The following is a 71,871-nucleotide window of genomic DNA, read 5'->3' on the forward strand; positions in this document are numbered from 1 at the left end:
GGTCCTCCGACTAGATACGGCAGCAGCACGTCGTCCAGGATTGAACAGTATGAGTCCGCATTGAAGCGGCCCTGGATTTGAACAAGAGGTCCAAGTCCTTCAGCAGTCATTACGCCCCAGACGCTCACAGCAGAGCGGCCGCTAGCTGCGACCCGCTGGATAAACTCCGGCATGTATCTATAAAAAAAAATTGTATTTCCTTTTTTAAACAAGCAGATGCAGAGTCTAGACTGAGAGTAATGAATACCGAAATGTTCTGACCTCTTAAGATTTTGGCTTGGCACTAACAGGCTGAAACGCAATTGAACTCGTCCCCAGAGTCAAATATACAGCCACCGTGCCTTTCCTGTCATTCCAGTGGTTATCACGGAATATAATACGAAAGGAATGAACAAAGACCCCGGTGGCCGCACATTTTGTCATTTTTGATCTCATTACAATATGGCGCAGGCTACCGATCCCAACTCGCGGGAACGAAACCTGGCCGCGGCGGCCGTGTTAGGAGCGGTCGAAATGTAAAACGCATTTGATGTATGCGATATCATAACATTTTAAAGACCGCTTAGACGGTCAAGGTTCTTTTAGCGCGCTGTTCTATGGCGTCTCACATAGCCTATGTGACATAAGACGTTAAATCTAAAATACAAGCACCAACATAGATCACGATTTATGCCCAGCTTCAGGCAAACATTTCTTCGCTCGTGGGTCCAGCACAACGCTAGTAAATCGGAGATTGTCTTTGGTTTCAAAATTTTCTAAACTCTTTGGCAGGAAGTAAATACGGGATACAAAAACGTATATATAATCTGGGATGAAACCCAAAAATCGTTGCGCTGAAAATATGGCTTGCGAGATGACATTTATTAGCTCAATATTTCCTTTAAAACACGGAAGAAAAAGCGCAACATGAATTATAATTTGAACACATGCTATCATTGAAATTTTTTGAATAGAGTAACAAGCTATCAACATCTTCGTTTCCATATCTGTGCAAAGTTCCTGCGCACTTGCAAGACATGAGAGCTCACGCTAATTATGCTTACCGGCAGTTCTCGGGGCGCCAAACTCGCTGCCTCTGGTCCCATCTTGTTGTAAAGGTGGACTCATCTGTGAAGACGACTTTTCTCCATTCGTTTTCGGTCCACTGCTCATGCTGAAGGGCGAAATTTACGCGCTTTACTTTGTTGGCCGCGCTCACTATTGGCTTTTGCGCCGCCGTTCTGCTTTTCAGACCTGCCGCGTAGAGGCGACGCTTGATAGTCGTGTCTGAGACGCCATCCAGCCCGAGGTTATTCCCAACAAACACAAAACCTCCTCAGAAACTCCAAAAAAGGATGGAATGTCCCAGTCCCAGTACAACGTTTCTCAAACGTTTCCAGACCATAGAGGCGCACGACATAGAAACACAAGCAAAAAGGCAGTGCTCCCACTAAAGGTCTAGAAACGTTTTTTCTGGAGTGTTAAGCAGCAACAAAAGCGAGTTAATGCATTTTCGTCCCAGAAATGTAACTGGGCATAACGTTTTGGAACCAATGATTTTCAACAAGAAATAAAAATCGACTGCTCGCGCTCTCTTTTCTCTCTCCTTCGCGCCACAAGCTGCGGGGAGAGAAGGTTTTGCTCTTGCACTCGTCGTTTTGAGAGATGAAACGGCAGTTTCATTCGAACAGCCGAAGGAAGCGGTTAACCCCGCATCTCTCTCGGTGCATGCGTTTCTCGCACGTGGGCCGTCGGCTCCATTGCAGGCAGGCGGCGGCGGTCTGCATTTTCATCGCGCCGCCGGCAGCGGCGGTCAACATCTTTCCCGTCTTCTAGCGTTTTCCCAGCTTGCGCCCAACTTCAAAATTGTGTGGTGGTCCCTCCAGGCGTCTCCGACTATCGGCACTCCTCGCTGCGCCGCTGTCTAGCAGAAGTGCGGTAATGGCCTCCAGTCGCTCGCCCGGCTTCCTCGCTGGACGGACGCCATTTTGCGCACGCTTATTCGCGCTGCCCCAGACGTTCGAGCACAAGCCCCAGCGCGCGGCAGTTCTTGCTCTCGTCACTGCGCCAACTGGGCTGTCGTGGACTTCGTAGCTACGGATTCACGGAAGTTTTCCCGCGCACCTCGGCGTGCCCACACCATTCCTTTTGGAACTGATGCCGCGGCTGCGCATCGCAAGTCCTTTGCGCAGCTCCACGGCCCTACTGATGCCGCTGTTCGAGGCGGCGTTCGTGGCAGCGGAGTTCGTGGCAATAGGTGACTCCTCGCACGCACCCTGCATTCCTCAGCGCCTCCGACGACTGCAGCACGTTGGTGGTGGCAGCGTGGCCGTCTACTACGGTCTGAGGCGGGAAGGACCTTCCGAGACCCACCACTCTCTTTCTGCGAGTGCCCATGGATTAGCCTGCTCTACCAACTTCGCCACCGCGCAGCCATCCTGCCGCAGCGGTATAGTTTGTGCAGTGTTCGCGTGGTTATATTGACTCTCTCCCACTGGATTAATCGTGCCTTGATCTCGACTTCCACGCTGGACTGTGCCGCATGCGCGGTCTGCCGCACCATGGATGCAGCGCGCCACCGCACGTACTACCTGAGCACGTTCACCTTCCCGCCTGGCTCCAGGCAGTCTTATCCCCACACTTAGTCACAAGAAAATAAAACTCCCAGGATCGTTACGAGGGTGTAACGCGTAGTTTGAGCGCTCGCTGTGCTGTGAGAAGGCGCAGGACAGAAGCCTGCGTTTAATTTATGGTTTCAGCTGTTGCAGCCTTGTATTTCATCCCTGGGTTTCCGTAGGCAACGCCGTCAAGGTATGTTGGTTTATTTTAATTATTTATTTAGTTTATTTATTTAAGCATACTGCAGGCCCTTTTCGCATTTTTTTTTTATTTTCGCCTAGTAGAACTAATATTTTTTTTCTGTTTTGATAACACGTCGCTGAAGCTTGCTCCGAGTGTCTAAGCGTGAGGGGGGTTTCAACTTGAAGAAAATCCGTGACCTGAAACTGCGTGTCTGCAGTGTACGCCCATCTCGTCTTTTCTTTTGTCACCGAAGTTGCTCTTTACATACGTTTGCTTTTGCATGTGCATATCTTCTTTTGAAGCCCTTAGAATGCTCGTTTAAGGTGCATCAACTTTCAGCCTGTATTCTGTTTTACTTGCTTCATATTGCAGATTTCTCAGGGCTGGAGAAAAAAGTGGCCATCATATGCATGGCGCCGTAGTGTTATGTACACTGTGTATTAAATGGTGCATACGTTTGCGTCTGCTGTTTGTATTCATTCAGATTTGCGCCGTTGAACGTAAGTTTTTCGGCACGGACTTTCAATTCGGTCTGTATTGTTTTTCTTTGACTGAAACATGAATGCATTTTGATTGTGGTGGTGTATAGTGCGGTCGCCGGCATGGACGACAGGATGCAATTCGTGCAATAGCACACCTAGTAAACTGAAATTACTTCTGTATGGCGCTGCTATTTGCTCTTATATGAGCCAAATCGGGTGACTTTTTGAGTTCATATTTCCTTTGTGTGCAAAATGCTAGGACATTTCACGTAAACGGATAAGTGCAGAACGGCCGAGCCAGCACGCATTCAGACGAGTGGAAAGGTTTAGTTTAGTTTATGGGGTTTAACGTCCCAAAGCGACTAAGGCCATGAGAGACGCCGTAGTGGAGGGCTCCGGAAATTTCGACCACCTGGGGTTCTTTAACGTGCACTGACATCGCACAGTACACGGGCCTCTAGAATTTCTCCTCCAAAGAAATTCTAGCCGCCGCGGCCGGGATCGAACCCGCGTCTTTTGGGTCAGCAGCCGAGCACCATAGCCGCTGAGCCACCGCGGCGGCGAGTGGAAAGGTGGATTACACCACCTGTAACGTAAGTATGCACCTGAAATTTTGCACATATGTGCGCTTTGGATGCCTGCAGGCTGCACGAAAAATGAGGAATAATTTTATTGAAGCAGAGCCGAGAAATCGAGCATTAACCTTTTGGGGCTTTCCATGGGACGCACAACTTTTTGGACATTGCTAGTTGTGGGGACGTTTTTTAGATGTGTTCGGGAAAAATGAGCACCTCCTGGGGAGATTCCAGATGTCCCGATGGGTCATTTTTGGGAGATTTTGAGGAGGTTTTGTGTTTGTTGGGTTCTTAATTTCGCGAACAGTTGAAGTGGGGTTGTCAGCCACCGCCGCAACAATGGCCATGTCGTCCTCTTCCGTGGTCACTTTGGGCCGGGCTTTACGGGGAGCATCAGCAATTCTTCCTTCCTTTTTGTACGCCTGGATGATTCGATTCACAGTTTTAAATGGCCGATTAGTCATCTCTGATATAACTCTTTGGGAATAGTTTTGAAGGCAGAGATCTACAATGCGCCGTCTTTCATTTTCTGGCACCCGCGACATGGCTACCTTTTCGAAAGTGCACCGGGAAATGAAATGGGCCTGCGCTGTCAAAGAGTTTTTGTCGCCGAAGGGGCATGGGAAGCAGCAAAAGATAAAAGCAATCCATATTCCAAAGCTGATCGCACGATGATCATGCAAGCCGACAGAACTGCGGTCAGAGTAAAAACGTCCGCTGGCCTTCGCTTTTACGAACAATCCGAGAATCATTCGCTTGAGAGTGGCCAGCCCCTTCGTTGAGCAGTCATGAGCAGCCACGTATCAGCATCGTAAGCTGATAAGAGCGGGTAGCATGACTCGGCTACCACAGACCGCCATCCTATACATCTCGTACATGATTCAAGCTGAACTCGCGCTGGTGCTGTGCGGCTTCGTATCATTGAGAAACCCGCTGCCGTGACTCAGTGACTTTCGCTCTTGCCCCTGATCCAAACGTTGCGGGTTCAACCGCAGCCGCGGAGGCAGTACTTCGATGGAGACAATATAGAATAAAACGTGTTCCACGGCTGCTTGGTTCATTCTGAAGAAAGGTCAACTTTTGCAACTCAAAAAGAAGGTCGAACACACAGATAGTCAATGGACAGGACAGGCGCTGTCCTGTGGCCAGGAGCGGGCAGCGGCTGTCCTGTCCATGGACTATCTGTGTTCGTCCTTCTTTTGCCCTATAACATTTCACCTTTATAGCGACATTATATGGCTTATCGGCAACGAAACCCGGATGTTGCTGTTTGCAAAAGTGGTCCAAAAACTCAGATGACGTAATCAAGGAAAGCCAGACATCATAATTGAAATATAGCCTAGACATCAGAGATGTGTGTACGGGATAATAGTTAGCAGTATTAATAGTTAGTAGTGATAATAGTGAAAGGTCTTTAGGACAAAGTCCTTAAGGTGAAAGGCCTTTGCAATAGAGACCTTTAGGTAAAGGACATTATTATTAATGGTGAAAGGCACTAATGATAAACAATAAAGGCCTTCAGAAAAAAGTTTTATGGCAAAGACCTTTAGGTCAAAGGCATTTAGGACAAATACCTTTAGCTAAAAGGCCTTTAGGTAAAGGGCATAATAAATGCTGATAGTCATTATGAGATTGTTAAATGCCTTCGGGTCGAACGCTTTTTGTGGTAAATGATTATAGGCCAAAGACCTTCTGGATAAAGGCCTTTATGGTAAAGGTGGGGGAAACCTTTAATAGAACACGCAGCAGAATTCATGATGACCCATAAATGATTTCGCATTCACAGCACGCAAGCAGTGTTAAGTGACCTCGGTAATTTTAATGACATAATGCAATAACGCCCGTGGCTCTGCTATGGAAACGCACGTTAATAAACCCCGAGCGGTTTATATTAACCAGAGGCCTCAGCGGTGACCAAATAGTTTGATCAGCCTTCGTGCGTGCCGGATGTGTGGGATTCCATCTGCAGAGCGACGGGTGTTGGCCGTTTTATTAGCCCCATTAATCAAATTCGATATAGCATCAAGCGATGCACGAAACTGCGCGCTATGCTCATCACGTCATCGCCCTAAACCAAGAAAAGCGCGCCTGATAGGATCTCCAGACACACGGCACTAACAGTTGCGGCAACAACAAAAAATAGCACCAGCACAGCGCGCAAAAGAATAGCGCTTTAGTCATTTTATCCTCATCAATCGGGGGGGGGGGGGGGGGGGCAATGCTTAAGTCGTTTATCTGCGGAGATGCTTGTTTCAGTTTCTGCATTGAATTGACTTTCTGACGGTGAAGAAACAGGCTGTTCACATGCTCTAGGCGAAACCAATACGCTGCCGCGATTAAAGTGCTCTTTCCCGCGATGCCGTCTCGGTCCCTCAGTCGCTGGAGCTCAGTGAAGTGCGCTTCACAGCAAAGCAAGAGCGGCGCGCTCCAGCGCTGTAGCAGACGACGCGAAGCACCTCCCCTAGTTCCCCCCGCGCATGCGCAGCTTTGCTTCGATGCGCGGCCGCGCCGGACGCACTGGCGCTCCGCGGAGCGCAGCCACGGGGAGCGGTGATCACCCCAAGAGTGGACGACCCTGTACTTGCATCGCGATGTTCCGTACTGCACTCTCAGCACGCAGATGTCTTACTAATAGCCTTCTCAATTCTGCGCTTATAATGACACACTCGGTAGATGCATGCTGCACTTCAGTTCGATGTCACGCTTGTCTCCCAACAGCGTAAGTATTGCACCACTCGTAAGTGACCAGATGCGACGACGCCAAGGGTGCACGGTGTCAGCCCACTTCCTTCGACGGAGCTTACATTTCAACAAAGTGCACAACTGCGCAGCACGTTTCGCTTGGCGTAGGCAGACGATGCGATCAAATGCTCACTTCAGAAACTGAACCGTCGTGCACGCGACTTGCAGCGTGAAACACCACACCTGACTTATGACACTCCACTGCCAAGCCACGGCCTTCTCAAAAACACTACGACGACGCAGCGGACGCAACTACGCACAACACATCCCAGAAGTTTCTCTTCCGAGCGACGCGGCACTAACCCAGCCGTGGCGACCCCTGCCCCGATAAGCTCGGCGGAGAAGGAAGATTGTGAGGAGAGAGAAAAACGGAGGAGGAGAGACGAGCCGGTTGCCAGGCGGCTTCACACAACGTGACGTCAGGGCCTCTCCTTAGTTCTTTCCTTCCTCCATGATTTCCGCCGCATGCCCTTTCCCACACACCCTGTCCCTTAATCCGAATAAATGTTTCCACCACCACCGAGTGCGCCCGGGCGGGAAACATTACGTTCGTGGGCAACACTGGGCGTGGCCGGCTTAGCTGCAGCGGCTAGCAAAGAAAAACAAGGTGTTGTAAAACATGCACGAAAGCTTCAGAGGTAGCATTTGTGCACGCGTTATAAAAGATCTGTACACACGATCCCTTTGAGTTAGGCTTTTACTTACAGTCTAATATATTTACGCAAATAAAAATGTTCTTTCACAAAACTGTCAACAAGGTAGGGCCACATTGCGTGTTTGAGAATGTGGCATCTTCGCAAAGCTATCCGTTTCGGGCGATACACGTAACACTTTTCAAGCCAAAGTTGCATCAATATGCTTTTCTGTCATGGTGCATAGTTTGATTAGCCCATTGAGCACATTAGGTGCTCAAAGAAAAAAAAAAGTCTGAGGGAGTATGTTGCGAAGCGCTCGACGGCGCGCTTAATTGATGGCTAAGCAGTGAGGAATTTGTTTGGCTTATTGTTGACGCTTAAATCTTTCGGCATGAGAGCTGTTCGGTTTCCCCAAAAATGCGTTGAATTCAAAGCTTTTACCGACGTGCAAGGCGTCGCGCTCTGTTCTGCTTCGTAGCGTGTTTGCGCACGAAGCAAGGTGGATGTAGAATGGTGGCGAAGCATGTGGCGAAGGCTGGGCCCAAAAACGGTCTAGCGCGACTGCAGCACAGCCACTTTGGGCGGCCGAAACACTTATATAATGAAATTCAAAAGCACAAATAAAAATGCTATAAAACAACAAAAACAAATGAATATTTTAATGCCACGTTTTATAAAATAAACTATTTCAGCAAAACATATTAAGCCGAATTTTGTAATTTTTGCAACGCTCTTGTTGCGCCCTCTGTGCATTTCCAGCGCGATTTTGCAGGCCTTGTTTCGGTACCCGGCCCCCCTTGACCACAGTGGCTGCGGGAGCTTACGAAGCGATTTCTTATCTCCAGCTGCCTGCTATGGCGCGCCTTGGAAAGCGTGCAAATTAAGCTCGCCGGTCTCGAAATGGCACCTTTAAGAAGTTTTTGTCGTCCTTGCCCGTCGCTTCTCTGTCACCGTTTGGCAAGATCTGCACCCCGCTGCACCGCTGCAGCGTTTCCTTCGGTGTACGGCCAGTGCGAAACCTTTTCCCGAGGCTTCGCGCTCATCGTTTCAAGCGCTTAGCTCTGCATTTCAAGATGAGGTTGCGGCATGTGAAGAAACCTTGCTCCGTGGCACATTGTGACAGCGTGGGTTGTACCGTGGGTGTCTTACCAAGCCTGCACCGCTTCCCTCTGGACTTTAGCAGGTGAGCTATTGCCGTTTTCGTCTGCTCTAGATATGCTTTTGTCGGGCTTTCCGCGCCCATTCGTAGCTGTAACCGTTTGATACGCACTTGGCTTCATGTTATCGGGATGTTTTAGTAAATTGACTTGCCGCATGTTCAATTTAAAACCAACTGCGTTGCCTAACAGCTCTGAGCATGACATTAATGGGTTTTGCAGCACCGTGAAGCCAATTTGAGGATCCCCTGGCAACTGACAGTATCGAAACTCAACCATGTGTATGTGCGCCGCATTGACTGTGCCTTAACTGAATTCGCCCAGCAGTAGTTATTGCCGTTCTACGTATACATGACCGTCAATGTAGTTTTAGACTCATTTTGCTGCATCGCTCTCGTCACTCTTTGAGCATAGAAAAGTAGCTAGCCGCGTGGTATCAGGCGAGCTTAACCGCACTCTGAGGCGCGGAGGCTTGGCGCGAGCATTTTCTGCCATAGTTATAACGTACTGCATTTAGGTGAAAGGAATCTTGGCGTATTGACGTTTGGAGTATATGGTATTCATTTGGGTGCAGTTGTATAACGTGTATGCTGCTTCATGTCCAGGTGCAAAACGTGGGTGGAGCTCTGCCGCAACCTCAGCCTGGAGAAGACGCCGTGCCAGCTGCGAGACCTGAGGGTTTCTTCCAAGCACTTCGAACTGTTTGTGTATCTGCGGCCAGGATGGCTGCGTCTTGATGCTGTGCCTACTCGAGGAAGGAGTGGCTGTATTGAATATCCCTGCACTTCACTTTAAACTGCACTTCATGTATATTTTGGTTTGATTAGAATTGCTTCAAATTACTTCGGTTAGCGACAAGAAGGAGCTGTTGAGGTTGTGCGCAGGCCCTATGTATGGTGTAATGCTCTAGCGTTGAGCAGATTTGTTGATGCTAAAACTTGTTAATACTGTCATGCAGGTGTGAACATAGCTGCTGTATTCTTTCAGTTGAAGAAATGAAATGTGAAGAGTAATCCCTGTGTGCTGCATGGTCTATGTGTTGATGCGCGTACTATGTCATGTCACGTTTGCCTCAATGGAAGCTGTCGTAGCATTGTTTTCTACACTTTTCAATTTCCTACCTGGCAACGTTCGTGGAACTTAAGGGCTTTTTCCTAACCGCACTGTGACCATTGAGATGAATAGCCAGCTTAAAAAAACTACTGCTTGAGCTGCCTGTGACGCGCATTTTTTGTTGGTGTGCTTTATCGCTGTATTTGTTTGGTTGCTGTAATAAACCATGAATATGAAAACCATACTTGCCGTGCACTGTATTGCAAACTGTGCACTTGAGCCTGTGCTTTGTGCATCATACCTTGATATACTCAAAAGTACTAGCACCAGCGTTTCCACCAAGGTTTCCACTACGAATCATGCATTCTTACCCAGCGTCTGCAAGTGTTGCTGCCTTTCTGTGCTGCCTTCTTTGCCAGTCACTTTCATTGGGTTCCCAATTGCACATTAACAAGGCCATAACTAGCAGGAACTCGAGCACATTCGACTGGCAAAGGTTGGTGCGCACTGAAAGGCAACCTTAAAGCGATACCGGCTCGAAAATGCGGGTTCTATAAAAAGACCACTTCATAATTCGCGCCAAAAGCGTAGGTATGCGTGACGTCATTCAACGTCACTCATACGTAGTTTGCCCCCCAAATTAGTGGCGCTGGGGTGCCCCATGAGCCGCCATGTTTTGGACCAATGGGCGTCTATGGAGCCTTCGCTACCATGGTATATCTACCTTGCACGAAGTACAACCAAAATAATGTAAACGGTAGGAGGCTTTCCACGCGTATGCAGTGCGATGTGTTGAGACGCGCTGTGCACACGGTTGCATGTATGGATAGTCTGCTAGCCCACTGGCAGCTTTTACGCGCTTTGAGGCAGCTACTTCTATCGTTTGCTAAACTATGCAAGCTCAGCCTTCGTGGTGCAGCAAAAAAAAAAACCATATATCATGACCAACGCGTTAAACTAGTTCCGCGCACACAGCCGACTGCCGTGCATATGCAAAACAGCCAGCCCACGCTGGCAATATTATAACCACGAGAAAACACTCGTACCTGGATGCGTTCATACACGGAACGCGGTGATCTGAGTCACAAAAAATAACTGCTGCCAGTGCTTCTCAATGTTTATCAAGATATCAGACGAGCTGTGCGTTTGATAATGCACGGAATTATAATTTCCGATTTCTAATAACGCGTGCAAAAAGCACATACATGCCACAATATTTAAGCATGAAATGCTTTTAGCTCCCGTTGTCGGCAGTGTGGTGATAGTCACGCCAAGACCGAGAGCCAACATTCGGGCACTGAAACGAGAACATCCGGGCACCGTACGAGATTTAACGAGACTCTCTAAGCCCTCCTACAGGACCGGCATACAAGCGCCGGTAGCTTCGCGCCGAACGGGTGGTGGCGTTCCTCCCTTCCTGTATGGTGCGGTTCGGGTGTCCACCGAGATGACAGAGAATTACTGCGCCATTTCCTTTCCTCAAAAAGCGTTTCGTTCAAAGGGCAACGCATCGCGCCGAACGGGTGGTGACGTTCCTCCCTTCCTGTACGGTGCGGTTCGGGTGTCCACCGCGATGACAGAGAATTACTGCTCCATTTCCTGTCCTCAAAAAATTACCGACGATTACGTTACTTCCTAATGCGAAATTTGAGCGCAGCAAATAAGCTGTTTCACCTTTTCGATAGTGAGTCAACCCCAGCTGCGGAGTTGGTTTCAGGGACAACGCCGCCGATGCCGACGCAAACAATATGATACCCTCCCTTCCGCAGCGCTAAGAACCAGGTCTAGCCGTGGGAAGGTGGTCACGTATTCGTCGACGTGCCGGGGCCTACGTGAAATAACCGGCGCGTCGGCAACTGAAGAGCATGCACCCTATCCGCCACACAAGAACAGGTAGGGGGGGGGGGGGGGGGACCCTTTCCTCCTCTTTCTGCATGGCGGCGACGGTGTTCTATGCAGTCACGTTATCTTGACTCTCTAGCGGCGTCAGCGGCATCCAGCGGTATCAGTCGGTCGCTGCTAGCGCTGGGGGGATGAAAGGGGGGCGGAGCTGGTTACGAGGCCGACGACAACGCCGACGACGACGCGAAACCCAGGAACGGACGCCAAAGAGCTGCGCCATGCTGCGCTCTAAAACGTTGCGTTCCATCGCGCCGAACGGGTGGTGGCGTTCTTACCTTCCTTTAAGGTGCGGCTCGGGTGTCCACCGAGATGGATGCGAATTACTGCGTAATTTCCTTTCCTCAAAAAGCGTCGCGTTCAAAGGACGAGGCATCACGCCGAACGGGTGGTGGCGTTCCGCGGACTGCCTGGCAGCGCTACAACACGCTGTCGCGTTCCACTCCTAAAGGCGAAGCTTAAGCGTCATTAATTAGCAGTTTATTAGTATTTAGTCATTAATCAGTCATTACACACTAATCAGTAATTTGTCATTACTTCGTCATGAATTATGTGTGACGTAATCCAGTGGTAACATCACCAGTGTCACATACGCAAAGTGGTGCGGAAAACGCTTTCGCCTCTACGCACTTTAGACAGTTTCAACGCGCTGCATGTATACATTCTCATCAGGCCTGCGTCTCGTCGTGCCCGCGTACGCTCCGTGTTATGCCCGTAAACATTTCATGCTTACTCTACTCTCGGTTACGGTTGTTGTTGTTGTTGTGACTGAGAGAAGGATGAAAAGGAAATTGCACGGGCCTGCTACTGGCTCGAGCCAAGCCACCACCGCTGCCACGTGCAGATAGAGGGGAGCTAAAAGATCACAGGAAAGAGAAAAAGGAAAGAAAAGACGCGCGTCGCAGCAACAACTGCGTCTGCCGGAGCGGACGCTGCTCAAAAAGAAGCGGCCGAACAGATACTCCTCTCTCGAGAATAAAAAAACTCTGCCTCTCGGTTACGGGAGAGGCAGAGTTTTTTTATTCTTACACCGGAAACCCGCCGCATGCCCTTTCCCACAAAGCCTGTCCTTTTTAATTAAATGTTTTCACCACCACCACCACAATATGCGCACGGGCGGGTGGCCGGCTGAGCTGCAGCGGCTAGCGAACAAATACAAGGTTACAACATGTGCAAAAGCTTTAAAGGTGGAATTTGTGCATGTGTCTTTTAAAAGATCTGTACACACGATCCCTTTGAATAAGGCTTTTACTTACATACTAATATATTAGCGCAAATAAATATGTTCTTTCAAAAAATTGTGAACGAAGTATTAGTGCCGCATTGCGTGTTTGAGAATGTGGCATCTTCGCAAAGCTGTCAAGGTCGGGCAATACACGTAACACTTCTTGAGGCCTTTCTATCATGGCGTTGTCTTAAGCGCAGTGTAATTTGATTAGCACCTTATTTGTGAACTTGGGAACACAGAGAAAGCGTTCTGCGGAGCGCTTTCACTCCCGACGCCGCACTTAATTAATTGGCTAAGTAGTGGGAAATTAATTTGGCTTATGTTTCCCCAAAAATTCGTTGTATTCAGAGCTGTTACCGACGGGCAAGGCGTCGCGCTCTGTTCTGCTTCGTAGCGTGTTTTCGCACGTAGTTCAACCAAAATAATGTAAACGGTAGGAGGCTTTCTACGCGTATGCAGTGCGATGTGTTGAGACGCGCTGTGCGCACGGTTGCATGTATGGATAGTCTGCTAGCCCACTGACCGCTTTTACGCGCTTTGAGGCAGCTGCATCTATTAGTGAAGCTTTTCGCTTCAAAAGGCGACCGCAGTCACCAAAGACAATAAAAACCACACATGCGGGAAGCCCGCCACGCGCGAAGCGATTCGGGCAAGCGGCAGTGGGTTGACCACAAGGCTTTCGTAAAGCACACTTTAGAATTTCCAAATGTCTTCGGCAATTTTGTAAGGGGCGAGACCCACTAGGGGCTCTCCCCGATAACCTCTGTGTAAAGTACCAAATAAATGATTTTCACCACCACCACCCGTGTGCTATCCGATTTCAGTGCACGTTAGGGTGGTCAAAATTATTCCGCAGACCTCCACTACGGCACCTAGCTCTTTCACTCCCGCCTTCCTCCCTTCCCTTACGGCGCAGATCAGACTTTTCACCACGCGACCACCGAGATATGTGAGACAGACTCTGCGCCACTTCCTTTCCTTAAAAACCAAAAACCATGGAGGAAAGCCAAAAACACACATTTGTCGGCGATTTCATTCCACTATAATTCCACTGTTCCATTCGCTCCGAAAAGACAAATACCATTGCTGATTCACTACCAGCGTTAGTTTCGTATCTTTGAATCGTAGTTGTTAATTAATGTAGCGATCTTTATTTCTTTATTACCATCAACATACTCTACGTAATGCACTTAATAAGTATTTTCCATGCAATACTGGTAACACTTATTTAATTTTTTCATTCATTTTACCTATGCGATTGCGGTGTCAGCCGGGATAAAAATGGCGCCGGTCGTGGTGGTGTCTGAAAGATATTATCGACAATCAAAGGTCGTTAATCTTCAATAATGCGTGTATAAACGTTGTCATGTACGTTTTGTACCTGCTTAGCGTGTGCGGTAACTATTTCGAGGCGCTAGCATGCATTATGGCCTCGTCCAGTGCTGTTTTCGGCCTCATCGGTGCCTGAAACTTGTGAACGACAACACGAAGTTGTATGTTTGCTATGATGCTTCTTTGGCTCGTGCGGACACTGTTTAGTGGCGCTAACGTGCATTACAGCGCCTTGAAGGGTCATGTAGCCGCGAGCGCAAACGCTGCCAAGGCCATCTCGTCGCAGCGGGCAGCGTCTGCTTCGTTGTGTGTTTACGAAGTTCGCATGGCGAGCGGCAGCCCGGCTCAGCAGACGGTAGTAATTCTTATCGTGTTCAACTTATTTTCAGGTAAGGACGGTTATGGTCTGCAATTGTTTTTGTCGTGGGACATCTTCTGCCACGGTCATCTCGTCGCAACACGCGACGTCGGCTACGTCGTGCGTTATGTCGATGAAAAATCAATTTCGTGTGACAAACTCCAGCCTGACTGAGCAGAAGGTATTAATGATTTCCGCATTAACTGTTCTGCATGCACAAAAGTTGTGTATTGGTGCTGTTCCTTTTGTGTGCAATAACTTTCTCCATTGGGGGGATAAAGAATTTGCTTTCTGCTACAATCCCTGTAAAATTATCTGGTGTGTTGCAGCCTAGCGTGGAGACGATCACATCGCATCGTTCAAAAGCGCCGTGGCTTCCCGGGCAGTTACCTCTCACATTACGCGGCGGCAAGAAGAAATTTTACGTAATTATCTAGAGAGGAACCCCCGTCTCGCAAGAGGGGGGGGGGGGGGGGGGAGGTGATTTGGGTCCAAATTTTAAAGTAGGCGAAAGGAGTCGCTTGTGGTGCGGGCTGGCCGAGCTCTTAAGTGCAGAAGGCCCGCCTGCCAGGTCCGTGCAGGAATGGCGGCTTTGGTACACGAAGTATGCTATCTGCACAAGGCGCGATGCTGGCTGCTTTCTGACTGAAATGGGGCAAGTGTTGGCACAGGTGTAACCGTGCTGTGATGCGGCAGGTCGTTTGAAAGAATGCTTGGGGTGCTTATCGCAGGGGCACTGGCGGTGGCCATTTGGAGGGGGGTTGTCGGTGCTGGCCATTGTTGGCCGACCGGTTGCGCCTAAGAGGCCGGTACCCTTTATGGCCACAGCAAGCGAGGTGAGCATAAGTTTCAGGTTGTAGTTCAGGAAGCATTGATTGCAGTGGCATTATGTGCAATTAGGAACAGGTGTGAGCAGTGCGTGGTTTTTCTGGGAAAAGCAGTGCGGAATTCAGTCCTTCGGAAGTGGGCACATTGATGCATAGCTAGCTATCAGTGAGCCCACTACAGCTGTTGGGAAATGCGAGGAACAGTGCGTAGAGATATGGACAAGCAAATGTGGCAAGAGATGAATGCGGCATCGACAAGGTCATTTATTTGCTACATGCTTGGCATGTCTGGAAAGAACAGAGGAAGAATCTGCAGGAAAAAAAAACTAAGGTAGCACAGTACAAACAAAACTACTTGAAAGGGGGGGTGGAAGAGTGTGGTAAGTAGAAGTATGTATGTTTCAGCTGTGACGACAAGAAGCTTACACGAGATGGCAATGAAGCATGAACACACAGATTGTGTTAGGCTGCGAAAGATGAAATAACATAAAACGAATAACTCACCAGTGTACAGCAATGAGTGCACTCTGACTGTTGGGAAACAGACACCAAATTACGTCACAAAGACAGAGTGTGGTTCATTTTTTGTAAGCTAGAAGTGTCCTGCCATCACATTTGTAGTCGGGTAATTGCTCATGTGGCAGCAACTGCTACTTTGCTTTGTAACTTGATGGTGAATGTCTTGCTTTCTCTGCTGTTTTGCGCAGTGTGACGGCATGCCTGCAGCTGCTACTAGTGCCTGTGTCTCGGCTGCGGTGAGCACAGGCAGCAATCAGGCGGCCACTTCTGTCGACATGCGCTCTAATTGGAGTGCTGTGAGCCGTAAGTAATGTCATCATTGTGGCATGTTAATTGAGGCGAATTACATACACATTTCACAGCAGTTCCTCGTATGTGTTCTCGGCTGTGCAAGTGTGTAGGGCTGTGTAGATCCTACAACTGAGTACAGCAAGGTGTTGGCGTGTCAATCGTCACTTCACTGCTGTGCATGTCCGAAAGGCATCTTCTGTGGCATTAAATTATGAGGCAGTATCTAAAGTTTTCATTTGTACAATAGCCGCATGTGTGTTATTGTTTGTTATAGTAATCAGTTTTTTCAGCAATCATTATCATTCGGTTTGCTTCCTACAGATTGGAAAATTGCTAAGATCGTTCCTGTGTTCAAAAGCGGAAACCGGAATTCACCGGAAAACTACCGCCCCATTTCACTAGCCTGCATTTGGTGTAAATTATTCAGCACATTATCGCTTCCCACACTTACTGCCACCTGGAACTAAATTCTTTCTTTTTCCTAATCGGCACGGCTTCCAGAAAGGTTTTTCTTGTGACACCCAACTGCTAGAATTTACGACTGACTTGCATTTCAACATGGACGCTGACCTACAAACTGACGATATCTTTTTAGATTTTGCCAAAGCCTTCAACCACGTTGCAGATCCCCGCTTCTTCTCAAAATTGTCTGCTCTGTGCCTTGATTCTTCAACACTGTCACGGCTTCGTAACTTTCTTTCATTTCGCCAGCAGTTCACTACAGATAAGAATTTCACCTCCCCACTCTGTGACGTTCCTTCTGGCGTACCTCAAGGCAGTGTTCTTGGCCCATTATTATTTCTAATATGCATTGACGACTTGTCCATAAAACATATCGTCTTCTATACGCCTCTTTGCTGGTGATTGCATCATTTACTGCCCCATTAATTCTATAGATAACCACCTCACTTCACAAACTGACCTGAACCTCATTTCAAATTGGGGGAGTAAATGGCAAATGATGCTCAACTGAACTAAATGCAAGGTTATCTCTCACCTGCAAGTGTAAAAATTCTAATTTCTCGTACTCCATTGATGGTACGGTAGTGTCTCGGGCATCACCTTCTAAGTATTTAGGTATTCACCTCACAGATAGTCTTCCATGGGCCATACACATTCAATCCATTTGTGCCAATGATTCTAGATCACTTGGGTACCTGCGCCAGAACTCGCAAAGCGCCCCTAATAACGTGCAAAGAGTGGCTTACTTAACAACTGTGCGTCCACAACGAAAATTTGCTTCACCTACGTGGTCCCCTTATCAAAACTACCTAATCAACATGCTTGAATCCTTACAAAATAGAGCCGCTCGTTTCATGACACAAAAGTGCAATCCCCATTTCAGCATCACTAAGAACAAACTTGATATCTCCCTCGGACCATTAGATATTCATCGCTCCATCGCTCTTTTATGCTTACTTCATAAATATCGTCACAGCACCAGGCCATCTCCCTTGCCCCTCGAAGAGCCTTCACGCATTTCACGCCGCCTGCATAATCAGTATAGCATTAAACGCATTTACGGAAGAACCCAAGCCTTCAATTCATCTGCACTTCCACGTGCCGTTGTTCTTTGGAATCATCTTCCCGTCAGTATCGCATCTATCTGCAACCCTCAATTATTCCAAGACCAGCTGCACAAACATTTTCTCTAATGACATCACATTGTTTCTTGCTATAGGTTGGTCTGTCCCATAATTTCTTTTTCTCCTCGTTGCTAATGTATTATGTTTTGGTTTCTTGTGCAGTTTCAACAATTCTCTTTTTTATTATGGCTACTGCTTTTTCTTCAGATGTGTATTGGGAACATGCGATGCACTCTTGTTACTTTTTTACTTTTTTGTTGCTCGCGGCGATCTATGTCTTGTAGTTATGATGTGACGTGTATAATTATAATTGTTTCTACTTTTTGTCTTGTATTGTGTGTTGTATTTAGCTAATTGTTCCTACCGTACTTAATCGGTTACTTTGCCCCCCTTACTCGATGCCCTTCTGGGCCCTGTAAGGTATTTTGAATGAATAAATGAAAGTAGAGGTAAGTTTCGATGAGAGATAATATGGTTGCAGAATGTCCACGTGTTCTGAATGTACGAAGGAATTCTGAGGCACCAGTGGTCAAGGCAGTATAACCCGAGAGACAGACAGTGGCTGCACAGTGGGAACAGAAACAATCATATTTAACTGCAGCATCATGGGGCCAGTGACAAAGTGAGGCAGGACTGTGATAACACAGGGCTGTGTTGGGATTCGTAGACCAACCAAGATATACTTGCAAGCATGAGGGAAGTTAGGAGAAAAACTAGAAGAGGCAGTTAAACTTGGCTTTAACGGTATGACTCTGGCGGAGCTAAGTTGAGGAAGAACCAGCTCTGACAGCTTTGAGGTTCGAACTGTTCTTTTTTTTTAATTGCACTGCTCGCCTGTGGCCTGGGCCAACTTCCTCCTTCTGGACCGGTGCTGCGTGCCATGGCCTGCGAGCTGTGTGCGGCGCGAGGGGCTCAACAGGGCTGCCCCGTGTAGAGTGGAAGCCACAGGATGCGCACAGCAGATGTGCTTGGAGGAAGGTGCACTCAATGGGGGCGCAGCCGAAGCGAGAGTGAGTGGAGAGCCAACAGGCAGAGGAGTGGCAGTGTAGGCTGGTTTGAGTCAGTCAGCAGCCACGTCTTCACGGCCGTTGATGTCTAACGTGAAGGTCTTCTGCACATGACGGAGGGTGCAGAACGGTCCATCGTAGGCCGGTGTGAGGGGTAGACGGACGTGGTCACGGCGGATGCAGACATGGATGCAGGAGGCCAGGTCCTGGCTGACGAACACGGACTGAGGGTGACGGGAGTAATTTGGCGAAATGTGTTGCATAGGTCTCGGATGCGGGTGGAAACATCATGTATTAACGGAGGGCTTTTGGTATCACTTCTGGTGAACTCGCAGAGCAGTTAAGCGATGTGCTACTGCCCCAGCAGGTGGATATTGGAAGCACAGGCACCGGTGGGGATTTCGAGGTGTAGGTTGCCCTTTTCAAACTGCCTCTCACGTCCTGTCATTGATTTAAGAGCTAGGTGCAGTTGTGGGGAGGTGGCCACCTGTCGCAGTGTGCAGGTTGTGATGAATATACCACGTGAGGTACGTGCCATGTCGGCCACCTGGCTTTTGAGCTCACGGCACGGACGTGGCGTTTTCTGCAGAACAGCAGCCTTAATGTTATCGCCTTGAAATGCAGAGTCTTGGTTGCATGCTGTCATTACGTTGGCAACAGTTGGGAAGTTTGGGTTGATCTGCATCGCACTTGGCAAGTAGCCCGAAACGATAGGAGGGATACTGATAAAAAGTGCGACCTATGAAATGCACTGCCATTTTTTTTTGCATATGATGGCTGCAGGCCGTGAGCCAATTTCCAGTGTTTTGTGGGTACTCCTGTGTCGGCTGATATTAGGAAATAATGGGGGCTTCACGAGTGTGTGATCTTCACATTTTGTCAGTCATCACTTAACATGGCATTGCCTTCTGGTAGTCCACAGCAGTCTAGTTCTTGTATATATATATCACGCAGATATAGGCAGAAGTTCAATTCATTAAAACGTGTGCTGTGCTGCCTTACGCAGGTTTACGTCTGCTTATCAGCGAAGGAATTTTTACTGTTTGACCTTCGCTGCCCTGTAGAGTGGCTCACGTTAGCAGACGTGTTATTTATTTGGTCAGCCTGTGTTATGTGTAAAGGGAAATGTTGGAGGTAAGGCTGACATCCTTTTTGTCACTGTCTTTGTTAGCAAAATAGTTGAGGCAAAGAATGAGGGTGGCTTAGTCATTTGAAACACCCTTTAAGGGCGCAGACATACACATTTTGTGCAGGTGTAAAATGACCTGTAGGCTCCCGTTTAAAGATAGCCAATGCATATTACAAGCTCCCGTAACAGTGCATTTCGGACCAGGTAGATCATGGTGTTGAATAACAAACAGTCTGGATCTCAGGTGCATTTCTTTGAATGCAGGATTGGTTGTCTACTGTTACTCTGTTCAGAGGTCAAGAAACATGTTTTGCTGCTACTACTGGGCCAACATAAAGGTCGGTAAATGCTCTGTGCGGGCATATCTTGCTTGAAGGTTTTACGCAAGCCAGGAACCGAGCTGGCATATGTGCCCTTTTTTGAATATATATTCATTTTCCTAATGTGTGGAATTGGTTTTGCTTTGAGCGTAGTGATACATGGTAGACAGGTGCGCTCCTGCCTGAAGTGCGCAGGATTACGCACAAAACAAGTTAGAGGACGAGATGTAGCACTTGTCGTACTTGCTTGCATGTTTTGTTATTGCAAATGGTGGGTTAGGCATTGATATAGACGGATAAGCCCGTGATGATAACTTATGCCACCGTTAAATAATGTATCGGTCAGTTTATTCCTGATGCCGTTTTGGTTCAAGGTTCTGCAACTCAACGATGGCTGCGGCGAGTTCCTGGTGCTTACGCCATGTGAGGCATGAAACAAACAGTAGTTTTACTACTCATACATCCCTTGTTGTCATTCCAGCTGTTGCAACAGGCTGGCATAAGAGCTGTAGTGATTTGAAACTATGCAGCAGCATTTCTCATGCAGTTTTTCGTGCCTCATGTGACATAAATGTCAACTGCATATCTCAGTCACCTTTCGGTTGATGAAACCAAAATAGTGTCACGAAGAAAATCAAATAGTAGTTATTTAGTGGTGCTATGCATGAATATCGTGGGATATTTCATGTATATAAATAGGTAATGAATCGTTTGCAATCAGAAAACACGGCAGTAAGAATGTAATGTCTGTAGTCCTTTGACATAGAAGAGCCTTTTTGGTGTGTTAAGGTTTTCTGTACGAAAACTACCAATCATGAAGCATGTCGCTGCTGACATGAGTATGAAATGAATCTTGGTGTCATAAAACTTAAAATATAGAGAAACCTTTTTCTGACATTGCTGCCTTCCAGCTTTCTATGGTCAATCGATTTGTCAACAGAGTACCTTCTTGCCATTTCTCATTGTTGTATGCAAGCCGAATAATACCTCGCACTGTGTATCCTGTGAGGTGCAGGCACACTGCACGACTATTGCCAGACATAAGCTTGCATAATCAACTGTCTTTGCAACAGCAATGGAAACCACTGTTGTGGAGGAGAACAAGTATTGCATGTGTCTTGCTTCAATACTGCGTAAGGGCCAAAGCCAGAGGGGTGCGCAGTAGGGCTCAGCAACATGCACCATACGCGGTGTGCATTTGTCTGCAGGGGTGCGAAAGCGAAGTGTGATGGCGTGAAGCAAGTGGTCAACTTGAAACGGGGATAAAATAATGAAAAAAATGTCAAAATCAGCACTCGCATGTCCTAGCGCTCGCATAAAAGAGAATATGAAATGCATATTACTTGTTTTGGTATAGTAGCGTGTGAACTTTTCCCTCTGCTTGCAAGGTCATAATTGAGTTGAAAATGAAATGTTATGCGCACATTTTCAAGTCTGCATTAAATGCACTGCTGCTGGTAGTTTTCTTTGGTATGGTAGTGAAATGCTGTGTGTCCAATCTGTAAAACCTTAGCAGAACATGCCAAGCCCCAGTGGATGATTGATGGTGGTCAGAAATGGCCACTACTGCATACTTTGAATTCCTCACTTCGTATAAAAGTCGGTGTCTCCTACTGCCTGTCAGTGTGATGATTGTGCAGCACTTGGTGCAGCTTACACGTACCTGTTTCCCATAACCAGATGCTGGGTAATAGGTTGCGAAGTGGTGTCAGGGATGAATTGTTTGTCCTTGCTCCTACAGGCAGGGCCTCCACCGGTGCAGAGGTGACGCCCGCTCTTGCAGAGGGCAGCGGGGGACGGAGCCTGTCGGGTGCTCGTGGCTGAAGCAAGCCACATGTCGCAGGTCGAGCCTTTGCAAGAAAGCCGAACTGTATGTATCTATCAGATTTGCAAGACATGTCTCCATTACGTTTCTGATTTCGCAGCAGTGCTTTCTTAATGTACCATCGAAGTCATTAAAAGGCATTTGAACAGTATTCGAGCGCAGCTCTTAGGCGCTCATTTCTGCGTTTCGCGGCGTCGACGTTGTAACGAGCAGTTAATGCAGATGTGAATGTGCAGGGCGTGCGCTTGTGAGCTGGGGCATCAAACCTTGCTGTGTATATACTTTGTCTGTGCCGATAAACCGTCAGTTGAAGTCAGCGTTCGTCCTGCATGTATCTCCTTTCTTCGTCCTGTGCTTTTTGTGCTGAAAAAATTCATTCTACGCACCAAGAACAACTAGCCCGTCTTTCCACTTTAATAGGTGTGCATAACTGAGCCTAGTTGCTCAGGCAACACATACTTTTCAGCACAGGGATGTTTTTAATGCGAAGTCGTATTGTTTCCAAGCTTTGAGGGTTGCTTCTTTAGGCAATTTCAGGCATTCTCGTAAGTAACAAAACATCAGCTGCCATAGGAAAGCCTGAGGCACACAACTACTGAATGGTTGAATGAAGGTGCGGTGTTTACGGCTTTTTTGAGGTTCAGTTTTGAAAGCTTCCTTTGAGTCTTTCTACGCGCTGTTATTTTTGCAGTACTTGCTTCGTATTGGTACTTGGAGTGGCCTGTGTAGCCTAACGTTACAGCCCCCCTAGCTAAGGTACAGTGCTTACCGCTTGTGGAAAAAAAAGAACTGTGTTGTGTCTGTATTTACTGAAGTGTATTGTAGAGGGGTTGATTGTTTTCAGTTCTGCATGGTAATAGAAGTCTACTTTACTACTTTCAAAAGTGGTGTAGTGCAGTACACTCCCTTTAAGGCGAACCTAGAAGGAAATTTCATGGCATTACCACTGGCCCTTATTTGTAGAAGTGGCCATGCTATGTGTGGTTTATGTATGTTACAGGAAAGCACTGAGTAAAGTATTATTTCAGAGAGAGTATAACTGCGTGCACAGTTTTTACTGAACTATGCACATGTTGAGGTTAAGGATGAAGCATAAAAGGGGACAGTATTCTTGTTGGCAATGGCATTTCACCACTTTTAAAGCTGCTTTCCACAGTGGCTGCTGGTTGAGGATTTTTTTTTCTATTTTTCTTTTTCCTGCCTGTCCTCTGGAAAGAGCTTCTGAGGTGCCCAGCAGGGTAGCCGTGCATGTTCTGTAGTGTGGCTCCCTACCTTTTGCAGCTTACCTTTCGTCAACGCCACAGGCAGGTGCAGCTGCGTACCTGTCCTTGCGGTGCAGAAAATGCACGAGGCCAACACCCCAGCTGTCTGTATGCTGCGAGAATGCATGTTGAGACACCGCGGGAATTGAGTAGGTGACTTTTGAACATGCATGCCTTTTACTCTGCGGGACGCAAGGTATGGCCCTGGAGAGATTGAGATCTGTGGTGTAGCACAGGCATGATGCTGGGGTGCCTTTTCTGCACTGCAGCTTCATAGTCAGAGCGCAGGGTGTTATCTCAGTTTTTTCTGAAAGGTTTGCGGAAAACATCTTGCGGGGGTGCGTATCTCTGTGTACAAGCAATATGTATTGTTTTTCTTTTGTTGACAGTGCCGTGTGGACGCGTCACGAGTACCATTGAGGGAAGTTGCTGTAATTTGTGGCCACTGCTTAAGTTCACCTTAACAGAGGCACGCAGCGAAGAAATTGTTTTCAGTTTTTTTTTTGAGCAACTTCTCATGTGGAAAACCAGCGAAATGGTTTCATGTTTATTTTGCCCAAGATTTCATAATAACCTTGTCCGGTTTAACGGGACTGTACTGTAATCAGTTTCCATCTGTTGTTATGGACGCTGTTGTGAAAGGGATGTGAAACTCTAGATATTTTTGTTTACAGTTCATAACGGTCACATTTCAGCATTGCGTACCTTGTGTGAAACGAACCCTAATTGTGCTTTGTCTCTGGGTGCAACAGAAATCTTAGTCGTTCATGAAGCCGTACGAAAAATAAAAAACCTAACGGCCTATTTGTGTGATGATTTGTCTACACACGTTGAAAGGTTAGAATCGGTGCATCGTGACCGTAACAATGAAATGTTATTTTTGTGTGCAGAATACAAACAAAAACGCAGTACAAATGGGGCACTGAAATGAATATGCAGTGTTCCAGTAAGGAAACACCAGGGTTTTCCAGGGCCTATGCGGTGTTCCAGTAAGGGAACACTGCATAGGCAAACACAAATACGATACCAGTATTTGCTGACGTCAAGCAATGCATCATTTATGTGGTGACTTCATAAACAGTGTGCAGCTGAGCATCGCGATTGTTTACAGCAGTATTCGGTTGCGAGTATTCAGCCTTGAAGCACAGCATCCAGTTGTGCGTGTACTGCTAATGGGGGCATCGCTGCTCTCTATCGCAGCACATGGGAGGAGCCCAGAGGGATTCGGCAATCCCTGGACCGAGTAGCTGCAGCCTTGGAGCAGCACGTGCACTTCATGGATGCAAGGCAGAGGAGGTAGGAGCTTCAGTGAACACCAGTTGGACTATTGACAGGCCAACTAGTGCCGTATTTTTACATTTATTTTGTTGTGTTTATGTTTGAAGTTGACATAGCGTACATGATGTGTATTTGCATTTTTCCCCTGCTTCCTGCTTGTTTCTTGTTCACGTCATGTCTCAGTCATGGTTACTTATTTATTGGTCATTTTATGCTTTAACCTTAGAAGGCAGCTCTGAGGCGAATGCTTCATGTCATTGTTTTCTGTTTCAAAGAGACGCTCCTGTGGCGAGTTTTTGTTTATTGTTTGTTTTTGAGCATGAAGAACTTTTAGCTGCCATTATCGGCAACCTTGGCTCGATATTGTGTGACTGTGGGGATAACCTTCGCAGAAAGTTTGCAGCCTTTCCTCTCGCAGCAGTAGGGAGCGCAAAGAAACGTGTCCACACTTTTGTTGCACAATAGATTTGTGACCACCACCAGTGCAAGGAGTGCAACCTCGTTTCCTCATGTTTCACACTGCTCGACCTCCACTGCATTCCCCTTTTACATGTTCCAACTGGTGCCCTCACAGGTCCCACACTGTACATTGTTGTCATCCTCCTGAGTCATCTTCTCGCTGTTCACGTCCAAGTGATCACTTCCAGGCTGCGGCCGTGGCCTTGCTGTTGAGCCGCTACAGCCAGGAAGTTGGGGAGCCTGCCCGTGCTGACAATGGCTGTGTTAATGAACACGGAGAAAAAAGTGACGAGGTGCTGAAATGTATACGGAAAAGAATAGGCGAGCACTGTGGCATATCCTACAGCTTGAGATGCTGTGCATCCTGCCCAATACCGCAAAAAGATCACGCTGAGCATGCTGCCTCTTATAGCGACAGACCCCGCAAAGGAAGGCAAACACACAGTGTTGCTTGAGAAAGCAGGTTGTGGTGGAGGCTCCACAAGGCAGGCATGCAGCCCAGGGAACAGGCACAATGCCTGCCCTCTGAGAAGGGAAGTGGGCAAAGAGGGAGCCACATGCAGCCTTCACTGTGCCTTGCAAACATTCTTGTGCGGCTGCTGACGACCATGAGGAGTCCAACATTGTGCTACGCCTTTCGAGCACAACATTTCACATCTATACTTTCGCCTCGGTCAGGATAACCTGCTTCGGAGATGTACACCAAACCTTCAAGTAATGATCACCCAGGCACTGCCGTCGCAACGTTTGATTTGAACACCACTTTGGCCACACATGAGCAGTCATCATCACATGATTTCATACCTGACTGCTTTACTGTGGTGTGGAGGTTACAACAGCACGTCTCAACAATTTCCACAACACATGTGTTTCTCACACTGTTCTGGAACACAGGAAGATCGGCAACCGTGTTTATCTTCCGGACCCAGGAAAGGCTGAGCTTTACTCGTGTTGGTCGGCTGTCTCGCCGAACTGTGTTGTCAAAGTAATGGAGCGAATAGTGCTGGCGAGGCTTGAATGCACTCTAGCGAATAGCAACCTTTATTCTGATGTGCTGGCCAGATTTCAGCACGGGCGCTGTTCTATCTACACTGTCGCTTATCTTGTAACAGCAGTGGACCAAGGAAAACATTCGTTGATGACGTGTGCCTACAGTATTTTTTAGACAACAAACCCACATGTGTTAGAGTCTTCCATGGCACCATTTTCGATAGTACCTGGCTTTACCTGCGGATTGCAAGCTGCTGCATATGCTGGCGGTGAGGTTGGTCAGTTCTGCCATGATGTTCGACAAGGAGGCGTGTTGAGGCCACGCTTGTTGAATGTTGCCTTTACTGGTCTTCTGAATGACCAGCAGTGCTTATCACATTTACAGCATTATTGCAATTTATTTGTGTACTTCATCTGCTTCAGACGGCACCTTGCAGAATGCTCTGAAGCTAGGTGCAATTTCTTTACTTCTCAGATTAGTAGCCCCTCAGTCAGCACTGCACTTTCGAGGTGGTAGGAGAAGTCAACTTTTAACCTGTCTTGGGGAACATGGGATGCACACGGGAAAGTGATGCGGGCCATTCAGAAAGAGGGTCCGTCAAAACAGTTCAGTGCAGTAGGGAAAGCAGAGAATTTTGGACGGGAACAAGACAGGGCAGTACACAACAAGAAGCTACTGTAACAGAGCGTCTTTGCTATTAGGTGATATCATACGCATTTCTGAAGGGTAGCCTAGCAACAATATCGACATGTCCTTTGCTGCCGTATTTTTGTGTCGTCTTCATTCTGTCCAAGCCCTTGGGTGCAGTTGGCATGAGCAGGGCCACGTTACGTTAAAATTGCACGCAGGAGGTGTGGGGTTCAATCCAAGGTGCTGCCGTGTACCCACTGGTGACACACTGGGTGCAAGGCTTCCCATGCCTGGTGGTCGGCTTCTTCACGGTGAAATGCTTGGGGATCACATTGTTGACTCCACCTTGAGAACAGGAACACAGCTTGTGCCGTGGGGATGTTTGGCCCCGGATGCCCTTGTGCCATAAAAATCAGTCATCATCAGAGAATTTTGCAATCGTGGTATGTTTGTAATCCTCCCTCCGGTTCCCATTATGTCATGGTCACGGTATTTATGTGTATCGCATGCTGATGGCTTCTGCAACGGGGCTTTTGGACCTGTACACCTACAAATGACTGCGAGACTGCAACGAACAGTGCCATTTATCAAGATACCTGCGTTGTCAGGCACGGTGTTAACTGGAAGGCAATTGTGCTGCAAATGCATTCACGCAAAAACAATATCCCTGCAACGAATGCCAGTCAACAGACGTGATGCTGTACAGCACCCACCGCTCATTTTTTTGCTGTTGTCGTTGAGCATACTCTGTCATGGTAAATGTGCGTACAGGTGGTGAAGACTAGTTCATTTCAGACAAGTCTTTTAGTGGGTTTCAGGCTTCAGATGCGATGCACACAGGCACTCGTTACTCCGTGCATACCCAGTTATTTTCACAGCTTATAGTTTGCACAGCCTCCAAGTGCTGTTGTGGGCGTTTCCTCCTTGCGCACATTGTGCAGCACTGTGCGTCGCCTTAATGCATGGCAGAAACCCGTGCTGCGAAGGACATCACCCCCCTCTTGGAGCAGTCAGCCATCGCAGGGCAGGGGTAGGTCAGGCTGGTTGACTTTCGCATTGATTGGAAACAGATTTGGAGGCACCCCTGCAGTGGCTGTGCAGTGCCCTCTCAGCTGCATTGCACACCACACTGTGCTCAGAACAAAGGTGGCTGGGCCCCTCCGTCGTCCCATGAAGGTGGTCGCCATCCCCACAGACTTCATAGGGTACAAGTACACAGTGGCTTGTGCGCTCTGCGAGAAATGCTACGAAATACAATGTCCACCGTCACGGGTGCTCCATCTCCCGGCCTTCGCACTGTAGCAGTAAACGCGGGTTATGGAGTCGTCTGCATCCGGAATGGAATCGTTTGCTGCATCTGCATCAGGTCACACAGCAACCCATGCCTGCAAGTGGCAGTTCACTGCGGACGAATTTGACCAGCACAAAGCAGCGAAGCGTGTGAGGCCAACTGCTGCAGCGAAACAGCCTCCATTCCGCCAAATCTTCGACAAGTCAGCGACACTCTCAATGACAAGTATAAATGATTCTCGCCTTTACACATTGTAAGGATTGCTTACGGACCCCCACAATGTATTCAAGTGCTCAATCCTTTATACAATCAGTCCTCAGTTTCTTGCTTCATCCCATCAAGTCACCAGGGCAGAACCTTCCATATTCCATGTTATCTAACAAAGGTCCAATGCGGTTTCTGGAAGGGAGACTGGCATACACAATGTCCAAATTAACCTGTCCCTGCCTGTATTGTTTTCACAACAAACCAGTCAGTTTCTTTTTTGTATGATGCGACACACTTGCGCCATTTGCTTACTGTTAGGTTTTGAGGCAAAGGTTTGTTCTGTATTTGTTATGTTCACGTAAGGTACTTTTAGGGCTCGTCGATCTGTTGTGTGGTTAGGCCGAACCACTGTGGTGGCAGTACACATAATCATTATTTCGACTGTATCTGTGCATTAAAGTACGTATTATCTGAACATTGAAAACAGATGCGTATTTGTAACTGTGATAGTAGTGTATGAATTGCCCAGCAGCAGCAGTGCTGGATGGTGTGTGTGCACACGCCATTTCACCTTGTGCTCTGTCACTACTTACAGGCTAGGAAATCGTAAAACATGCAAGGGTTCACCCTTGGGCATAGGTAACACTGTCTTTACTGTCAAGGATGGTGAACCCGCCAAGGTAGTTAAGTGCTCTTATGAAAAGAAAGCACTTTCGGTCCTTTGCCATGAGTAGCACCGCTGCCTGAACCTGTTTTGAGCTGAGGTGGTGAAACCCGCAGTATTTAGCTGTACTTTCTCGACGTCAGTACTGCTGTTCGGAAATATCAAAAAGTCATGGTACCCAACCTCCACAGTAAGCAGATATTACCAGCAGTGAACAAAACAGCTCGCACAGTGCACATGAAAGCACTGCACTCTAACAACGTGACAAACTGCTTACATCCCTTTGAAGACATTCCTTTGTATGCTGTGTGTTTGTATGCTACGAGCTACTGAAGCTCTTCATCAACATTGGCTCCAACTTGTGTATCGCATAGTGTGCACCACAAGGTGGACTTCGAAATGCAAGCTCATGAACTGTCATGCGTGGACATGAACTTGGCAGGGGTTGGTCGTCCATCAGCAAGGGATGGCAGCAATTGTGAAATATTTTATTGCTGTGCATGAACATTCATTCCACCTGTTCCTCCTCTTAGGTATAGAAATGCATGCCCTCTCTTTCAGCATTTCCAAACGAAGTGACAGGTGCCACTTGGACCACATTTTTTGCTTTTGGATGTTCTTCTGTGTGCTTTATGTGAAAGGTGAATGCAGAGGCTAAAAAAATAGAACGTTCCTAACACTACAACCTGTTTGGTAATGTGGTGAGAAATAAGTGTTATGATTGTTATCATTACACTACAGCTGTGAGAGCAAAAGCCACGTGCATGCTGTACAATAACCATATGCATGGGTATGCCAATGCACAAACAATGCAGCTGATATCAAATCATGTACCACTTTTGGCAAGCACTATTTGACAGACCACAGTACTTGCATTTGGGAGAGCGTTCTTTTGAACTTTGTCAATTTTGTCATAATAATGAATGAATGCATTGTTAACATCATAATACACTGGAATGTCTTTGTGCAATTTGTGAAGTAATTATCGCCGAGTTATTTTATGGTATGCAAGATGCAACCATTGCACACCCGCTTCTTTTGTGACTGTTTTATTTGAGGAACAAAAAATTATGCGCTCAAACCTGCGCCGTGATTCCCTTGGTTGCTTTCTGTGTAAGGGGAGGGGGACAGGTGGTGCATACTTGAATCGTAGACATGCCGCAAGGTTGCACTGCAGAGAAAATCTGCAACGTCTGCAATGTGCATTCTGCGCTCTTTGAAATGACCCTTGGCAATTACTGTTCTTTGCACCGCTTCACTCGGGGAGTAAGGTTTGCACGAGATGTGGCCACAAAGTAATGACATGTTGTGCAGTGTGGCATCGCACAGAACTTCTGAGTTGGTGTGTTGTTCACACTGCACTCGAGGACAACCTTCTGTGCCACCGCAGTCAAGGCTAGGGAAACATGGAAAGGAGATGGGCCTTACTGCGTGTGCCACTGCACCAAACTGCATAGCCTGCAAAGGAACGTTCTTTCCATTCCCGTGTTCTGTTCTTTATGGTGTTACACTAGTCCCATTCCCCTGCCCCTTCCTGGAGCGGCAGAGGTAGGCACGTTTTATTCACAAATCGGAAAGGTAGTGTGCTCAACCTCCATGTCCGGTAGGGATTGTAACCTAAAAGATGGCACATTGTGACTTTAGTCATCATTCTCCATAACAGGGACAACAATGTTTTAGCTGACAAATTTACGAAAACATACTTTGCACACTCACCCCTTGTTATACTTGAGCAGTGCTGTTACTGCAGGCGCAGAGTGGGGCAACTGGCGGGGTCATTCCATTATTAGCCCTGAGGGAGGGAGAGATCGTCACGTGGACTTACTTTGTACGTAACCTTCTTCACACCGCATTAGGTCAGTCGGTTTGTGCACCTATTAATGAGATCAATCTGTCCTTCGCCCTAATCCAACCCACTGAACGTAGATCAGGAGGATTTGGCAGTGCTATAAATTGCATCACAATCAGCATGCCTTCACACTAGCAAACTGCACAGCAGATTCGTATTGAGCTGAGGTACCCATTTAGTGTTGCCATCGGCAAACATTGTACTCTGTCCTTCTGTATTGACATTGTGAGACTGTTATCAGGTGTGGCAATGTGTTCCCAACTACTATTGCAATATTTTTCCAGATAGACAAACTATGAGTGCCTTTGTCACTTTTTATTTTCTGAAATGATTCCTCTTGGTCCGAGTTGTGAGGAACATGTTTGTACAAATAATTTTCACTCAGGCATGTGCCTATGACATCCAGCACATTAATGCAGCGTCAGTGCCATGTAGAAGGTTTGCTTTCTCTACCGCTCGTACAAAGTAAAAGAATCTATTCTCACAACAATACTTACAGTCGAGCCCACTTGTAATGACCGCAGATGCAACAAATGCTTGCTTGTTATGAGCGATGGCAATGCTACGATGAATGTGTGCATTAAGGGAATGTCAGTTTTTCTATGTTGCAGCAAACGAGTGTGGCCACTGCCAGCCGGTTAAAGCTAATTCGGAGGCACGGTAAACATGCCCCTGCAGGTCAGAAAGTTATGCTTCCAGCCGGCTCAGAGACTGAACATCATCTCCCAACCCCCTACAGTACCTTGAAAGAACACACTTGTTATCGAGAAGTTGAGGTTGCACAATACACGCACATGGATGGATGGAAACAACTTTATTACACCAAAAAAATCTCCCAGGGTGGCCCCCTACTGGTCCAGGAGTCCACGGGCTTGCGCTTCACGTAAAGCCCGATCCACCAGCCATTTCTGGCCGGCGGGCTGAGCGGTCCGTAAAGCAGTCTCCCAGGAAGAATGAGTGGGATTGGGGATGGGGGGTACTGCCTTTGGGGAAGGACATTCCCAAAGGTAGTGGAAAAGTGTGGATCTGGGCACGCCACAGGTGGTACAATCAGGAAGAAAGGTGGGGTGAAAGCATGAGAGACGGTGGGGGGAAATAAAACAGCCTGTCTGTAATTGTCGCCATGTGGCGCTGGATGAGGGCGACAAGGTACTGTGGGGTGGTGGCAGTGTCCAGCTGCTGAGTTTGTAGAATGTTGTAATTTGATGATATGTATACAGGACCGATGTAGCCTCTTTCGCAGGGTTGGGTGCCTGATCATCTGGGGTCCGGGAGGAGAGTTCTCGGGCCAGCGCATGAACGCGCTCATTACCGGGGATCGAGGCATGCCCAGGGACCCACGACAGAGTAACCGTTCGGTCGAGAGAGGTGACTGTGGCAAGAATACGATGTGTTGCCGGCGTCGCCACTCCCTTTAGGTAGTGGCGGTACGCGGCCTGGGAATCTGTGCAAATTTCGGTTATGATTTTGTCAATGGTGGAGTGGGCGAGAGCAAGTGCGATGGCGGCTCCTTCCGCTTCTGCAGGCGAATTAGTCCGGATAGTGGCGGCGGCCCCCACTGTGCCGTCTTCATAGGCTGCGACTGCCGTGAAATATCCTTGTTTTGAATTTTCTGCTGCGTCGACATAAAGGATATCGGAGCGGTTGCTGTATGTTTTCGTGTAATAGCTCGCTCGTGCCTGCTGCCTACCCTGATGGAGACTAGTGCTCATATTGCGCGGTAGGGGCTTCTGATATATGTGATCCTGAGTGCGCAGAGAAATCATGTAAGGTGTAGGACTTGTTGGGGTGGGAATGGGTGGATTGAGACGTAGCTGTCGCAGTAGGCGTTGTCCTGTTTCTGTGCGACTCAGGCGGACTGATTGGTTGGTGCGTTGAGCCTCTATTAATTTGGTCACTGTATTGTGGGTACCAGTGGCCAGGAGACGTTTAGTGCTGACCGTCCGTGGAAGACGTAGGGCGGAGGTTAGAGCCGTGCGTATTAGGATGTCTGCCTGTTGTGTTTGCCGCTGAGTGAGTATGTGGTATGGGAGGTGGTATGTAATCATTAGCCGCATTATGTACACGCACAGGCGCAGAGAAAGTAAATATACAGCTTCTTGCTTTACAGACACTATGTGTTTTGTATCCTTTCTTCAGCATGCCTTCGATGACAGAACAATGGTTGGTCAAGGAGGCAATAAAAAGGCGGCATCGAAACTAAATAAATGCCATTAAAGCACACTGTGATCGCTTTCAAGGTGAGCCACTGCACGCATGTGCCGGCCAGACAAAGCATCCAAGAGTGGAAGCATAAGCACAGTGGGCGTGAGACAGGCAGTGCCGAAAAACCAAGGCACTGCACATGGTCTTGCTTCAGCACCGATCTGAAAAGTTTGAATGCCCAGATTGCCGCGTTGGTCACGTGGTATGCATCACCTGCTCAGTCCACATTTTGTTCGCGTACTGCACTGGGGCTGCACGCATAGAGCAGGTAGTGCAGCTTTGCGCTACCTCCATCGCTGCATGCGTGCAGAAACAACGTGAGGCTGTCTAAAACATGCATCCTTAGAAGCATGTGGATTTGTGGCAAACTACCAATAAAACGTAGCTGTCTGGATGCTGCCGGAGGTCACGTCTTTGGTATGTGCGCTGCCATCGCAGAGGCTTACACTGTCACGGACCAGTTGAGTGTGAATTAAGAACACTCCTCGACGTCCACAAATCTGACTGTGTTGCCTCACCTGCCACCAGCTGCTGGGAGCTTTCTGACTGCGATCAGCTGTATTGCATGCTGAAGCACGATGTGGACAACAAGGCAAGCAGAACGTGACTGTGCGGGAGGGGTTGAAAAGTGGCGTGAAATGGTTGTGCTTTGAATCAAAGTAGACGCGCTTAATCCACTGCTTAAGAAATAATCACCACCATTTGTAATGGCAAAAATTCATTTCGTACAAACATTCCTTACAATAAATGCAATCCTTGTGGCGGTTATGTTCGTAATAAGTTTGGTCGACTGTATATGTAAACAAATGGCACAGAAATGCAACCATTTCTGACATGGTTTCCAACTTGTACATTCAAACAAGTGTTGTTGCAATTGTGTTTCTTGGTGGGCAAAATCCATAAGGGATACAGTGGCCTTAATGTCGTTATTACTCAGACATCGTTTCAGTTCAGCGTGAATAATAATTTAATGGTGCACCGCTTACCTACACCTCAGTAGTACTGAGAGAATGCAGTAGTTGCCAAATTACAGTGCCTTCATAGTTGAAAAGAAATGCAAACAGCGGTTCACGTGCATTTCTTCATCCCTCTCAGTTCGCAATTTACGTGCAGTGTCCAGGTGAATGATGTTTGTCTGATCCTTTCTTGTTTGTATTGAACACTCTAAGAGCACTGCTGTTATGCTAGCATGCTGCTGATGATGCACACGTGTACGACCATGTACAGGTGGCTTCTGCGCATGCATGTGAAACAAAAAAAACTACCTTGCTACAGCTGCCAAGTCTGCTGCAAACGTACAGCGCCTCCTGCACTAGACACTGATCGTAATGCTATGTGACTGCAGTGTGCCCCCAATAAAATGCGTTTCCTTGTCACAGGCGCATGGTAGACATTTCTGCGAAATCAATAAAAGGCCAAGTCACAAACTTTGCCTCGACACATTCCTTTCAGTAATTCTGTGCACTGTCAGCACTAAGCATATTCAAGTAACTCATGCTATACACCCACGTTTCACTTCACTTGTGCAGCTGCAGTGCATGAAGACACGGGAACAAAAACACACCACCACTTCTGCAGTGACGACTTCGGAAGAAATCCAGCTTGCTCGGAGAAGCCCACAGTTAGTTAGCAGATACTGCACAGGGACTCCAGTGAAGGCATACGCGCTTATCAAACGGAAAACACTATAACGATGCATGGGTGCAATGTATGCAACACATATGCTCCGCCTGTTGCAGGAGTGTGCAGCCCACCCCGCTGTTCGGATGAATGACACACTCTACTTTACACTTGTGCAACAGGCTATACATTCAGCAGCAAGCAAGAGTATCTGCCTGATTAGACATCAGTGTGAGCAATGTTTTGTTCATGACATTCATTTACCTATGCTTCCTGTTTTGACCATAATACACTGATTCACATCACATACATCAAGGACAGTGCATTGTTTCTTCTTCCTATTACCGCTTGTGTAATGACTTCCTTCTCAGTAAAAGTTTTTGCCTGCTTCATTTTTTTTAGTTTTTTTTTGTTAATTCTGTGCTGCTACATGGAGCTGCGGTCATCATCGTTTTCACCACATGTTCCGGCATGGATTTCATCAATATTACCTTAAGGCAAATCACTCATTTTTGCATTTTGTACTATATTCTCTGTGGTGTGCATTCTCGGAATTCGTAATTAAAACAAGCTACTAACAAGCATGAACACAGCAATTTCAAATACTACACACTAACACAGTATGGGCAGCTGTGATGTGTCCTCCTAAAAAAGCAGACTTCTGTTTGCAAACACGGTGCCTTCATTCCAGTCTGGCTTGGTGCCAAACGTGCGTATTTCCACTTTCCACACTTGACAAACAAGCGTGTGTTGCCTGCTGGCATTGACTTTCTTCCCTCGATGATTGTTCAGCCTTGGGTTTTGCAACATGACATACGGCACACTTGCCCAAACGTACCTTTGCAGGTGTTACTCCTGCAGAAGGGGGAGCCGTTTACATTTCTCAAACACAAACCGACAGATTCAGCACTGCAACATGACAGTTTCAACTTGACATGGTACCTTCTTCAGTTGCATGCTTTGTACGTGCGTTGTTTCATTCCAAACTACTCACTATGATCATCTCCATTCTGAAATGCACACAGCTCCTTCATGCCACGTGACAGTGCCATTTTTTCCCCTTGTCTAACACAACTTTCCATGCTACTCTGTATGCTGCAATCAGGACTCGGAGCACATTGCTGACAGTAGTCAATGTTCCCTTTGACATATGACATACTGCAACTGCAGGCTGCTTCCAGGCATAGGCGCCGACTCTGGAGCCTCCCCCCATGCTTTAAATTTTTCTGGGGAGGCTTAGCCCCCCCCTGGACACCGAACGATGGGGTCAGGGGCAGCATAACTTCTCCATAGGCACAAAGAGTAAAAAAAAAACCCTGACATTGCGGACGAATTCTTTCAGAGACCTACTGTGCGAAGAAACACATTCTGGACTGTACTGTAGCCTCTGTATAATGTGAATGACAGTGAAGTTCATCGTAGTAAATTACGCCAGCTTTCTTAAAGCTGCCACTGTCCATGAGCTCAAATTAGTCCCTCCCATAAAATCTGCCCTCAATTCCCTGTGTTGCCGCTTCGCCATTAGAACTTCGTCTTTTTGACTCCTGTTTTCTCTTCGTTTATATTTTTGAAAGACACATGAAGAGTTCATATTCCTTCTTTAAATTTTAAATTGTTAGTTTTTGTGAGAATGTTTGTATGGTCCATTGTTTCATAGACACGAAGAGTTTAAAATATGTTTATATTGAAATTTTATTGTTGTCATCCAATGTTGTTGCAATGGGCTTTTTGTGTATCTGGGGTAAACCGGTGTTTTAGCAGACTGGATTTGTCACTCATCGGGCGAGACCATGGCTCGCAGACCCGTTCTTTAGAAGGCGGGGCCTTTAGTCTACATTCTGTACTAACATCACCTGAAGATGGCATGTCACACGTAATACATATGCCCGGCCTGAGCGATCATGATATCTTGCATTTCACGTTCGACTTATCGCGTGCACCATAGCCAAAACAGTCCAAGACCATTGGCGACTGTAACAAAGCTCATCTTGTAGCCCTTAATAACTGGGCTCCTTTCTAGACATTTTCTTACCAGGTTATCTCGAGCGCTTAGTAGAAACAAAGTGATGCATGTATAGAAAGAAACTATCTTAACTGATTCGTCGTCTTATCCCTCTTCGGCGAGTGTTTTCCAGTAGCCATGCTCCATGGCATAACAGATATTTAAAACGATTTTCTAACAAAAAAGAAAAACTTTTTCGAACTGCTAAGTATTCATTAAAACCTGCCCATCGGACAGCATACAAGACAGCTGCTTCAGCATATTGACGAGCACTGAAGTCTACTAAATCCACCTTCTCTAAAGTAACCCTCCTGAGCATTCTGAAGGCTAATCCTCAATGCTTCTGAAACGTAATAAAACCTGGGAACACCAATGAAGTGTGGTTATTGCACCCACCGGTGAACCTGTTTTCGACCACCTCTGTGCTACCGTAATAAATGATACGTTCGTTAAGTCGTTTTCTTCATCCTATGTTATCCAACATCCCGATCTCCAACTGTACGATCATTTCGCGATGGATCTCGCCATGATCGACTTGCAAGGCATCATACCGATTATCGGTTTGAAACTAACATCTCCTAGCGGTATTGGTGGTATAAAGGGCAAATTTATACGGAATGCTGAAGAGTATGATTGCTATCATCATGAAATGCATATATTCTCACAATCGTATCATCATGGTGTACTAGTGAAGTCTGGAAGACTGCTGTGGTCATACCAGTACATAAAGCCAAAGATAAACAGAATCCATCTAATCATTGACCCTTATCTTTGAGATCAGTAGCATGCAAAATAATGGTAAATATATTTGCACTTGTTAATTTTCTGGAGGATAACAATTTCTTCTCTATAATAGAGCTTAGGTTCCGAAAGTTTTTCTCTTGTGACATTCAAGTACTTTCCTTCTCTTACGACTTGAACTCCTATTTGGACTCTGGTTTTTCATCTCACTGCATATTTCTTGACTTTGCTAAAGCATTTGATAAAGGTAATAGCTCACTGCTTTTACATAAACTAAGTGTGCTGAACATTGAACCTGCAGTTCATAACTGGATTCGTGGATTTCCTTCTCGCATGCATTCATGAAGCTGATTCCTCTACTGTGCCACTTGGTTCTGGGGTTTCTCAAGGATCAGTACTTGACCCCCTTACCTTTTTTTGTCTTCCATATTGGTGTGAATTGCCGTTTCCCTCTGTATTGTACCCCGTATTCTGAGTGTAAAATAAATAAATAAACATCTCTTGAGAAGGAGCGTGACCAGAGGAGGGGGTGGAGGGCAAATGAAAAAGAGAGAGGGTGCTAACTGGGTCCCAGCCGCCCCCCCTCCCCCCCTGGCAGATTAAAGACAGGTGCTTGAGCTCAGGTAACTCTGGGCTAAAAGACGGCTGAATGAAGACAAGTTGCATGGCACGGTACGTGTCCACAGAACTGCATGCTCCATCAGCGTCTCGCTAGCTAGCCACAGCCTACCAACAAGATGCTTTCATATGTGTGTACGCTTCTGACAGCTGAATCAGGACAGGTTGCAAGGCACGATAAGTGTCCCAGAGAATGGCTACCAACATCACTGCCTCTCTAGTTTGCTTGCGGGCAGAAGGTGAATGAATGGGCTTTGGCCGGGCATGTAATCCGAAGACGAGCTAACAGATGGTCATTAAGCGTCACAGACTGACACCAAGAGGAGGCAAGCGTAGCTGGGGCTGGCAGAAAGTTGTGTGGGCTGATGAGTTAAAGAAGCTTCCAGTGAGAAGGTGGTTGCAGCTGGCACAGGAGAGGGGGTAACTGGAGAGGCAGATGGGAGTGGCCTTTGTCCTGCAGTGGGCATAGTCAGGCTACTGCCACTGATGATGATCGCGAACAACGCATGGAAAACAAACAAATGCGCAACTAACGCTCGCAACTGCTGCAGCAGCACGGTGGCAGGTCGGTGGGGGGGAATGGAATCGGTGTCCTGAAAAAGCACAGTTGGAAGAGGAAGGATATGGACGGTGAAAACAAAGCAAACCAAAACATGACGTTATTAATGGTGGATAATTTCTTGGCTTATTGTGCGAAAAATCCCACCGCTATCAGAAACCTGTTCAGGAAATGCGGCTCAGAAATGACGTCAGCACCCCTCCTAGAACACCGCTGCTTGGATGGCAATGGGGCCATCCAAGAGGTGGTGGATGCTGCCACGGTGTGACTGCGGATTTTCCATTTGAGTCAACTTTTTGGAAGGTCGCGTTGAAGGGAAGAATGTGCGAGAGCGGCATGGAAATTGCTATCCAAGTGAATTCCCCAGTACATTGAGTGCATTTGGTTTCAAGATGGCACATTCCACAGTAGCAAAGAGTCAGCTGGTTGTGGAAGTGAGGCTCTCTCTTGTATAATTTAGCCTGAAAAAAGTGAAATTTTATCATACAGAGTCTAGTATACCAGTTTTGTTTGTGGAGATGTTTCCGTGCTATGTATGATGGTTCCTTAGGGAAGTCCGAAATATCAAGAAAGTTCCAATCTCACCTCTCCTGCAACGCATCTCTTAACACAAGCAGTTACACCAGATGCCTCTAAAAGCCACAGTGGGCAGTCTGCGTTCCTGAGGTCAGACCAGGTCAGATTTCTGTTCCGCATGGGCATCGCCTGCAGCACTTGTGCCAGACTATCACAGGGAAGTTTTGCCTTGTTGCTTGCTTCAAGAGTGCCACTGGAAGTTCATTTTAGCCAAGAATAACCTACAAAGCACCTGTCTGAGCAGGTTTTTCGCCACTGAGTCTGCGAAAAACCAATGAAGCATCCGCAAAATGTTCACTACATCTGAAGAATTTATCTGAACCGAGTTCACCCTGATGGGAGTTTGCTGTATGTAAGTTGCGAATATCAAAGATGCAAAATTTAGCGCTCTGGTGTGAACAAATGGGCAGTCTCAAAAAGTGTTGACTATTACTCCTGGTAATTCCCTCTGTAAGGGGGCTGAAAATTTGTTTGTATTGTGCAGAGTTTGGTAAATGGGGCCTTTTTTAAATTCTCTCAATTTTGGCAGGGCCTGAGCATCAGTTTGTATAAACTGGCTGTTCAGATTTCAGTAATCTTCATTCGATGAGCCGACTGTGTAGTGATTGATCTCAGAACGCAGTCGAACCTCGTTATAACGAAACGGTTCATAAGAAGATATGTTATACAACGAAGGAATTATGATTCACTTTGGAAGTTCATTCAACACGGGCTACAACAAAGCTGCGGCTGTAACGAAGTAATCGGCGGGCCTCTTCAGCTTCATTATAACTAGGTTCAAGTGGACAACCATTTCTGGGTGGAAATTCGAGGCCCGTGTACTGTGCGATGTCAGTGCACGTTAAAGAACCCCAGGTGGTCGAAATTTCCGGAGCCCTCCACTACGGCGTCTCTCATAGCCTCAGTCGCTTTGGGACGTTAAACCCCATAAACCAAACCAAACCATTTCTGGGTGGTAAACTAGCAGGCCGGAAACATTGCCTGTTGCATTCTCTGATGAGATGCGCCACATTTAGAGACTGGTATTTGTAACACAACACTGTTTTGATGGGGAACAAACTCAATGTTAATGATACTGTTATCAAAATCAGCAAAAGAAATGGGCATGAGCGGGGCATGTAATGCAAATGGAAGGTTACTGACGATCACTTGGAGTAACGGAGTGCATTCCGAGGGAAGGCATACGTAGCAGGCTGTGGCAGAGAGTGAGGTGGGCGGATGAGATTGTGAAGTTTGTGGGGATAAAGTGACTGCAGGTGTTGCTCGGCAGGGTTAATTCGAGAGGCAGTACCCTTCCATTGGAGGCTAGATCAGGTTCCCAGAGAACCAGACAGTACAAAAGCAAGTATACGTGAACAGAGAGGTGATATCGGTATAGCCTGCAGGAGCAGTGTAGAAAACATTAAACATATTTAGGTAGAGTGCAAAGCTACACAACCGAGTATCAGAGAGGACATAGTGAGCCTTTCAGTAGGTTTGGGTTCTAGGGATGGCGAAAGCAAAATTAAGTTATCAGCTGTAGAGATCAGCAAGAGACAACTGGCATATCGGTGGCGCAAAAGTATACAGAAATTGCACAAAAAGTCACAGAAATCAAAGTAATAGAGCTTAGCACATGAAAGATAGCCTTGAATGGGGAAAAAAATAAACGGAACATGATTCAGAGTGCAAAAAGAGGGAGGGGAACAAGTACAAAACAAATAAAGAACCACTTCAGTTTGCTACGCAAGGCGGCCCTTTGCCACCACCATAATACAAAGGGGAAGGCAATGGTTATCTATTTGGAGGCAGAGGGGCCTTTGTTGGGTGGATGACGACTGTTCTCCTCCAGGGTGCTGTGGCTGCTTGCTGCAGGGCATCAATGTGCCCACGGAGGAGCTGCTGCACGAGCCGAGTCTCATCACTGTTGTGAAGGAGCACAAGCTGATCCTCTTCTGCTGGGGCGGAGACAACCACCATGCCGAGACCATCACCAGCCTCCGGCGCAAGGGCCTTGACGGTGTCGTCCGTGACAAGTGAGTGCTTCGGGGCTGCTCCAGCAGTGGCTTCTATATTGCACCTGCTCTCAGCTCTTCTTGCAGCACCAGTTATGATAACAGTTGGGCACGCCAGATCCCGAATTTGGACTGGCTAAAGCCACTCTAAAATACACTGATACTTTTTTAGGTACCGCCAGACTTCGAAGAGCACCGCTGCCTTTTTTCCGCTTCCGCAGCAGTCACCCCCTGCCCCCGCGGAACAAAATCAGGAAGAGACAATTAAAGGGTTCGTATTGAAAGCGAATTTGAAACGAAAATTATAATAATAATGCTGATGTAAAATTGCCACTTCACATTGTATGACCGCCTGTCAATTTTTTTTTACGACACAGCTCAGGCCATTTGTTACATAACCAGTCATAGTGTGGGACTGCATACATCCAGCATGGTGTTTTTGAGCACGAGTTTATTTCCCATCCAGGTCACAGTAGTCGTATGCCACTTAAAAGGCAGCTGCCCACAGCAAGAGACCGTGGTGCTGGTGGTGTTCAAGAAGGGCTGACCACTGTGTGCACTGTCCAGTCACTCTTGAATTGGAGGCCTAAGAGGGAGGGAAGTGCAGGGTATTCCTTGGATGTTTCACGCACACTGAAGGCGGCCTCTCTCTGTCCAAATGTGACGAGAACACTAGTGCCAGAGGCAATGCCATAATATTCACTGACAGGTTACGCATGAGTGCCTTAAAATTTGCGCAAACGCAGTTTCACTGACATTCTTTGTACTGGCTGTCAGGTGTGTATCCACCAGGGCCCCTCTTCGGGATTCTCATTGGCCCTTGGTCCAGAACTTTGCCTTCACAGGGTGCCTGGAGAGAAGCACGTTGCGTCTTGATTGTGCATGCTTGGGACTGAAGTGCTTCTTAAGTGCAGTTGCATTTCTTTCACTGGCCTTTGTCTCAGTTGTGCACCTCAGTGCCTTTGTCATTTCTGAACTACAGTGTGACCCAGTAAGGTTCAGTAGTTCAAAAAGTATAGATAATGGCATGATGCAGTTATCACAGAAATGCACAGAAAGGCATGGGAATTTTTTTTAACAACAAAGCATTTATTCTCCAGAAAAGTTAAAATGCCATAAATGCGTAGCGTCTCAGCTGCCAGTATACTTTGTACAGTCGGACTACAGCACCATAAATGTTTCGTTAGAAAAAATAGTGTCTTTCTGTGAATTTCTATAGAGACCACATCATGTTACTGTCAACATTTTTTAAATAACTGAATCGTTAGCTTTTCTGTTACTGTAGTGTTACCTGGTACATGGTGGCAGCTGCCACATGTCCATTTATTTATTTATTTATTTATACACTCCCAATGCCCAAGGGCACTATAGACTCAGGAGGAAAACGGCATAAAAAAACTTGGACAAAAAAGACAAACACAACAGGACCAGCGCCAACTTGCAACTGAATTTTATTTCGCGCCAAACCCGCCTTTATGTAAGCCAACACGTTGTAACATCCATGTAATCACGCACAGGCAGTAGAATAGATCACTGTAAGATATCTAGCACATGAAGCGCGTTAGCAACCACGTAACATACTATCATGGCTATCCGAGAAAACCCAACAAATGTATAGCAAACAACACTAAAACGGTCATGGCCAAGCACCTCTTAAGCACCGAAAATGATACAAACTCATGAGTGAGACGAGATGGCCAAACTCATGAGTGAGACGAGATGGCCAGCAAGAAACGTGAAAAAAAAGGTGAAGAATGAAGCGCTAAGACCAAGGTAGTGTCAAAGGTAAAAAAAAAGGTTGAAATGGATGAAGAGTGCAAGCCTTACAAATTGGAAACGAACAACCAGCAGCCACATGAATGATAACCGATGACCAACCAGAAATATGAAAAAGGATGAACGCGGAGCTCAGACCAAGGTCAGCGTCAAAGGTGTAAAAACGAGAACATAAATCCGCTCAAACAACCGCACGTCGTCAAGAATGTGTCTCATCTTGAGCATTATAGACAGGAGTGGGTGAACAGAACGAATTACAGTGAAACCTCGTTAAACCGTAGTTGGCCGGAACCCGGAAAAAGTACGTACTAAACGGTAGTACCGCTTAACAGGAGTAGCATAAAATCGCCCACTTACCTGCCAAAAAACAAAACCAGAGATCAGTAGTAGTTGAAAGAAGGAAAAAAAACATGCAGCCTTTATTTTGCACTGAAAAAGTCGGCAATCTTCGTTTGACGCCGCGGTGTTCTGGCAGCGACAACAGCAGCCTCGAACTCATTTAGGCCGCGAGCCAGCTTCTCGGCCAGTCCCCTTTTTTCAGCGAACAGCCCCATCACGTTTACAGCGCGCACAGCCTCTGCCACTGTTGGGCCCAAATCACCCTCACTTTCCACGTCGTCCTCATCACTGTCCGGCGCGCAGGCACTGCGCGCTACCCACTCGAAAGTAGCGCGGGGAGGAGGTGAAGCGAGCGCGGCTTTGGCCGCTTATCTGTTCTTTCAGCCAGCGTCGGCTTCGCGGTTGTTGCTGCGACACCCGTCTATCTTTTCTCTTTATCTTTCCTCTGATCTTTTAACGCTCCTCTATCTGCACTAGGCAGCGGTGGTGGCTCGGCTGAGCTAAAGTCCCTAGATATAAAGGGACTTTAGGCTGAGCCAGTAGGCAGGGTGCAATTTCCTTTCACCCTTCTCTCAGTCGCAACAAAACAGCAACAAGCAGCGCACGACTGCTGCGACACAACAAAGCACAAAAAAAAAGACGCCAGCTGCTTCGGCCGCCGCTAACCTCGCTTCCCTCGCCCTTTCTCACGCTGCTGATGACGATGACCATACCGATCGCCTATGAGCAGCACAGTAGCGCCGCTCGTGGCAGTATTTTTTTCTTTTTGCTCTCGGCGCACCGGCTTTGCGGGCTGCGGAGTGAAGTCGAATTAACCGACGCACGACAAAATTTGTTCGAATTAACGAGAGTTTCGCCCCATAGACTCTTATGTATAATTGTAGGGACCTCGCGTGCGCGTCGAGTTATCCGATTTTCCGAATTATGGCCTCCGCGATCGGCTCCGGCGGCTCGCAGTCGCGGAGGCCACGGGTAGTTATTGCTGCCGCGGCAATAAAACCCCCAAAGATGGCGCTAGTTGTATGATTACCAACTTTGGCGCCAATTTGTCATTAGAACCGTCCTTTGGGTCGGTGCTACCGGCGTGAATTCGTCACGCGCGAGTGCGACGAAAAGTGAAAATGGTACGTGCTAACCGATACGACCGCGATAAGCTGGTACGGTTTATGCGGATGCAAAATGCATTATGTTCAATGGGTGCTCAGTCGGGGACTTGACTTCACTACTTTTAAAACGAAAGTACTGTTTAAGCGGGTACGTTTTAACGAGGTTTTACTGTATTAACAAAACAAATTCTTCACAGCTTTCTTGAAGGCGGTGTTATTGGTGATGGCGGTGATGGGGGCCGGAAGGTGGTTCCAATCGGTACTTGTGCATGGCAAAAATGAATTCAAGTGCATATTAGTACGATATGAGGGAACATGAGGGAACATGTGATCACTATGCGATGGAATCTGTGATGGATAAAGCAATAGCTGGCGTCTCACGCAGGGACTGCTATGGAAAACTTGATGGAAAAGACACACTCTTATGCACTCGCGACGAAAAGCCGAGTCGGTAAACCGAGGGAATGTTTCATGGGTGAAATGTTTGAGTAGCAAAAGTAGATTGAAAAGATGAAACGAGTTGCACTGTTTTGAATAGACTCTAGAGCCTGCGTTAATTTTTCGTTATGGGCATCTCAGATTGTGCATGAATATTCAAGTTTAGGTCGAACTAGAGATTTTTAAAGTGTCAATTGAAGAGGAGTTGAAGGAGGTGAAAAATTGCAGCCCAGATAGCCTAGTGTGTGATTAGCATTTTTTACGTGCAATTAGTGTGCTTGTCCAATGCGAGATCGTGCATTAAATTAATTAATGAATCGACTGATGTTAGTTTCGTGTTATTGACGCAGTAAGTAAAATTTCAGGGCCTAGTAGATTAACAAAATTTCCTTATTAACTTACATTTGGGAGCATTAAGCCTCATTGACCAAGTATGGCACCACGATTAAAGTTTGTCAAGATGGAATTGGATTACAGTGGCCTCATGATTGTTCCAAATTACTCGATATGAAACACAGTCTCAGCAGGCGTCTGTGCATTTTGGAAGTGTCGATGCGTGCAGCCACACTGCCTGCTGCTCACTTGGAACAACCGTCCTGCAGGCGGGATGTGCTGCGCCCTGCGGAGAGTGAGGGTGTGTCCCTCGCGCCCTCCGCTCCGGCCTTGAGTCTGCTCGAGGGGGCCAGCTGCTGCTCCAGGGAGACCCTGCCCGAGAACGGTGTGGCTCCGGCCGCCCCCCTGCAGCGTGGGCGGATCCTGGCTCACACCAACTGTGCCCCTTGTCGAGAAGGGATTGTTTTGCATCCTGCTCAGCGCTGCTTGTGCAGAGAGCCTTTGTCTGTCACATGCTTGACACATGTGCTCGGTTGACTTGCTTCAGAGCAGACTGAATAGGATTAGTGATGGTCGCCCACGAAAGGCAAACCTGTAGCGTTGGTCAGGTGGATGAGATGCTGGTGCAGAGACTACACGCATGCTCGAGAGAACTGCTGTCTTCCTCCTCTTTTTCAAGCAGCATGTATCCAAAGTGCCTGCCTCTGCGCAGTGTTTGTTGGGGCTTGTGTGAAATGTGCAGTAACAATACCAGCTTGTATTTCAGCCCAAGCAATGCGGGTGTGACTATCACTGGGCTTGTCTGAAATGTTGCGAGATGTTGGTGCTCTTGACTGTACTTAACTCGCTACTTATGTGCCAGGCAGGCAGGTCAGTGCGTGCTGGGAAATATTCTGCTGTCATCCACCTACCTGGTGATGCTTGAATTCAACTTGTTCCTTTTCGTGCTTTCTTTATGTCTGTACATGTGACAGTGTGCAAGTTTGGCCTAGCAAGTTCGTGGGAGGTTACACTGACTTCCATGAGGAAACTGCTGTGCTTCAAGCCTCTGCATACTGTCCATAACTCTTAAGATGGATGTCTGGTTCTTGTTGGGCACTGTGTACAATGCTGACCTGCACCACAAGGGATGGCATCAGGTAGTTCGTTCACATTTCAAGTGCATCTTTTGTTAAAAAAAATAAATTTTGGCAATACCCAATGAAAAAATTTTTCTGTGCAGTAGATTATATTTAGATTGTATCAACAACTTTCACATGCAAAAGCGTATTTTGTACCTGTGCAAGTCAGTTTCAGCAAAGCTTGACCGGTGACTTCTTTGCCCGTTGCGATAGAATGTCATCTACTGCACGCATTTATCAAGATTTTCTCGGGCACTTCATTCATTCCCAACACTGAGGCCTGAGAACAACTCTCCTTCATTTAAATTACTGTATTTTACTCACATTAGACATGCATTTTTTAGCCTGAAAACTGATGACAGTTTTAGAAAAATTTTGGTTGCACATTCATTTTGCGCGACAAAAGAGAGCTTTAGAATTTGGGAACCAACTTTAGGGGCCCCCTGTTTGTGCCGTGTTAGGTGGCCTTGCACCGTGCACCCGCAAAGGGGTAAAAAGTAGGGGCCGGCTGCATCTGAACTGCGTTATCCGCTCACAGTGCCATTCCGGCTGTGAAGTGAGACTCTCGAGTGTAGATATTTGAAATTTAATTTTAGTCGCACTTTTATTTACACCGGCCTAGGCAAAAGGCAGTAATGAATAATAAAAAAGCTCATATGAAATTGAATTGTTTGTATCGTGTTTAATAAATGATCGAGACCAACCTGTTTTAACATCTCGTGCTGTCTGAAATGATATCTTGAGGGAAATCAGACGTGTACTTGCTGAGCCCAGCAGCTGTCGAATTCAGAACAGTCAAAAAATTTACGCGGTTTTCATAGCTAGAATTCTGTGGTGTGGGCGCCTTGGGGCAAATAAAAAGCTCCATCCACCGTTCATTTGCCGTGAATGCGAGAGGCAGTGAAGTGGCAATGACGAACTGGTGGTGAGACAAGCAGCCCTGCTTCGCTGGACTTTGCTAAGTTGGCCGTCTCTACCCAGCGTTAGGGGGCCACGCTATTTGGCTGGTTTTGGGGTAGCATCGCTTGTTAACCATTCTGCAACCAAAATAGCTTGTGTGTTCAATATGAGAGGAAATATGGTACTTTTTGCGCTCGTTTGTTCTTGCCAGTTGGTAAGGTGCACTTAGAAAATTAACAGGTGGTTACCCCAACTGTATGATGAGTGATGAATGCTGGCTGGTTTGTCTGATTATAAACGCCGTGCATGACGGTGTGGCCACTGTGTTTATTTGCACTACGGGCGAGTTACAGTAAGTGCTTTGTATTGAAAGCAATGTGTCGACACGGGTTTGTGGATCTTGTTGTGCAGCACATATGCGGACAGTGTCCCAAGCACTTTCCTCCTCTATTCCACCCGCTGGATAGGTATGTGCGGGCTCTGGCCTTCGGCACACATGCATCGTTCCAACGCTCCGCTCCCTTTTTTGTGCAGTGGATGGGACATGTTGTCACTTGTGTTTCTGTCATCACTGTGGCAGCCATGCCTCCAGAGTAGAGCGAGCACTGCCTCGTGGGAGTGCCTGTGCACTCGCAACCGGCTCTCCCAGGAGGCTGCCACGTGTCCCCTCCTCCTCCATGTCTTCTCTCCCTCCCCTCCCTGTTAGTTGTGAGAGGGACAATGATTGCTGCCCAATACTGGGAACAGGACTGAGGCATCTGGATAGGCTTGCACGGCCAGTGCGCGGTATTTTAAAGGTGCAGTCTTCTCATGTGAACGCCTCACTTTGGGATCATGAGGTGACTTTGACAGCACCGTTGGCCAAAACTTTTTTGTGCAGTATCGGCTGAAGTGCCCTCCCCTCCAACCCCCCCCCCTTTTTTTGAAGTGTTGGGGTATGTATGGTTTTTCGGAACCAGCTCACGCACTTTTGTGCGACTGCATACTACCTGGCAGTACAGTTGGCATTCCACCAGTCTGCTTTGAGCCCATGCTCCACTTTGTCCATTAGCACATGCCATGTGCTGTGCACACTTGCCTTTGCCTGTGGGGAACGGAAAGTTTTCACACAAGCACACCTTTTTATGCAATGCCTCGGTACTCGGCCCAAAGCTGAAGCTCACGGGTGTCTGTGCTTTTGTGTGTCATTTTTGGTTGCCCAAACTGTGTACACTTATATTCTCACTTTATTTGCTGTTATTAGGTACAAAATATGCATGTATGCATGTCACTTCTTGTAATTTGTAGGAGTGTGCGAATATTGAATTTCTCGAATATGAATTGAATACAAACATGCAGAAAAAATGCTTTCGAATATTGAATATTTGCTTAGAGAGAAAAATATGGAAAAAAGCAAACATTGTTCTTCTTGTTTACAAGCTGCTACTTCTGTGTTAGGGGCAGCTTCTGCCTGCGTTTATTCCTTGGTCATAACCACAGAATCGAAAGCACTCCACGCACAGGATGCCATCGAGGGGCACGACGTTGATGGTGCCTTGACTGTGTCTTCAGTGGGTATCACTTCAACCGCCTGAAGTTTCCTTGCCACAAGATCCTTGAGCTACACCAAATGGCCAGATGCATCATGAACTGTGGCCTTGAATCGTGGGTCCAAGAACGTAGCCATACTGGCAGCTTCGTCAAAGAGGTACTTGGCAGAGCGAACCTTGACAGACTTCGCAAGGTTTTTGGCAAAGCTATGGTTGTCACGAGTAGTTTCAAGGCAATGCAGTATACCAAAGATAACTGGAATCTGGCAGGAAAGTGAAGGGTACTTCTCAGTACTTACAGTCGCAGTTGCCTCATATAATGGCTTTAGGGCCTCCACAAATTCAGTTGCATTTCTCCACTCTGAAGAGTCCAAACTACTGGCAGCAGTGTTGGACAAAGCAAACTTGAGTGTGATGGCTTCTTTGAGTTCATGCAACCGTGAAAGCATGAAGTACCGACTGTTCCACCTTGTTTCCACATCCTGACCAACATGAAGCACTTGCATGTTCAGCTGCTTCTGCCGGTCCTCGAGTCTTTTCTGTGCTGCAGGACTATTGTCCTTGCTTTCTTGCACAGCCTGCTCATGGCTGGTGTACACGACCTTGCGTCACTGATGGCTAGCTGAAGCATGGGAGCAAAGCATGCCCACTCCAACCTTGGCAACATTCTGGAAGCAGCTCGCATGTTACGGCCATTGTCTGTTACAATGTACTTGACACAGTCGTTGGTTACTCCTACTCGGAGCATAGCTGCTCCAATAAAGTAGCAATGTTAATAGATGAGTGAGCTTCAGGCATATGGCACGTGTTCAAGGTGAACCATGTCATCTCGAACCGCGGACTAAGGAAGGGGCAGGTTAGGCTTAAAAAGCTCTCATTAGCATGGGAACTCCAAAGGTCACTGGTGAAGGCGAACGTGCTTGTGCCATCTGCAAGAGCTTTATGAAGCTCAGATCTCACCTTTGCTCTTGTATCGTCGTACAGGCACGGAACAAACACGCACGTGAGTTTTGCACGAGATGGCAGAGTATAGCCTGGCACCACTTCTTTGATAAGCGCTCTGAAGCCTCGGTCTTCGACAATACTGTATCGCTGAAGATCTAAAGCAATCATCTCTGTGACTTTTAGATTTAGCGTGTTTTCATTTCAGACAGGGGCTGCTACGTGCGAACTAAGTCATGCAGCGTTGGTTGATTTTGATATCACTTTAATTGCAATAATGATGGATGCTGCTTTTAGATAATTTTGAAGCGTCGTGGTCGTTCTGGTCGGTGTTTGAAGAACACGTTCGCATGACTTACATTCCGCTGTTGACGGCGACAGCCTCGTGTAATAGTCCCACAGGAGAGACTTTCCGCATTTCTTCCCTGGTTGGCTTATCGCTGGTGGCTGACATCCTCGCTGTACATGTGCGCATGTGCAATTCAGATGGGCAGCAGTGCGCGCAAACTGCGATAGAACGATACCACTACGTGAACTGGCTGCATGAGCTGCTCAACCAAGGGTGCCTGAACAAAGACGATTTCAGTCACTTGAGTTTTGGATTTTGATTCGATAGCCAATGCAGTCGCAGTTTTGGAACTGCTGTGGTTCATGGCAATGCGGCTGTTGGCCTGATTCTGCTTGCTGTCTTCTTTTGATAGTTTTCTTGGCATTTCTACTCGATCTTCGCATAATTCATCCGGGTATTGCGGTCTCTTCACGATCGTGTTGAGAGAGTCGGCTGTATTGGACTGCAGCCAACAGACAGAAGACTTTTGTATATTCGGTAATGTTCGAATATTTGCGCAGTCTTGATGTATTTGGCAATTTTTGAATATTCAGGAAACTCCGAATATTGATTTCTCAAGTCGAATACGAACCGAATAACAAAAATATTCAATTCGTAGTAATTTGGCTTGTATAGTGCAGCACTTGCTTGTGGAACAGTGTTGTACAGGAGGAATATTCCTTGTTTTTGAGTGTTATGTATTGAAGGCTATCCTTGTATGGCACATCTTGTGAGCAAAATACTTTCTCTGCCAAGATGCTGTTCTTGAGGCTATGTTTGGAAACACTGCTGCCTTGAGCGCATCCAAGCAAACAGTGGAATAAAACTGCACTTTGAAACATACTTTTTTTGCTGGTCTCTTTCTGTTGGAACGTTACGAGCAGTATCATTTGCCAGATCGCTTTTGCCCTTTCCCTCTTTCGTGTTTTGTTGCTAGCTGGATATGGTTGCTTCTTGGTCTGCCCTTTCTCTAACCTCTCTTCCCGCACTAAGCTATGGACATTGGCCTACAGCTCCACACAAAGTGCCGTTCTACCAATAGGAGTGTCTGCATCTACTGACACCACAGCCATGCCACCATGGCGATTTAAAGGGTCAGTTTACTCACGAAGATGAGTGTATAAATAACGGCATAGTCCGGTAGTTGGCACCCTATAACGTGAATAACGAGGGTACTGCTCCCTGTTTAGGCAGGAATTGATATTTTAATTTGGCATTACAAGTCGCGTGAAAATGCATCGTGGCACCCCAAACGTTTTTTTTGCAGCATGTGGTAGACTTTCTTGGTAGAGAGAGAAAGGAATTTTAATGAGAGTAAAAGGAGGAGAGGTCGGCCGGTGGTAATACATGGCCCTGGCCTGCTACTCCACACTAGGGAAAGGGAAGGGGAGAAAAGGGAAAGTGCGAATGAAGGCTGATGATGGCATAATGCAATGAGTTTCATGGGTGATGTCCACACACACACACACACACACACACACACACACACACACACACACACACACACACACACACACACACACACACACACACACACACACACACACACACACACACACACACACACAAACACACACACACACACACACACTGGCTGGCACTCGCATCGCGGTGAAGCATAAGTAAATATACTATTTACCATTACTAAGTCCCAATGTCACAGAAAGGTGTTTTTTTCTAGTAAACTGTAGAAGGCAGACCGCTCACTTTTCCTGTAAATCACATGAATATTTATAGTTTAACTTTTCTTAATCATATTTTTAAGTGTTTTTCAAGGAAGGGCCTCACCGACGTCGCCGCTACGCTCGCATTGGTGCTTCAGTCTCTACGTCTGCTATTAGGGCGCGTTCACACTTGTCCAAAAATCCGGTGAGCGAAGCGGATTCGCTTGCCGCAAAAAGTAGGACCTGTTCTCATCTGTTGACGCCTGGCGAGGCGGAACGACCGCGCTGCTGCTGTTTCTCGCTTTTGCACATCACGTCGACGCTCGCGGCCAGGGTTGCTGTTGGGAATTTTTCAAAAAGAGCCAGAACTGAAGCTAAAAGTAGCCAAAAGTAGCCACGCCACCTGATCTTGGCGCCAAATTTGTAGCCAAGTAGAAAAGAACCATTATTATAAGCCACTTTTATTAATGAATAATAAATAATATCATTTTGAATCAACACAAAAACACAGAGTAAATAAAGAGCACGGAATTTTGGGCCTCTTTCTCGGCCTTCAAGTATCAGGTGCGTTGCAAATAAGTAAAAGTTCAGTCCGCGTAGTTTATGTAGAGTAGATAGTGTTCTTGCCGGAGTAATTTTGGCACATTCTATTCAACAACTCAGCAGGAACGTTAAACGGTGATGCTGTTTTTTCTTGCAGTCGTTGCCCGAATTTGATTCGCAGAATTGCCATAGGCAAATCCAGCTACATTTTGTTACGGATCTCTGTTTTCGTCAAGTTCACGGAAGAGAACACGCGCTCTGCATCAGCATTAGAAATTGGAAGGGTCAAAATTTTCAGTGCTCCTTGCGCCAGGTGTTGAAAAGGGCATTCGCCGCAAGTGTCCTTGTACGATGCCGCTGCGTGCCGGAAAGTCAAACATGATGCGCGATCAAGTGCACCGCTAATTCTCTGCTGCTGGCGTATTTCTGACTCCAGTTCGTTGGAGGAATATATGCGTCGAGGACGCGCGCGCGCATCAAGGCGACCAGGACAGCGATGAGGACAGCAAAGCTTGGAAATAATTGTTCTTTTCTGTTCTTGCTTGCTATTGCATATGCAATTGCAAAAAAAAACGGCTAGTAAATGCGCCAAAATAGAAGTTCAAAGTAGCCAGAAAGTAGCCAAGAAGCCAGCGTGAAATTTTCTTCGCCAGACGGGGTCGAAAAGTAGCCAATTTGGCGCAAAGTAGCCACCAACGGCAACCCTGCTCGCGGCTTACACAGATACGGTGAGAAAAGAGCATAAATCGACGCTGTCTACGTACTATAAGTGTATGCACGCTTACGTGCGCTAAACGCAGGCGCATTCCCACTTTTAGTTCAGAATATGCTAGCACAGACGCAAAAATAAACAGCCTATAGTGGTGCCATCTGGTTCTCAGGATGGGAACCATTACTGTAAACAAACGGACTCTCCTCTTAAGCCTAGAAGAGGCAGAATCGTCACTCTAATTTTAAAAAATTAAGGCAGATTTATCACTTATACGTTTTCTTATAGGCAAGGTGAGATGAAGCGAAAGACCGGTGCCCGATTTATGGCCATTGAACGCACTGAAAAAGGCAGCAACAACGAGAATTCAGTCCGAAGCGAGGGGTCCGGCTTCGAAGGGCACAGCCATGTTTGTCGCCGCGCGGCGGAAATCGTTGGGATAGTCGCTACTCTCGTCATCACTTTGGCTGTCGCGACCGTGTTTATCCGGAGTTCACTCATATGGGTCAATGTTTTGTTTGTTCATCCGTGACAATATTCTCTTTTCAACATCGCTTAGGTTCTGAGAGCTTGACATGCTGCCTGTCAAACAAGATACCATGTCGCTTCATCTTGGATTGGATTGATTGCTGCATCCGTCATGGTCATGGTGCTCACGTTCCTATATTTTATTAATGACAAAATACGGCTTCACATAATTGCGACATATATAACCAATGTCCTTTCAGTGCCGATTTCTTTTATTCATCTCAGCACTTGAAAATTGCACGTTATAAATTGCTATGACGCTTGTATTTTCATGGTTGCCAGATGAGTCTACCATCTCATACGCGTGTTCCCACATAAAAAATTCTAGTTTAAAATGTTCAACCACATTTCTTTTCACCACACCAGGCTAAACGGTAATTTGGGTAAAGAGCTATCGATTGCCGCAAGAAAAGTATGCCTGATAAAATTTGGTAGACTGACCCTTTATGTTTCTGGTGACCAAGGCCATTTCTTGTCAGCTTCTGAATCCTGCCTTTGTGCTCTAAGTGGTAGCTGGTTGCATCCTTGATGAGCCAAACTGTTGGTCAGTGTTTCATGCGTCATGCATGGAGGTGGTAATGTTTCATTCGTGATGTGGATGGATGTGCATATGAGGGCAGCAGTCGATTGACGAGTGAGAAGAAAATGCGTGTCCAAGTGCCACAATTCCTTGATCGAGCAGCCTGCATCAGAGCATAGCTGCTGGTGGCACGATGTCATCAGCCATTGCCGCCCATAGCCGATGTGGCAGTTGGGGGTATCTCTCAACCAGCATGGTCAGGTACACCCGTGCTCACGCAGTCCAGATTTCTGCATTAGTTACAAACCTTGTTTGCTTTTGCATGTCGTTCAAACTGAGCAGTGTCTTCTTTTTTGTGTGTTTGCTGCCTGCAGCAGGTCGCCTTGTATTCTGGAATAGCCATCGTGCTCAATGCTGTTGCATGTCGTTGGCTGTTTTCATGCAGGCAAGGCTCTTTGCAATACATTCATGCCTCATTAATGTAGCCATTGGTATTCCTGAGCCAAACTGCCCACAAAATGAGCTGCCCATTGTAATAGATCATGTGAAGAAAAAATGTTTATCCTGAAAAGCCTTTGGCTACAAAGTTGTGCTCTGTACATGTGGTGAGTGAGAATTAGGCAACCTTGTCAACATGAAGTGCATTATTGTAGGGACTGCTAACTTAAAAAAAATTGCAGTGTAGTTCTAAGTGCCTCCTGGACTATGAGATGAGCAACTGATGGCAGGCTTCGTGCAGATCCACTTCTCAGCAACAGAGCTTTTATTGTCTAGTGAATCAGAGTGTCACACACAATGGCCTTGGTGCTGAGGTACTTCTCAACACAGGCTTCTCCAGCGGCCGGCACTCAGCTATCGGTCAGCTATGCTTTCTGGAATGGCTCGACCACCAGGTTGTTTTTGAGGCATTGTCAAAGCCGTACGAAGTGCATGCCATCTTTCCAGTTGCCATCCCGGCCCTAAGCATCATCTGGTTGGGCGAGATTACTGTGTTGTTCCAGCAGTTAAATTTAAAATTCACCTCACTAGTGTTTTGCAGCTCTGTGAAAGGTCGAGCCCTTCATCCAGTCAGAACCAAGCAAAACCACAAATAGTTCCTCAAATATTTGAGCAGTGTTGTGACTATACTTTTCAGCATAAAAATTTTAGAAATTCAGCATGACCACAGCACTGTGGAGACTAGCTGCGAAGTGGCGCATCGCCATTCGTAAATATGGCGTCCAGTGAGTTGGCCTAAGTTGCCTGCGCGCAGCAGCTGGACACTGGAGCTTTTTCCTCCCCAGTGATGGAGCCACCCATCTCGGGTCGATAGGTGCCCAGGAACACGTTTTGCGGCGCACACTGTTCTGACTGGCTCACATTACCGCAATCGTCACAGCGCTGCAAGCGACTTACTAAGAGTATTTCAGTTGGGACGAAACCTAAAGATACCTGTGTGCTGTATGATATCGGTGCAAAACCCCAGTTGGTTGTAATCAATCCGGAGAGCCCCACTGTGGGCTCTTGGGGAGTACTGTGGCGCAACTGACCCCACGTACCTCCTTCACAGCCATCCTCTGCACCACAACGCGGAAGATGGAAAGGCTTAATAGCGTAGACTGGTGGGCAAGTTGGTACGACATTCTAGGAAAAAGCCGCGCATTAGCACAAACACGAGGGAAGAAGGGACAAGACACAGTGCTAACAACTGAAAGTTTTATTCAGAGTGCCTGTGTTTAAGTACAAGTAGCCACAAGAAACTCTGTGTTCTTTTTTTGATATGCCGATGGAAGGAGTGCCGACGCATGCAGGACCCAGCTCCGCAATCTGTGAAGGCTCAATGATCTCTCTTGTGACCGTATCTTTGTGATATGCTACAACGTCACATTTCTCGACCTGCGGATGACAAGCACAATCATGGCAATGAATGTGGAACTGTACGGTGTAGAACTTTCCAGAGAAGGTTGGTACGAGGTGTCACGAGGGTCATCTTGACATGTAAAAGATGGCTGCGTCGGCTGCAGAGTGGGCCTGTGATGAGGAATGCCTTGCAGCAGCATGGTGGTGGAGAGCTTATCAGTTTGGCATTCTGAAAAATGAATCATGCAAATATTTTGCAAAATTGAGCAAGGTATGTTGCTTGGCGAGTGGGTTGTTTGTTGGTGCAGTTGAAATGTGTTGCAATTCTTTAAATCACAAAATCCTGAAAAAAAGCTGGGGCAAAGCTTTGTATACAGACAGTGTCACAAAAAATAAAGCAGCCTTCTGGTTGAAAATCAAGGGGAATCTGTGTGCAACCAAGCTTTCAGCTGAATTTTAAAAATGCTTTGAAATTAGCCCCTTTTTTTAGGTGAACTGTAGCCTTACGCACCAACACCTTTTACCGAATCTTTTTAGACATGATCACTCTATTTGTCTGCACTTGTTCAATGTCGTTTCTGAGGTGAAGGAGTGTTTGGTAATGTGCTTCGAGTTCAGTCATTCACTTGTTCAAGTCTGTTATTGTTTTGTCCGTTGTGCTTAATTGGGTTTTCAGGCCTTGTATTTCGGTGATCAACTCGGTCTGGCCAGTGCTCGACTCCTGTAGTTCAGCCAGTACAGCAGCACTGCTGTGGGGACCAGGAATAGCTCCAACATCCCCCGATAACATGAGCAAGGAATGAATTACATGAGCACACTCAACGGCAATGGCAACACAGCAGTGCAGGCTCGGAAACTACACTGGGAGATAAATATTTGATTTTTTAGCTAAGAGGACACACGTTTTACTGACCTGCATCGCAAAGGTAAATGGACTAGACGGCATCGCCGCAGTGCAGTCACCAAGCCCATGGAGTGATGTTGGTGGGAGAAGCCCTTCTATACATGATTTTAGTTTCGATACCTGGGCGCCGCCATGTTTGTTTTACTCGAGCGCCGCCTACCGCCGACGCCATCTTGGACTGATAATTTGCAGCCGGTGGGCTGCAGCCGAAGAAGCGTGTGATCTCTGAAAGTGTCATTCGCCCGTTTTATTCCTGTCAAGCCTAGAAATTTTGGGTGGGCGTTCGCCTCGTGTCCATCCTCGTGTGTGCTATGCCATTAGCTCCTGCAATAACCAACTGGAAGCAAGCGACCATTCCTCGACGCAGCGAACGATCAGCACGGTGAGTGCCAAGCTCGCAGTTCACGCGTGCTTTTTTGTCGCCGGTTGCCTGTAGGGCAAACGTGGCACGGTGTTGCATGTTAGAAAAACGGAAGCAAAATGTGTTGAAACACAAGATCGCGGAGGGCAATGATTATCTAGTTTTTCGTGGAGCGCAGTTTTTCATGAACGCTTTCGCTGCCTGCTTGGACATGGCGAGTGTGACAGTTTAGATGCTAGGCTTGCGACAGAGTACCCCGTTTACAAACTGAACATTTTGGAAACAGCGAGTACATGACCGAAACGAATCCACTTCTGATGATTAGAATGTTTGTTTGCGGAGATACGCGCTATGAAATTGAAATTCGACCCCTCCTGCCGCTTGCTGTTCGTACTACGAGCGATACAAGCCAGTTGACTGAAAGCGATTCGCATTCTCGCCTTCTCCGCTCCCTCCAGCACTTACTGGTGCACAAATACCAGAAAATGTGCAATTACACGATTTAATAGGTTGGTACGCTAATGGAACGCTATTACCGCTTACTGACAGGCAGAATCGCCGACCTGTGTTGAGAATTCCAATCTCAATCGGGCCGGGGCACTGCTCAAGTCGCTGCGTTTGTTGTATCTCTGGCACGGTTATGCATAGTGTGGATTTTTTTTTTACAGTGCATTCGATGCGATTTCAGTCGAATAATTTATTACAATGCATGGCAGAGTTTACTGTCCTGTGCATGCCGTGTATTTTTTCATCTTACGTTGCCATAGCTGCATTTTTTCTCACTTTGCAGTTGGGTAAAAGTTCATGTCGCCGCTTCTATTCATGCCATGTTGTGCAAATTAAATTAGCATTTTTGCACTAACGACATATTTATTTTTTTCAGGTGGTGATCCCCACACCCTCCCGATATTGACGATCATGTGGGGCGGCGAAAAGAAGTTGTGGCCAAATTTGTGAAGTCCTCAGATAGTGTACTGCTGAATTAAAAAAGAGCTCTGCCAAGGCCGTCCAAATACTTGATCTCTTAAAATTATGCACAGATTATAGTTTGGTAACCCAGGCGCTGCGCTTCGTTCCGCGCCCGATATTAGGCACGGGCAGTGGGTTTGTTTCTGTCTGCATTTCGTTCACAAACTGCGCTTACGTTTAGCTTTTTGTTGGCGCAAGTATTTTTTGTTCACCAACTACGTCCACTGCCAATGCAACTCGGGACCGGCGGAAAAGCGCTGAAGAAATGGACACCGCAGACGTGCTGAGACCTTCGCATAACATGGTGCGCGTACATGCTGGCGGCGTTTGTTTTTTTTTCTACTTTCGTCTACTATTTCCGCAACCGACAATAAAACAATGATGTCTAGAAGACGTTGGTGTTCCGTACAACATTGCTGCTTTTGTTGTACAGACGCAAACACGCACTTGACCGGTAGCTAAGCAGCCGCGGACGTTGCTCCGAGCGCCGGATTATCAGCCCAGGGGAGGACGGCAACAGTGGGGTGTCGCGCAGCGCACGTGTTTGAGAGTATTTCTCCTTCTCCTGCCCGCTCCTCGTAAAATGGTGTATAGATGATGTTGCTGATGACGATGTGGTCAGCGATGTAGCGATGATATCTGGCGAGCGTAGCTCCTCTGGGGGCACATTCAGCGGGGACGAGCTGCTGACGGGTGGTGGGTGGCAAAAGCCTCGTCCATTTCTGGTGCACGGCACTGCGCCCACCGATGACGCCCAGGCTGACACGCATGCCAAAGTCGGCAGGAGCAGGCTGGCAAACGCAAGGAAGGTCGCCTGCATCACAAAGGAAAGTGGATTAGATGGCTGCACCGTAGTGCAGTCACTCAAGCCAGCACTACCGCGACTTTCTTTCATTGTAAATAAAATTAGTGCTGATTTTCATAAAAGCACAAATTCCACGAGTTTTAGTTTACTCAAATTGCCTTCTCATTCAATTCCAATGTACTGAGCGAGCACAGTGCATATTTTGTGAATGCAATTTTTGTGTGCCTCACCTTAAACGAGAAGCCTCAGTAAGGTACACCAGGAAGACCTCTCATTATGTCAGAGTCTATCAGTGTTCTTGCCACAAAAGCCTTGCAGAGAGAGGATGCTCTTGATCATCCTCTTTCCATGGTTTCAGCAAACAATTTCAAATGTAACTCAAAATAGAGCTGTCAAAAAGAAAGAAAACATGTTCAGGAACAAACTGTCAGCTATGGCACACATTGGGTACTTTGGAAATCAGGGTAAAGTTTTAGCTAGCTAAGTAAAAAAATTTTGATCAACTTTATTAACACAGCCTGGTTACGGCCAGTGGATCGTAGCCACAGAGGTGCCTGCCAACCTCAAGGCTTTCAAATTCATAAGACCTTCGTGACCGGGGGGAGCGTGTGACCACACCAGCACACGATTTCTTTTTTAAACGTCGCATTGTGTCACCAGTCTGAAGCTTCTCCATGTGTGGTGTCGCACGTGAGGAAACACACAAACGGTGAACAGCACGCTCCACTGTTGCTCCTATTACTGATTTGCATGCTAACTTCGTGATGGCAGTTGCCACCGTACAGTGGCCCACGCTCTGTACAGGGCCCAAGGACCTAACACAGTAGCTAATGGGCTAATGCCCATACATACAGAATTGGTCCTCCTCTACTTAACATTCATAGATTCCTGGGAGTCCTCATAGCACTGCTGGTGCAGTGGTTAAGCAGTGCGCTCCTGCCCTGGGATTGCAGGTGGTGCCACGAGTGGGACTGGTGCGAACCAGGTTGTCTCGCGCAACTTCGCGTTGCCAGGTTGTATGAGGACACCACCCTTTATAGCTAGCATCGAGTGTTAACGTCCGCACAGACACACACATGCAGAGAGAGAGAGAGACTGGTTTTTGCTGAATGGGGAAGTAAGGCTGAAGAGTAAAAACACAAGCGTCCCAAATTGGCCTCGTACATTTTCAACCTGCCCACTGTCCAGACAATGAGTTTCGGCAGTTATGAGGCATAAATACTTTGATAAAGTTTGGTCCCGAGAAAAACTGCGCACAATTAGTGTCATCCATATTGACCGGGGCTGCATTAATGGGGCATGACTGTAATCAGAAAAAAGGCCATGCCAATGCTTGCTAATGGCTCTCTAAGATAACTCCAAGTTTAGTGAAATGAGTCTGACCTGATACGTCAAAGCTAAGCCTTCTCTTCAATTTCTTGAGTGGGGTCGATGCAGCCAAATGGGAACTGAGGTGCAGATCCCACAAGCTGCAGAAGAGAACAACACTCTTCTTTTTGCGGAATAGCACAAAGTAAAATAAACAAGGAAGTGTTCACAACAAAGCAGGCAGCCTTGAAAAAAAGGGGTAGATGGCATGGTTCATTCGGCTTAGCATCACACTTGCGTCTTGCTACAGTTCCTAGGTGAGACTCTAACATTCTCACTTCTTCCCAATGACTCCGTCTGCTTCACATGATTTCACAGGTGCGTATTCAACTCCCTTTTTCCTGGAAACCAGATGTAATTCTCTTTTCATTGGGCATGCAGGCGCTACCAGCATACTCTCTGTAAGCATATTCAACAGCACAAGTTACGCATCTGCTTATGCTCTTAAAAGCTCCCCACTTGGTGCTGTGCTCACTTTTTGACATCTAAAACACACTTACTCCTTTTAAAAGAGATAAACGACAGAATACCTTGCTCTGTGTCTAAAATTCCCATTCACAGTAAAGCTACTGTCCTTTTCATTATACATTCAACCACTAGTACATACTGGGTTTCGAAGACCAATTCACTGACTCAAAAGACCAATTAGTTTCCTCTGTCATACACTGCCACCCTTAGTTGAGCAGTGACAATAATTCCAAGGAACAAGCACACCTGACAAAGGTCAACACACGCTCTTTAAAGCAGCAATTAGGTCAGGCAACTTTGAAAAATGTACCAATACGTACAAAACTCTGATCACTAATTGCCTCTGAGCCACCATGGTGCACTAGTGACGCATGTGCCAGTGATTACCTGCTTTGACTACTGTGCATGAAAAGCAGGCAAGTCCAACATTCACCTCCACAAGTGTGGTCTTCACTGATCGGCCTACAATGCAGCCACGTCCTTGTATTGTTGCTCATTTAACTTGGAGACTTTTGTACCCGAAAGTACTTCAAGCCTGTAAAAACTGGCACAAGACCTTACGTTCAGAAGACAGCGAAAACAACAAACAGAGAGGGTAGAAGATGCAGTTTAATGCTGCACTATCTCAACTTTGTGCATGCCATTTTCGATGTCTTGTTAGAAAGGGACCACACCAAGGCTGCCATAATTTGATGATCCTGAAACTGATTATGTCCCATTTGTGCATTTTCTACCATTTTCACTTGCTTAAGTGACGCCGTGCACAAAGCTTGCACTTCGTTATAGTCTCAAGCACAGTAATGAGAAGGTTGATGGAGGCATGAGACAGATTCAGCCAGCGACGAAGAGTTGGAATACAGAAATGGAATTGCATTGGTATGTAATAGGGAGTATGCATCAAAGTTGTGGTGCATACAGCATGGCAATAGGCTGCAGACATATCTAATCTGTTTGGCTTATCGCCACCTGCTCCTGCTTGCAGTGCTGAAACTGAATGGTGAGCCACAAAAAAGCGCCCACGAAATCACGCGAATACCTCCTCTTCGAGCCAAACTAGCCACATTCGATGAGGCCACTCACCATGTTGGTGTTGCCGGTGATGGCCGCCTTCATGTTCCGCACAAAAGCCTTCATCGTCTCGGGGTCAACCGGAGCATGGATCGCCTTCATCTTCAGGTATTCACCCGCCTGCGAGGAGACGCAACACATGCCCTTCTCACACACCACCCTATTCAATGATGCAAGGGATCTCAGGATTCCAAGACGAGGTGTGCTCCTTTCTTCATGCACGCGTCAGACATGGAAGCTACACAGCCTGCTTTACCCCCAAGTTCTCGATGGCCGCCCTATTAACTCTACTTGCAGCTTCATAAAGACAATGCTTGTTAAAAAATGCATAAGTGTACTAAGAACTTGGTTACCACGCAGGGTATCTATCTGCCTATCTAATAAAAACTTTGTTCACACCTGAAGCCCACTCAGTCACGTGTAGGGCTAACTTCACAGCACACAACTGTTGGTGTTTTTAGACACCAGGTTAACCTGACCAGCTCCTCATGTAATCGTTAATTCAAGAAATAGCACCATAGAATTCATTCGTACTGCTTTGGAAAGTTAAACTCCACAAGCATGCTGCTTTCATCATTTTTCCACAGCAGGACAGGCCATATGTGAAGCTTGCAACGTGCACGAAGGCCCCATTCAAGGCAGTTAATTAGCAAAGTGAACTTTAGTTTGATGTGCTTCTTTAACAGAAGCACTGTCTGGGGCTTTACAAGTTGCGAAGAAACAGTGGTCATATTTGCATGCAATTAGCGGCGGCAACAGGAAGGATGGACACATTGTGGGCATTGTCACTGGCAGATAGGGCAGCTTCCTGGACAAATGAAGGTTCTAGTTTACACTTCTCTCAAAAAGGCACCACCTAAAAAGAAAGAATGAAACACTGAGCCATTTTAACCAAGGTCTAATGTATTTCCAGTGTTGGCAGGTGAGCAGACTGCCATAAAACCGGGCTTGAGACAAACATAGACAAATGCGCAATGGCTAAATGCGGGGAATGGCCACTATGAGTCCCAGTGCACTAAAACTACAAGTCTGGTTGACAACATGGGCCCCTTCATGATTCAACGATATTTTTCAGGCATCCTCGGAGAAAATGTTGATAGAAAATCTAGTAGCTTATTTCTTCATGGCTAACAAATAATTTGAACTGAAAAAACAAATAATCTAACAGATAGCCTTACAGGCCATTAGATAGTCTCAAATTTTGAAGTTACTTTCAGGACCAGCAATGAGGGCAAGTTTCCCATATGAAGTGCACATAATGCTACCATGTTTCAGAAACACAGAGACATCACAAGGACAACCAGTGCATGCAAAATTCTGCAGTCAGCTCATACAAAGTGATAACCTTCACTTATGCTTACAGCCTTAGAATGGCTTTGCCCACAGGTGCCAGTGGCATCCACAAAGTTAATCAAATTAACCTTGAATTGCATTTGTTTTAAAGCGAGTATAAATGGGCAGATTTACCCAATGTTTTCTGTTAATTCAAGGCTGCTATAAGCACCTAAACCACAAAGCAGCTGCAGAGCTCCTGTGTGGCCATAATGTAGCAATGATATCCGGTGAGCGTAGCTCCTCTGGGGGCACATTCAGCGTGGACAAGCAGCTGACGGGTGGCAGGTAGCAAAAGCCTCGCCTGTTTCCGGTGCGACGGCACTGCGCACACTCATGACGCCCAGGCTGACAAGCATGCCAAAGTCGGCAGCAGCAGGCTGGCAAACGTAAGGAAGGTCACCTGCATCGCAAAGGTAAGGGGATTAGATGGCTGCACCGTAGTCCAGTCACTCAAGCCAGCTCTACCGCGGCTTTCGTTTATGGCTATGAGGGACGCCATACTGAAGGGCTCCAGAAAGCTCGACCACCTGAGGTTCCTTAATGTGCGCTGACAATGCACTGTACAGTCGTGAGCAAAAGTGGAGAGATCGGCGCTTCGGCGGCGGGAGCAGTTGCGGGGCCGCCCCACGGCGCTGCTATCTTGCCGCGCTCGCTCGCTGCGAGAGTGCCTCGAGTGACGGCAAATTTCCCCCTCGCTCTCGCGCGGGTGTTTATCACGACTGATAAATTCCTAGTGCGGATTTCGGCTACTCTGCTGGTGAACGGTCGCGTCGACGAGGAGTGTGAAAAGAAAAGTGACTTCTCAAGGCTCGAGCAAAGTTTCCCGAGCATTTTCTTTTTCTTGAAAAGTGCCAGCCGCCGGCTGATTAGGCAGGCAAGCCACCGACGGCGTTACCGCCGAAGCGCGCCGAGAGTAGGAGCAGCTGCCGCTACTTTCCCTTCGGGAACTACACACTTTTCTTTTCACACTCCTCGTCGACGCGACCGTTCACCAGCAGAGTAGCCGAAATCCGCACTAGGAATTTATCAGTCGTGATAAACACCCGCGCGAGAGCGAGGGGGAAGTTTGTCGTCACTCAGGGCACTCTCGCAGCGAGCGAGCGCGGCGAGATAGCAGCGCCGTGGGGCGGCCCCGCAACTGCTCCCGCCGCCGAAGCGCCGATCTCTCCACTTTTGCTCACGACTGTACATGGGCCTCTAGGATTTCGCCTCCATCAAAGTTCGACCGCCGCTGCTGGGATCAAACCCGTGTCTTTCGGGTCAGCAGCCGAGTGCCATAACCACAGAGCACACTCGGGGAACAGGGGGAACGAGTTGGCTCATCGCAGTAAAAAAAAACCATTGGAACCAATTGGATTTCCAATGGGTTCCAATTGGTTCCAATTAGAATGGTGTTCCAATTGAATGGTCCAAATGAACTATCTAATTTGACCATTTGGGTTTCCAATTGGTGAGCCCAATTTTTCTTACCCATTGCATCCAATTGGTCCTCCGAACTGCACCCAATTTATCCAATGAATGTTTGCATATTTGACGAAAAAGGTAGAACCAATATGGTTCCTATAATAAGAGCTATCAGCAGCTTAGCCTAATAAATTGTACACCTACACCACAGTTAGACTCGGGTTCAGGTCTTCCTCTTTTGTGGTGGTGGAGATGGGGGTCCGTTTGGGCGCGACACGTTGCAGGAGGGAGATGAGACGTAGATGAACTTCTTTGCGGAAATGTACAAGCTGGGTTTATTTACAACTATTTACACTTATACACATCGACCAGGGTGGTCGCTAGCATTCAGGACGATCGGGAGCGCCAGGCCAGAGCTCGCCCCTACGAAACCCTGTCCTGCCTGGCCGACTGAACTCGCGCTACGCGTAGCGGCTCCTCGTCCTCCGGAACGTGGCCAGCGCAAAGCTAGACCCTGTCCGTCTCGCGATTCCGACTCTCCACCAAGAGTCCCTGCCCAAGTCTCCCCCTTCGGCGCCAAAACGCCTCCTTAAATAAGTTTCCCCAGCATTCCCTAGTAGCACAGTATGCTACTGCAACGTTGCAACAACATTGCCAATGTTGTACTATGTTGCGCTAACATTTTTCAACATTAGATAATGTTGCTGCAATGTTACCAAGCAACATGCTGATAACGTTGCCCTGAAGTGGTCTTTTCACATTGCAGCAATATTGTCCAATGATGAATAAATGTTGAACCACATACGATGGCATTGATATAACATTCATGCTATAGGTTAATTGTCTGCCCTCTCGGGCTATTTCTGAAGCCCAAATAGAAAAGCCGGTACCAGATCACTTCTACTCACCATGACAGTATTAATTTATTTATTTATTAATTTTTACTTCGAGGGCAAGTTTGCATGTGGTGTGTATGCAAATGGTGAGCAGTCCAAGTGTACTTGCACTCTGTGACACTAATGTAGAAAGCTATATTTCTATCTAAAATATTTTTAATGAGCTGGAAGTACTTTGTTTTTCAATTAAACATGCAGACAAAATTAAAACTGCCGAAGAAATCTAGTTCTGGTTTCACTGACGCCCCGCAGTCTAATGGGCATGGAGATCGCTATAACAAATCCAAACCGCGGCCGCGCCATAGGCCGCGCCGCGAGCCAATCCTGCGATGCGCGCTCACCGGAGAACCTGTGTTGCGTGTCAGCGGCAGTCGTGGCAAGGTATTCACGTTTTTTTTGTTCTTCTAGTACAGTTTTTCTTGCGGTCGCCGTGCCCGCGCTGCTGTGTTTCGTTGTGGTTTCACTGGAATTCAGCTGAAACAACAAAGGCTTGCCCAGAGGATGACCTCAATGGTGAGTGATTTCTAGACTTCCATTGTTGTGCTGTGACTTGTGTTGGTTCTTCGTGATAGTTTGATAAAGTGTTACATTCGTTGTATCATGAAGATAATGAAGTGTTCGCTAAGCGAAGTGTCCATTCAGCAACGACGCCGAAGAACAGCAGAGGCTGTTCACGACGAACTAGAAAACTGTTTTGCTGTTGTTAGGCTTGATAATGGTCATGGCAACAGATTGTACGCAACATGAGCAGAACAGTATCAAGATGCCTTTTGATCGCATATTATTTTATCCTCTTTATCAGCGCCAGGCGAGGACGCAGTTGAAAGCCGCAGTTCTCACTTGTCGGATTTTAGCACCGCTAGCAGCATCTCTGACATAGAAAGGGCAACATAGGAGTTGTCGCGGATTTCTGACAATAAGGAGCTGGTGGTTTATGAAGATAGGATGACACTTGAGTCTGGTGCCGCTACTCAATGTCTAGAGCACGACTTGCGCGTGTGGGCAATTAATAACCTGCTTCTCACCTGCATTCCCTGCTTAAAGTGCTGAAGCCATACCATCCAGAGTTACCCACGGATGCTAGAAAATTACTAAAGACGCAGAGGCATACTGATCCAGCAGTGATGACCGATGGTCATTACCACTACTTTGGAATGTTTCGTTCTCTGGAAGAACATGTGCATGTTCCTTAACGTCTGCACTTTGTGCGAGGGCATTACACCAGTTCTCGTGCATTCTACTGGAAGATAGCATAAATCCAGCGGCATTTTAAGCAAGGAACCAGAATTTATTCTTTCACTCTGTGGGTTTCTACGTGGACACAGGCCACCACCCACCGCGGGTTCGAGCTTCGCGCGAGCCAAGGGCCCCGATCAGCCGTCACCACACACACACTGGGACACCGATGCAGCGCACTCAACCTCCGCTGGGAGGAGAGCGATTCGCCGCAAAGAAATAGGCCTCCAAGTTCACAAAGGAGACGTTTATTCACGTCGTCCTTCAGCAGGTACACAAACACTCAATCGTCACCCCGTCCCGGGGGCGCGCGAGGAGCAAGGCTCCGCTGCGCGCACGAAGCGACTCGAGCAATGTGCGCCGCTAGCACGCCGCTGCAGGAGAATGTCCCCGCGGCAGTGCTGTGATATCTCTCTCGTGTCGACCGTTGGGCCGGTTGCGAGAGAGAGTGGGCAATCAACGCAAGGTACGCCTGTCGGAGGTCGCTGGACCCCGCTGGACAGGCTCGAGCCGCTGCAGGTCAGAGGACACGTGCGGGCGAGCTCGAGTAAGCACTGGTCCGAACGGCAAAGGCCGGCACGGACAAACAGTAACGTACGCACCTTACGCTGTCTCGGAGGGATCTCTCTCTCTGGGCCCCGCTCGGACGGTCGCGGGATGCGCGGCCGCCAAAACGGGTCCCGGATTCCCGCCAAAAGGCGCCAATGGCAAAGGCCCTTGGGGAGCCGGGGCGGAGCTGTGGCTAAATGACAGTGATTAGTCACCCAGCCGCCTCTCCACCGCCTGAGGCGGGAGCAAGGGAAAGAGGAGAAACAACGCGGGCGGCCGGCACAGCCGCGCAAAGGCGACGGCGGAAAGCCAGATTCCCACAACTCGAAACTGACGCTGCTGCATTATACTAGTCTTTGCCTTCTCATTCCCAATCAGATGTATACCCTTATAACCAACATTTATGGGACTGTGCAGCGATTTGCGCCAAGGGTAAGAAAAGTGAAATATTCATTGGTATTCAATCATCCTTCATCATCATCAGCCAGACTATACCCACTGCAGGGCGACAGCCTCTCCCATATTCCCCAAATTAGTTCTTTCCTGTGCTAGCTGCATACACTTGACCCCTGCACCCATCATCAGTTTGTGATCTAGCTTATGTAGCCCAGGAAGAATCGGCCGTTAGCAACTTTGCCTTTCAAATTGTGCACAGCAGTGAGACTGCAAAAGACTATAGGCTGGGCCTGCCCTCTTCGCTCGGTTTACTTTGTTGGCCACCTGCCATGGCACAATTGAGGGAAGACAAAGGGAGTGATGTGCAACCACCTCCAGCCGGCTACGCCTTCATCTACAAACGCCCTTGTGGTTTTAAGCAATTGAATGGTCGTCCCCATGGATGACATCAGTATGTCCGCTTGTAAGGCAAGATTCAAGCGAGACAGCAGCACTGGCCATTGCTGTGAGGTGCGGGAATGGGAATTTTTGTTTGTAAATTATTTGCTTGCTTTGGAGGAATTTTAGGTGGCATGAATAGTCGATGTCTTTTATGTAATGAATGCATTTTTTAGCCACTTTCAGAACAATTTGTTGCTCAGGCTGTTAAAATATGCTCGCGGTGCCAGGGAAGGGCATTTTTTTTTACTATTTTGGTTTGAGTCAAGTGACTGAACATAAGTTCTTTGTACAGAGCTGTCCAATGTCTGTGTTCCTTGAGGAGTGTAGAAGATTTGTTATTAGACGTGTATGCTTATATTAGGAAATTTTTGGTTCTTTTTTTTTGCAGGGATGCAGTTTCGCTTGTGACATCATGAATTAGAAGCGACCATCATCGTGAGCAGCTGGAGGCTACCAGAAGACAAGCATATTTTAGACGTGCTAAATTGTTCAGGCAAATGTTGACAGTACTTTAAATTTGTAGTTTTCCAGTGCAACGGTGCATGACCAAAGAAGGGAAGAAGGATACTTGAAGAAAACAGCGCAGCAACAGGGACAAGAGAGAAGATGAGACAGGTGCTGACTAGCAACTGAAGGTTTATTGAAAAGGAACGCATAAAACATACTCTCTTCACAACCAAGAGTGCGCATGAACTGCGCGAATAACACTGATAACCTGTCAACTTCAGTCATGGTGGTCAGGATACAATAGTTCACAATCATGAACAAGGACGGACAGTCTTTCATGACTGTGAACTGTTGAATCTTGACCACCATGAGTGAAGTTGAGAGCTTATCAGTGTGGTTCACGCAGCTCATGTGCACTCTTGGTTGTAAAGTGAGTATATTTTAAGTGTTCCTTTTCAATAAACCTTCAGTTGCTGGTCAGCACCTGTCCCATCTTCTCTCTTGTGCTTGTTGCTGCGCTGTTTTCTTCAAGTATGTACCAACTTCCCGTTTTACTGAAGTTGGGAAGAAGGATAAAACACAGCGCTCACTGACAACTGGTTATTTAACGGCACAGACACTGCTTAAATGCCCTCAGACCAGCCCAGCAGGAAAAAAACAAACTTATCACACCTTTATCATAAAAACTATGAAAGAAACATCTTATCTGCATTATATGATACAATTGAAGTATTGCTCGCACATTGTGAACCAGCTTTTTTAATATGATGCGTCTCTGTCCCTTCACAAGTGGCTTGCTTCTGCTAAGGATCTTCACACTTGAAAATCTCTGTACAATCACTGCAGTGCTTGACAAGTTTGGAACCTGTCCTCATTCTTTAGATCTCTTGCATGCAGATTGCATTTACGGGCCTCTAGCATTTTGCCTCCATCGAAATGCAACCACCACGGCCAGGATAGAACCCGTGTCTTAACAGACCAGCAGCCGAGCACCATAACCACTGAACCACCGCGGCGGCTCATGTATCTGTGTGTTCCATAAGGCTGGAAAACTATGCACTTAAATCAGTGATGTTAAACAGCCCAACAACTAACTCTGCTGTTCATAATACCTCTGCTCCTTGTTTCTGAATGGCCAACTAGGTTGAACTGCTACTTTGTTTATTTGTTGCAATTTTGTGCACAAAATGAATGTGTTATATTTGGGAAATACAAAGTCCAGGTGGTGCATGTTTTCAAGGTGTGCTATTGTGTAAATAGTTTACTCAAGTGTTTTGTATTTATAACATGCCAGTTGAGAGGTGTGTGCACGTTTTCATGCTATGGTAATGTGCCTAGTAACTGTTTAAAACATTATCTCTGGTTCTTGTTCCCGAGTAGCTCACATGTGTACTGTTTTTTTTAGATTTGTTGCAAGTTTCTTTATGAAGTAAATAAATGAATCATATCCGTGAAAATGTAAGCCCACGTGTTGCATTTTTCAAGCTATGCCAATGTGTTTGTGTAAATGTTGAGTGTATTATAAGTCTGCTTCCTTTTTCGAAATTATATTTCTGTCTATTTAAATAAATCAGTCTAATTTTCAGAATAACCATGTTATGGAATCTTGTTGCATCTAAATGATAGGAGCACTGGTAGAGAGCTAATGAATGTAACATTTAAGGATTTATTTAGAGTAAGCGGTCTGGAAAGTATGGAAAAACAATGTGTTGTGCAGTGCAGTCTTGTATTTGTATTCTATAGCAAGCACCGCATTACTGTGTAGCAATTACACCGTGGCAAGGAGTAATGCTCAATTGCTCATTCTTGTGACCTTAAGCTGCTGTAACCATTCTAGTATGATGATGCCATTGTACACAGTTTAGTCTTTCAAGAGATCACTTTATTGAGCAGCAGCCATTATTGGTCGCTGAAATACTTCAGTAATTTAGAATGCTGCCTGAATGTTTCTGAAACATTATGACAGCATTGCAGCAATATTGTAGTAACATTGTCGTGGGAATGTTGCATGTGTGCGAATAAAAAGTTGTATCAACATTAAGAACATGTTGTAGCAATGTTGCATTAATATTGTCTCCAGAAGTTGCTTTAACATTGACTGAAAGTTGATGTAACATTGCAGCAATATTGTCTCAACGTTGTCTTATGTATGTTGCGTTAACGTGGCAAAAAGAGGACGCTAGCCACGTTAAGGCAATGTTAGAAGGTAACGTTGTGGCCACACTGAGGCAACAAAGCGTGCTACTAGGGTTCTGGGGACAAACTTAGTAACCAATGAGAGATGGGCTTCTTACAACCAATCAGAGCGTTTTCTGTGCAACTCAACAGACCAAAGACACGCCGGTACCCACGAGCTTGTTTGCTCGCGAGGGCCGCATACCTTTGAAGCAGCCGATAGCGCTTTTGCGATTTTCCACACACAGTGAAAACACTTTGACCACACCACAAAAGCACGCAAGCACCACTTCCATCAGCTGTGGCTCCAAACACTACAGGGTGGCATCTGAGCCCTCTGGCCAGAGGCAGAGTAATCACAACTCGTTACCCGAATGACCACTTCCATCAGCTGTGGCTCCAAACACTACAGGATGCATCTGAGCCCTCTGGCCAGAGGCAGAGTAATCACAACTCGTTACCCGCCATCCGGCCTCACGACCATTCGTAATTGCACTCAGCTGCCTCCACGCAAGTGTCCCTGAAGCTTTCTTTCGCACTGTTCGACGCCGCCGTCGAAAAGCCATTGAACTTAACCCCGACAATAGCCGGGGCACGCGACTCGTACGCACTGTCCGCGGAACGGGTCCCCTTCCGGCACCCCTCGCTGCCATTGCTGCTTTTACCTTTTGGGGTGGCAGCCCTTTGACCCCAGCGTTTCCTCTGTCTGCTTAAAAGCTACGCCGCCTAAAACATCTTAAGATAAGGACCAAGAATGCGGCGCCCGGGGGGGGGGGGGATATGGAGATGGCCCGCTGCCCGGCGGCCCGCAAACTCAGCTACCACCACTGGAGCTGAAATTAAATTAAATATCTGCGCTCAGTGGGCAAGCGCCACCGGCCCCAGCATGAGAGCCTAATAAATTGGGTATATAAGTTGGAGCAGAAGTGTGTTCTCTGGATGTACATATTGAGCTAATGTATGCTACTAGTGCCTGAATGTGCAGTGTTGCTTGTGTGTGATGCATGTGTGTCTTGTCTTTGATTTCCATAAAGCATGTTAATTTCAATTCCGTAGAAAAATATTGATTGGCACTGTGTCTCCCCGCAGTCCTCATAAATCAGTTTTCCTTTTGCACATTACAATGTGTTAAGTTGTAGAAATATTCATCCAAGATCCTAGAGCATATTATTCAAACATTTGGCTACCTTCCTCAATGAACGTAACATATTTTGTGAATATTTTCTGGGTCAAATAACTGCCTGGCCTAATGGGTTCAATTGACTAGTCCAGCTGGATCCAATTGGTTGGGGGCTAAAAACACAACTGGAACCAATTGGTTCCTTTTGGGAAATCCAATTGGAATCAATGGGAATGCCCATTTAGTTGCAACTGGAATGTCCAATTGGTTCCAATGTTGTTTTTTTGACTGGGCCCAGTAAAAAAAACCATTGGAATCAATTGGACATTCCAAATGGAACCAAGTGGACATTCCCATTGGTTCCAATTGGATTTCCCAATTGGAACCAATTGGTTCCAGTGGTGTTTTTGGACACCCGACCAATTGGACCCAACTGGACTAACCAATTGGACCCATTAGGCCAGGCAGTTATTTCACCCAGAAAATATTCACAAAATATGTTATGGTCATTGAGAGAGCCCACGAAACACCAAACGTCTTTAAAACGTCTTGAAACGGCTATAAACATCCACTAACGTCTTACGCTAGATTGAAACGTTTTGGGAACGTCTCGAAGTAGAAG

The 71,871-nt window shown here is 47.0% G+C and overlaps 1 protein-coding gene and 1 long non-coding RNA gene across 25 annotated transcripts; both read left to right on the forward strand.

Annotated features, from left to right (window-relative positions):
- Positions 1-7,926: 7,926 nt before the first annotated feature.
- Positions 7,927-9,669, forward strand: LOC149326173 (uncharacterized). Its single transcript, XR_016286121.1, has 2 exons — positions 7,927-8,398; positions 8,978-9,669. It is a non-coding gene; the product is annotated as an uncharacterized LOC149326173 (long non-coding RNA).
- A 4,152-nt stretch (positions 9,670-13,821) lies between these two features.
- LOC149326174 (uncharacterized) lies at positions 13,822-50,348 on the forward strand. 24 transcript variants are annotated; one of them, XR_016286143.1, is made up of 9 exons: positions 13,829-14,045; positions 14,274-14,423; positions 14,974-15,078; positions 15,777-15,891; positions 19,866-19,939; positions 21,663-21,791; positions 23,028-23,157; positions 24,209-24,304; positions 40,530-40,662. XR_016286143.1 is itself a non-coding variant. In XM_089562867.1 (7 exons), exons 4-7 carry the CDS (start codon positions 21,756-21,758, stop codon positions 45,219-45,221), a joined length of 561 nt encoding a protein of 186 aa, XP_089418993.1. In that variant the 5' UTR covers positions 13,829-14,423; positions 15,777-18,475; positions 19,866-19,939; positions 21,663-21,755; the 3' UTR covers positions 45,222-50,348. The 24 variants fall into 24 exon arrangements, 18 of the variants coding, with proteins under 18 accessions (XP_089419002.1, XP_089419005.1, XP_089418993.1 ...); XR_016286147.1 differs by having other exon boundaries at positions 13,836-13,920; XR_016286146.1 differs by having other exon boundaries at positions 13,837-13,881.
- Positions 50,349-71,871: the final 21,523 nt, after the last annotated feature.

This window comes from Amblyomma mixtum, chromosome 10, assembly GCF_055824585.1.
Source record: "Amblyomma mixtum isolate Tamu chromosome 10, ASM5582458v1, whole genome shotgun sequence".
In the NCBI taxonomy this organism is placed as follows: domain Eukaryota; kingdom Metazoa; phylum Arthropoda; class Arachnida; order Ixodida; family Ixodidae; genus Amblyomma; species Amblyomma mixtum.

What these genes read in the sequence shown, in the direction of transcription:
- LOC149326174 (XM_089562876.1), top strand. Translation starts at nt 21,756, where the DNA reads ATGTCGCAGGTCGAGCCTTTGCAAGAAAGCCGAACT. An exon ending in ATGGATGCAAGGCAGAGGAG is followed by an intron (nt 24,305 to 40,552) that starts GTAGGAGCTTCA and finishes TGCTTGCTGCAG; the next exon opens with GGCATCAATGTGCCCACGGA. An exon ending in GACGGTGTCGTCCGTGACAA is followed by an intron (nt 40,714 to 44,953) that starts GTGAGTGCTTCG and finishes ACCGTCCTGCAG; the next exon opens with GCGGGATGTGCTGCGCCCTG.